General features: G+C 33.2%; 3 protein-coding genes across 4 annotated transcripts in view; all 3 read right to left on the bottom strand.

Annotated features, from left to right (window-relative positions):
• LOC143072670 (putative ammonium transporter 3) overlaps positions 1–1,201 on the bottom strand; it is a 14,100-nt gene extending 12,899 nt beyond the window's left edge. The window contains exon 1 of the mRNA XM_076247725.1: positions 886–1,201. Coding sequence (XP_076103840.1) covers positions 886–1,015 — 130 coding nt within the window. The 5' untranslated portion in view covers positions 1,016–1,201. The remainder of the gene's footprint in view (positions 1–885) is intronic.
• A 19,653-nt stretch (positions 1,202–20,854) lies between these two features.
• LOC143072669 (putative ammonium transporter 3) lies at positions 20,855–43,653 on the bottom strand. Of its 2 annotated transcripts, XM_076247723.1 has the most exons (10): positions 43,343–43,653; positions 34,388–34,570; positions 33,972–34,052; positions 33,350–33,632; positions 32,836–32,907; positions 29,949–30,008; positions 28,279–28,320; positions 26,693–26,769; positions 22,454–22,680; positions 20,855–21,797 (listed from the first exon to the last, which is right to left on the bottom strand). In XM_076247723.1, exons 1-10 carry the CDS (start codon positions 43,449–43,451, stop codon positions 21,186–21,188), a joined length of 1,746 nt encoding a protein of 581 aa, XP_076103838.1. In that variant the 5' UTR covers positions 43,452–43,653; the 3' UTR covers positions 20,855–21,185. The 2 variants fall into 2 exon arrangements, with proteins under 2 accessions (XP_076103838.1, XP_076103839.1); XM_076247724.1 differs by lacking the exon at positions 28,279–28,320 and having other exon boundaries at positions 20,856–21,797.
• A 15,749-nt stretch (positions 43,654–59,402) lies between these two features.
• On the bottom strand, positions 59,403–62,229 carry LOC143072665 (peroxidase-like protein 3). The gene is made up of 3 exons (XM_076247714.1): positions 61,683–62,229; positions 60,382–60,660; positions 59,403–60,031 (listed from the first exon to the last, which is right to left on the bottom strand). The coding sequence occupies exons 1-3, from the start codon at positions 62,105–62,107 to the stop codon at positions 59,779–59,781; spliced, it is 957 nt and encodes a 318-aa protein (XP_076103829.1). The 5' UTR covers positions 62,108–62,229; the 3' UTR covers positions 59,403–59,778.
• Positions 62,230–72,089: the final 9,860 nt, after the last annotated feature.

The following is a 72,089-nucleotide window of genomic DNA, read 5'->3' as shown; positions in this document are numbered from 1 at the left end:
ATATCACACAAGAAACAATAGAGAAAACTAAAGACTGAGTAATACGAACCCCACAAAAACTGGGGGTGATCTCATGTGCTCCGGCAGATCCTGTTTCACATGTGGCACCCGTCGTACTGCTCATGTTATTACAAACCCGGTAAATAGTCTAATTCGGTAGGTCACATTCATGAAAAGGGAAGGGGTTGTAGTTACGACGTAAGAAACATGTTCCCTTTAATTTTGTTAAGCTTCACTTTGATGTACACAGTCATCAAAGATATAAGGCTACCACTGAGTACATGTCTATCTACTTCATGTACCATAGAGAAGGGGACAATAAAAATGTGGTAGTAGTAGGAGGGTTGGGATTCCGCTAACATGTTTAACCCCGTCACATTCTGTATGTATGTGCCTGTCTCAAGTCAGGAGCCTGTAATTCAGTGGTTATTGCTTGTTTATGTGTTACATATTTGTTTTTCGTTCATTTTTTGTACATAAATTAGGCCGTTAGTTGTCTAATTTGATTTTTTATACATTTTTCATTTCGAGGCCTTTTATAGCTGATTATGCGGTATGGGATATGTTCATTATTGAAGGCCGTATTATGGTGACCTATAGTTGTTAATTTCTGTGTCATTTGGTTTCTTGTGGAGAGTTATCTCATAGGCAGTCATACCATATATTCCCTTTTATGTTAAAAATAGCTATCACACCAAACTTATTATACCTGACATGGTAGGTTGAACGGTAGGTAGCATTTTCCCTCATTTCCAGATGATTACGTTATATGTATATGTTATAGTCCAATTGATAGTTATTTACTAAACAATTCAACAACGAAAATACTACAATACAACAATGAAATAAACTGTTATAAAGGTAAAATTGTCCAACAAAACCTACCTGATTGCATAGTGAAAATAATGAAAGAACTGGTTAATATCCACGTTGCATCGTCCCATGTTAAGTTATTTACAATAGCTACGGCACCATCAGAGTCTAAAGCTGTAGTTGAATTATTTGCCATATTCATGCAGCGTGAAGATCATGATTCAAATTTGTAGAATTTTTCCTAATTTTAAAATTCAATCTTTCAAAATCCATAGTGTACTGTTTATAGATCCGTGTCTATTTTGAATAGAATTATTTGCCATATTCATGTAGCGTAAAGAACATGATTCGAATTTGTTGAATTTTTCATAATTTTCAAATTCAATATTTCAAAATCCATAATGTACTGTTTATATATCTGTCTCTATTGAATTAGATTTATACTACCCATCATTCATTTTCAAATTCAATCTTTCAAAATCTATAGTGTACTGTTCAAAGATCGGTATCTATTGAATTAGATTTAGACTACACATCATTTATTCAAACTACGGTTGATTATCGATCATTTATCCTTTAAGTATCTTGGAGACAGATCAGTAACTAAAGGCCTCCAGTACTCAATTTTAGAAGCATCTCTTTAATATAGAAATTACGATATATCTAAATCAAATTTAGAGAATAAAGATAATAGCAATGAATATAACACTGATACCATTTTTGATGATAATAATAAAAAAAAAAAAGGAAACTGACAAAGAAATGTTTCGTAAAACCAAAAACAGGAATAAACTATGTCAATCAACTTTTCCAAACAACAACAACAGAAATAATTTATTAGAGTTTCACCTCTTTAAAACATTTGATATAAATTCACTGTGCTTTTCCATGACAAGTTGATTCTGTTAGTCTTTAAAAGTGACATTAGAAAAATAAAAAGTCCGTTAAACTTAAATAAATTTGAAATGCAAGAACAAATATTGAAACTTATAGCATATATAAAAAAGAAGATGTGGTATGATTGCCAATGAGACAACTATCCACAAAAGACCAAAATGACACAGACATTATCAACTATAGGTCACCGTACGGCCTTCAACAATGAGCAAAGACCATACCTCATAGTCAGCTATAAAAGGCCCCGATAAGACAATGTAAAACAATTCAAACGAGAAAACTAATACATGGTGATGATAAAGCTTAAAACATGATGACTAAAAACACTCAATATCAGAATTTTTCTAAAACTCTGTACGAGACAACGATTTAAATTGAAGGTTTGGTGTGTTTTATTTAAGATTACTGTGTGTTTTTCTTTAGGTAAAATTTCATCCTATTGTATTTTTATCTAAACTAAAACCTATGTTCTGTCTGTATTTGTTTTGTTTCATAACTATTTTGATATGAGCGTCACTGATGAGTCTCATGTAAACAAAACGCGCGTCTGGTGTACAAAATTATGATCCTGGTACCTTTGATAACTATTCGCATGTTCATACATTTGTTTGTACATTAGTAGTTTCATAACAATTCTCATCTTTTTACGTTTTTCTCTTTTTTGGTCTTTTCTCTTTTCTTGAAGATAGCATTTATGATTCATTTTATAAAGTATTGAATTTCGTAGTTGATTAATACATGTACAATGCCATTAAAAACAAACAGACACCACTAGAAGAATTATGTATAATTAGACCGTAGCTATATGTATATCTAAGAGATAGATCGTTCATCATACATTAAAAATTCACCATGTACTGTACCGATGAAGTGGCGCATGTCAACTGACCTTTAAAATGATGGTTTGATAGGTTTTTTTTTTTTTTATTAAGATCTGTTTTAAAATTCAATATTTTGCATCTTTGAATTCAAAGCAGTTCATGGGACACTTTAGTAGAATTGGTTGCATTTATTTTATCAAAATACTGGTTAAGACGAAATACTGTTTAATATGAAATACAGTTTAAGAGAAAATACAATTTAAGACGGATTATTGTTTAAGACAAAATAGTATATAATAGAAGTATGATGTATGTTCGTCCCTTCGGTCGATATTCGTGAAAAATACACGGATACGTCGATAACAACCAACACCATTTCATGCAATGCGCACAGTATTTAAGCTTTTATAAATGAAATTACATCTCACGGGTATGTTTCCGGTTGAATTTCCCAAATTCAAGTTTCAAACGGAATTCGATGCGACTGCCATACAAGAAAGAGGTTTAGCTAGCTATAAAACCAGGTTCAATCCACCAATTTTTACATACGAAAATGTCTGTACCAAGTCATGAATTAGACAGTTGCTATCCATTCGTTTGATGTGTTTGAGCTTTTGATTTTTTAGTTAGCTATACCGAACGGGACATAACAACCACCTTGTATTTTTGTTATTTCAGCATTCGCTACACAAATCAAAAGCCTCCGAACCTCGTCATACTTGACACAGAAACCATGTGCATTTAAATTTTCAATCAAAGACTTCGATCCGAACTCATCATGCAACTGTACTGCAAAATCAAGACTAAATGGAGTAATTATGTTATTACAATTTGACATCAGGCACTCTGCGAGAGCAGCACATTTTCTTCGAATGTCATACGAAATATCCATTGATACTGAAGAAGCCAAAAAACAAAACTTATCAAACAGGGTGGCAACATTGCTTCTGACATTTCCAACGATACTTTGTCATTTGCAGGATAATAATAAGATATATAAACATTTTCCATTTTTTGTCTTTATATTGAGGCTGCTTCATAAAGTACATGCATATCGGTTTGTTCGTTGGTTTTAGTGGAGCTATATACGCATGGACTAAAGTCGGTTTTTATCTCAAGCATTTCTAATTCTGCTTAGATGTTATTTAATGCTTTAACAACGTCTCCAATGGAAATATCGCTAGCAAATACATTGCTAGCTTTACCTTGTCCTTGTTGAGCAAAAAATACAATGGCATCCCTGTAGTGCTTCTCAAGTCCTAAGTTAAGAAAAATTACAGTATGTCTTACTTACTTCATCAGGTAAAAAAGACTGGTACATTGTCAAAAGTGATGACAATACAAGAGACTTTTTGTCACGAATAAGGTCTCGGTATGTAATTTCAACTGCTCTTCCAAATGCCAAATCATACGCAGATTTTTTAGTGGATTATGGTCTATATATATGCCAAGTATGTGTTCAGACATGCTGTGTGATACACTGCATTATTGAGCAAATTCTCTTGCTCTATTCGATTTATCATCCAGCGTCGCAAGCTCTAACAGCAACATCTTTAAGATTGACGAACCTTTCAGCAGATGAAATTGTATGTAATGTTTTCACCCTTTTATGAGACATTTGTTTTGCAAATAATACACTTTGATGTATTGTGATCAATATTTTCAGGCACCAAAGAATTAGATAAATCGGAATTTATACCTGGTGTTTCCTTTTCAGCTGAAGAACATGACACTGATTTTAAATTCTGCTTACTTGTGTAGCTTTTATAACATGACCTATGATACCTAAATACGGATAATTCACTTGTTGTTTCATTGCAGAATTCATTCAAATTACTGAACAAATCATGACGTCTCTTTGCTGCAGCATTTATCAGACTATTTCTTCCAGATTCTGTTGATGTTATTAGAATTTCTTCAACAACAGAATCGCAGATAATGTATTTATCAACATCAACATCCACTCTCCTTTTTTTTGCATCTCACGGGACCAGTTTTAACGATTGTTTAATTAAAATTGAGAATGGAAATGGGGAATGTGTCAAAGAGACAACCACCCGACCAAATAAAAAACAACAACAGCAGAGGGTCACCAACAGGTCTTCAACGTAGCGAGAAATTCCCGCACCCGGAGGCGTCCTTCAGCTGGCCCCTAAACAAATATATACTAGTCCAGTGATAATGAACGCCATACTAATTTCCAAATTGTACACAAGAAACTAAAATTAAAATAATACAAGACTAACAAAGGCCAGAGGCTCCTGACTTGGGACAGGCGCAAAAATGCGGCGGGGTTAAACATGTTTGTGAGATCTCAACCCTCCCCTATACCTCTAACCAATGTAGTAAAGTAAACGCATAACAATACGCACATTAAAATTCAGTTCAAGAGAAATCCGAGTCTGATGTCAGAAGATGTAACCGAAGAAAATAAACAAAATGACAATAATACATAAATAACAACAGACTACTAGCAGTTAACTGACATGCCAGCTCCAGACTTCAATTAAACTGACTGAAAGATTATGATTTCATCATATGAACATCAGGCACAATCCTTCCCGTTAGGGGTTTAGTATCATACCATCATAACATATATGAGAAGAACATAACCCGTGTCATGCCAACAACGGTTTTTTAGAATAAATGTGTTTAGTTCCGATGCAAAGACCTTATCAGTGACTCAATATTAACGCCAAAATATGCAATCTTTAATGACTTGACAACAGTATCGTAATTATATCCCTTCTTAATAAGTCTATTCAAAGGTTTTGTAAGTTTCTGAGGTGAATACTGACACCTTTGTGCTTTATAAAGAATATTACCATAAAAAATTGGATGTGAAATACCTGAACGTATTAGAAGTCTGCATGTTAAGCTATATTTACGAATGATGTCTTTATACCGATGATTAAATTTAGTAAATGTTTTGACTAGTTTGTGATATCGAAAACCCTGGTGTAATAATTTTTCAGTAATACATAAATTTCTCTCGTTAAAATCGAAAACATTGTTACATACACGAGCGAATCGTACAAGTTGAGATATATAAACACCGTAAGTTGGTGACAAGGGATTGTCACCATCTAAAAACGGATAATTAACGATAGGAAATGAAAAATCATCCCTTTTATCATAAATTTTAGTATTCAGCTTTCCATTAGTGATATAGATATCAAAATCAAGAAAAGGGCAGTGGTCATTGTTAGTATTAGCTTTATTTAAAGTAAGTTCAACAGGATAAATTTCATTAATATACATACTGAAGTCGTCAATTGTCCATTTGATTGAATAAAAAACAAAGCAAACACACCTGAAAACCAAACAAACCCAACAATGATATTCACTTACCCAGTTAAATTCAACAAAAACGTATAAACAACAATACCAAACAACATAAATTAATCACATAACTTCGGAAATTATGAAATGAACAAGAAATATGCTTGAAAATGACTACAAATGACGTTCGCTAAATCGATGAAAGTGGTACTATAACTAGAAACCACAACAAGTCGGGAGATTATCTCAGCATCACCGTTACATTAGTAATAGATCTCGTACATAAAATAGTTAACTTGAACTGTATGATCCTGTGTGAATCTGATCTTTATATTAAAAGTGCATAAATGGTTCACATATAGGTCTTATTTAAACATTAAACAGTATCAAAACAATTAGTGCATTATAATATAACCAAATAGGCATGCAAAAAAGAATCAATAGGCAAAATATGCTTGTCTACCGTCTAATTCTAATTGCTAATATTTACTGTATTGTACATAGCTCAATTCCATTCCATTCAATTCAATTTTATTTATTTTTTAATTTTCAGCAGAAAACAGTATTTCTAACAATTAAATTGTTAAATTTGATATGACGTTGACACATGGTAATCACTCTCATGTTTTTATTTACATCGCTGTCAATCATCCGGTAAAGATGAATATTCATTATTATTTCTTATGCAGCAAAAATACTGCAATCTGATTGGTTGACTATCCCGGTGTAAATAACACCCCACCCTTGTTCACCCGGGGATAAATAAAATTTTGCCAAAATTTAAAAAAAAATGAAATTTTGCCAAAAAAAAAAATAAAAAATAAAATTTTGCCAAAATAAAGAAAAAAACTAAAATTTAGAAAAAAAAATATTAACAAAATGCAAAAAAAAAAAAAAAAAAAAAAATAAAAGAATTAAAAAAAATATTAAGTTTTTTTTTTACCTCAAAAGAACACAAAATTTTTCTGAATTTTTCCAAAAATAAAGTAAAAAAGTAATTGACAATGTGCAGCAACATGGACATTGAAAAAATATTACGCTAGAAAATTTTCATCACCATTTTTACAATTTTACATCCTGATTTCAAATTGAGTAAAGGAATTGTTCATAAGAAATAAATTCGGCTGCGCCTCAGGGTGTATGAATTTTCAACAACGGTGTAAAATTCTGTACACCCCTGATTACATCAAGATAACTAATACTACCCTCGGTAGTTAACGTCCCTCGATGATTAACTTTAAGTGCCCACCGAGAAATACTCGGACTTGAAATCTGGATAAAAAGCAGATATTTAGCCAAATATCTCTCTTATCTCTAATTATATATCTTTCAGTGTTATTTTCAACCATTTTCAGACGCATTGTGCTGTACATATAGGACTATTTGAAAATGCCCTTATATTGTATGAAGTTCACGAATAACGTCAATTGTACAACATTTGATATTTACGAAAAACATATTTCTAAAGCTGAATAGGTGATAGACAATTTAAGACCTTAAAATTCCATGAGGTATTTAGGTAATTTAAAACCGTTAACTAAGCGACTTTTCCAACATTCGCCGCTCCACTATAAGACTTGTTACACAATAAGCACGTGGCAATTGTTTAAATACATTTTCTGCATTTCCATGTGATCATGTTATAGGGGCTTTTTGATTGGATGCAGTGAGTTTCGAATGCAAGCAATGAAAATCATTACATTGTGTCTCCGAAATTCTATCTCAATCCACCAAGGGTGGAGAGGAGTGAAGCGGATCGTAAACCTTGGCTAGCGAAGATGAGCAAATGTATCCAAGTGAAAAATCATATTAATAAGACTCTTTGACCACCATATGATGAATCGCATATATGGAAAGAGACTACAATACCCTATGACCATATATGGAAATTATGTACAAATTTGGTAAACACCTTATTTTCACTCAAAATAAACATACATGACCATATATGGAAATCGACAAAACAACCTATGACCATATATGAAAATCATAACCAAATTTGGTAAAAACCTTATTTTCGTTGAAAAATCAAAATAAAATACATGACCATATATGGAAACCGACCAGATACCCTATGATCATATATGGAAATGATGACAAAATTTGGAAAAAACTTTTATTTTCACTCAAAAATCAAAATAAACATATATGACCATATATGATCACAGGTCACGTGATCGTATCGAGGAACGTTAACTCTTGTACAAAACACGGGAAGCAACTCTGTATATATATCTCTCGTGGAGTGACAATTCAACGTTCGAGGCAAGGTCACGTGGTCGTATCGAGGAACTCTGGTACAAAAACGGGAAGCAACTCTTCATGGTGTGAACATCAATCACCGATTAATCGTATCGTGTTCGGGGCGAATAGAAAAAATACCAACGCAGATGTCAGTTTCATCAGAGACATATATACATAGAGATTGGCAACTGTAACAGTGGTCAGCGAAATCTAATCCAATTCGCGCATCTCACGAGACTTTAACGAGATCGCCATTTTGATTCTATCACGACAAGTACACCACCTCGCTTCAATTTTATTTTACATCAAGCATTTCAAAACAGCATAATGTAAGTATATATTTCAATTTCGTATATGAATTACCTTGTTTTATTCAACTTGTAGTAGTTATTAGTTAAAATATTGCGACGATTAACGTTTTATTGCAGTATATAATAAGGGAAAAGCTTGGCCATCATGCACGTTATGAAAATTTTTAACAAGGTCGTAATTTTTATCAAAACATTTTCATTCGAAAAGGAATAAAACAATTTGTGAGATGAATAACTTTCCCACAGACATATTGTCTTTTGTGTAATAAGTTGATTTTTTCATATTTTCACCCACTTTTATGCAATTTACAATTAAAAATCAGTATTTTAGTTGTCGGCCTTTTTTTTTTGCTTCAATATCAAGACGGACGGACCCCTGTCTGTTTACACTTTAAAACTTTTCCGTCTTCAGAGAATTGTTGTACCCAGCACATGCATTACTTTCCTATGACATACTGGATTGGTATATATAGGTTGTTTTTTTTTCATATTTTCGACCACTTTGATGCAATTTACAATTAAAAATCAGTATTATAGCTGTCGGCCATGGTGTTTTGCTTCAATATCAAGACAGACCCCTGTCTGTTTACACTTTATAAATATTTCCATCTTCAGAAAATTATTGTACCCAGCACATGCATTACTTTATGACATACTGGATTGGTATATATAGGTTGTTTTTTTTCATATTTTCAACCACTTTGATGCAATTTACAATTAAAAATCAGTATTATAGCTGTCGGCCATGGTGTTTTGCTTCAATATCAAGACAGACCCCTGTCTGTTTACACTTTATAAACTTTTCCATCTTCAGAGAATTATTGTACCCAGCACATGCATTACTTTCCTAACTTTTCCATCTTCAGAGAATTATTGTACCCAGCACATGCATTACTTTCCTATGACATACTGGATTTGTGTATATAGGTTGTTTTTTGTCGAGCCTTCGACTTTAGTCGAAAAAGCGAGACTAAGCGATCCTACATTCCGTCGTCGTCGTCCACAAATATTCACTCTGTGGTTAAAGTTTTTGAAACTTTAATAACTTTCTTAAACTATCCTTGGCTGGTACCAAACTTATACAGAAGCTTGTTTATGATCATAAGATAGTATCCAGAAGTAAATTTTGTAAAAATAAAATTCCATTTTTTCCGTATTTTACTTATAAATGGACTTAGTTTTTCTACCGGAAAATATTACATTCAGTCCGTGGTTAAGGTTTTTAAAATTTTAATAACTTTCTTAAACTATCCTCGGTTGGTACCAAACTTGGACAGAAGCTTGTTTATGATCATAAGATAGTATCCAGAAGTAAATTTTGTAAAAAAAAACAATCCATTTTTCCGTATTTAACTTTTAAATAGACTTTAATTTTCTGCCAGGAAACAACATTCACTCTGTGGTTAAACTTTTTAAAATTCTAATAACTTTCTTAAACTATCCTCGGTTGGTACCAAACTTGGACAGAAGCTTGTTTATGATCATAAGATAGTATCGAGAAGTAAATTTTGTAAAAAAAATAAATCATTTTTCTGAATTTAACTTTTAAATGGACTTAGATTTTCTGCCAGGAAACAACACATTCACTCTGTGGTTTAACTTTTTAAAATTTTAATAACTTTCTTATACTATTTTGGATTTGTACCAGACTTGGACAGAAGCTTGTTTATGATCATAAGATAGTATCCAGAAGTAAATTTTGTAAAAAAAATAAATCATTTTTCTGAATTTAACTTTTAAATGGACTTAGATTTTCTGCCAGGAGACAACACATTCACTCTGTGGTTTAACTTTTTAAAATTTTAATAACTTTCTTATACTATTTTGGATTTGTACCAAACTTGGACAGAAGCTTGTTTATGATCAAAAGCTAGTATCAGGAAGGAAATTTTGTAAATGACTAAATCTATATTTTCATATTTTACTTTCAAATGGACTTAGATTTACTGCCAGGAAACAACACATTCACTCTGTGGTTAAACTTTTTAAAATTTTAATAACTTTCTTATACTATTTTGGATTTGTTCTTAACTTGGACAGACAGAAGCTTGTTTATGATCAAAAGCTAGTATCTAGAAGGAAATTTTGTTTTCTTCCAGTTAACATTACATTCAGTCTGCAGTTAAAGTTTTTAAACATTTATTAGATTCATAAACTATCCTGGATTTTTACAAAACTTGGACAGAAGCTTCTTACAATCAAAAGATAGTATCAACAGGAATATTTCATTGATTTCTTTCCTCATTTTTGTTGAGCCTGCGATTAACAGAAAGAGTAGGCGAGACACTGGATTCCGCGGAACCCTTACGAATTTTTTCATATTTTCAACCACTTTGATGCAATTTACAATTAAAAATCAGTATTATAGCTGTCGTCCATGGTGTTTTGCTTCAATATCAAGACAGACCCCTGTCCGTTTACACTTTATAAACTTTTCCATCTTCAGAGAATTATTGTACCCAGCACATGCATTACTTTCCAATGACATACTGGATTGGTGTATAGAAGTTGTTTTTTCATATTTTCAACCACTTTGATGCAATTTACAACTAAAAATCAGTATTTTAGGTGTTGGCCTTGTTCATTTTATTCAATATTTAGAGAGACCCCTGTAAATGGCTACAGATTATAAACTTGTCCATCTTTAGAGAAAAATTGTACCCATCACATGATTTAATTTCACAAGACACTGGATTTGTGTATAAAAATTGTTTTTTTTTTCATTATTTCCACCACTTTGATGACATTTACAATTTTATATATATATTTACATTCAGTATCTGACAGCTTTTTTTAACAGGATCCTGCATGTTATAAAAGAACAAAGATATTGATCAAATTTACCTAACAGTGCAGCATACAAGAGATAAAATATCATACATGAATGTAGGACTCCCAAGTCTTTCTGATTGAAAATAAGACTCCCTGGTAAACAGGAACAACTATTAGTGATGACTTTATCCAAATGTGACGGCACTATCATGTAGTGTACTGATTACTACTATCAATGTGATACTTAACAATGGTTTTGTAAGAGAGAAAATTACACGTGCTTATCCTGACTGTAAAAACACCATACTATTGTAGTTCATATGCCAAACTTGATGTACATGTGTATGCGATTTTTGTGCAATTGATGGCGAGACCATTGAACTAAAAACAAATACAAGACTCTGCATTCAATCTATTGAATTTGAAGCAGAAGTAATACAGTGGCAGTTGTGCAGATGGATAAAAAAGCAAATAAATATCTTGTGTTCAACTTCATTTGTCTTCTTTATGTTTACAAAGTATACATGTACATAGTTTTTACATACATGTACATGTATAACAATATGGTGATGTAGTATGATTGCTAATGAGACAATTATTTACATGTATGACTATCATTGGAGGCCACTCTATAATATCTTTGTACATCATGAGAATGGACAATGCTACCCTTGTAGCATTAAGGTAGCATAATGTAAAAAAAAGAGAAACTGTTCATTTATCTTACAACACCCCTGTGATATATCTTGACAGTACTAAATTGCAAAATATTTCGTTTCACAAATTCCTTCCTCTCCATGGAAAGTAACATATTTAATTGTTTACATGAAATGACAAAATGTGTAGAAAAAGAAACAAGAAATGTTCACTCTACTACTGTACACTAGTCGCTCACATTGGTCACCATCTATGTTTGTTTCAGTCCTTTAACAAATTGTCAATGATGCTTATTTATATTTATCTGTTTCAGTTTTACATGTCCTCACTCTGTGATCACTATTTCACCTCTCCTGTTTTGAAAAAATGTTTATGCTAATATTTTCTGCAATAAATTGAAAAGGCACAGATGCTATGACTAAACAGAAATGTGAGGTATATGTCATTGAGACAACAACCCAACGACAACAATATTCTTTGCACATCTATGAATGTTTAAGAATTCTTGTGAAGGTCAAAAGCACATAACATGTACTTATGTATCCATAACCTGGTACATGTATGTACCTATTGATGCATTCCGTCCTAAACATAGTTGTGTGAAGAGACCAAGCAGTTTGTATGCTTATAAAAAGCTGATATTAAAATGAATTACTGTATAACAAATTCTGGTAATGAGACTATTTTATTTAAAACAGATGACATCTGTTTTAAATTAAAGATATTGGTGGAAAAGGTTTAAACAGAAGCAGGAGATGTCAAGGGGCAATACAAAAAGTACAAGGTCGTGTAACACAGAGGAAAAAATAACAAATGAAAAGAAAATAACTGCACCGAAAATTACCTTGAACAACATAAACCCACAAAAGATAAGATAAAACTTGTGCACAATTTTAAATCTTTCTAATTTCAAACTCAAGTTTCACTACCCGATAGGAAAGAGTAAAGATAAGAATGTTGAAGTACTACGGTGATCTATGAAACAAAACATTAAAATTCTACAGTTCAGCAGGGCATTTTTATGTACTTATGATACAAATTGTTTTTAATCAGAGTCTGTGATATTAAGTCTTAAAAAAAACTACAAATAATGACAGATTCATATTCAATATTTCATGGCAGCAAAAATAGTGATTTCGACAACACTATAATGTACGTGCGTTTAGGAAAATCAAATTTATGCAAAGGTTCCATAAATAATTTTATTCTAGGTCAAATCGACAATTAAAAATTAAAATTAAATTAAAACAGATATAAAATCAGTTTCACACGATACAAAATTCTACTGGCTACATATTTTTTATATGTGACTCGCCATGACATTTGCAGGCTTATGGAGGTAAACGTCATTGTTAGAAAAACTATAAACATGATCAATATCGAGATTCAATGAAATACGTATTTGTGAAGAAGAGATAAACACTTTCATTGGCTTCTTTTTTGCGGACGCCGAACTATACATCATATATAAGTTTTGAAGAAGTTTTACTTTATCGTTTGAAGTGAAAAATATTTGAATCGACATTTTAACTTGATACAAACAAAAATGAAATTTCTGCTCTATAGGTTTCCTTTCATAAATGAAGTCTGAAATATATCCATAATAAATGCACCGTATCAAATGCATATAAGAGAACACCTACTTATAAACTGTTACGCGTCGCATACTATGTATATAATATAGAGACATACATAATAAATCTAAACTTAAAAAGGAATTCTTAAACAGCTTACTTAGATTTATTTCCCTGAGGGTATCACAAGCCCAGTAGTCAGCACTTTTAGTGCTATTTTGAATTTTTTGAAATACTAAGGCTTTTCTGCCTCAGGCATAGATTACCTTAGCTGTATTTGGCAAAACTTTTAGAAATTTTTGTTCTCAATGGTCGTCAACTTCGTACTTTATTTGGCCTTTTTAACTTTGTTGGATTCGAGCGTCACTGATGAGTCTTTTGTAGACGAAACGCGCGTCTGGCGTATATACTAAATTTAATCCTGGTATCTATGATGAGTTTATTTGACACATTTTAAACTAACTTCATTTCAACAAGTTTAAATTACATGTTCTAAAATAGAGCTAAGAATTGTTTGCATTGTAGTAAATTTAAGTCTTTGAAATTTTATTCAAATACGCTATTGAACATCACTAAGAGCCAATAAATACAATAATTTTGTGTTTTATAAATTAGTGCCTTCAATAAATAAAAGTCGTCATAGAACAGTCTCTTTTTCATACCGGTATTCGAAATGACTCGTTTCATTGCTATTACAACAAATATGGCATAATAGCATGACAGATAGTTTTGTTTCGGAATATTCTAAATAAGTATACAAACTCCACCGGCGGGTACACGCCGTCTCGTACGACGTCGTAGAGGGTTTGCCACCTCTTGTACAGCCAGACGATTCTCTGCGGCGCCGGTTCGCACATCGCTTCCGCTTCTCGGAGGACTTCCGCCACGAAATGTGTCTTGCCGCAAGACGTCGGACCCGAGACGATCATGGTAAACGGGTGTCGAAACAGGAATGGGCCGGACGGCGGCTGTTCTCCCACCGCAGTCACGGGCGATCTGATCGCCTGCGAAGAATGTGGACTGGTCTTTGTACATCGCCGCGGACTGGAGGGGCATGCGTGTGGCAGGGAGGAGGAAAGGGTCTCCAAGGCGAGGAGGCTCGACAGTAGCAAGGATAACTCCGAATACGACACGGACGAAGACGCACTTCCCATGAGCGACGCGGAACTAGAAGAAGTGTTGGAAGGGTTACCGGTGGACGTATGTTGTGCCGAAGAGTTACCCGCAGACATCTAGCACCGACCGATGACCTATGTCGTCAACACGGATACCTGCGATGGACCGGGGAAGCATTGGATGGCGTTTCACTTTCCAACCACGGGAACGGCAGAATTCTTCGATTCACTCGGACGTTCTCCGGAGTATTACCATCGTCGTTTCAGGAACGTGCTCATCGCCAATGGACCTCAATACAGATTCAGTACGACTCAAGTGCAACCGGGATCATCCGATATGTGCGGACTCTTTTGTGTACATTTCGTGAAGATGAGATATAGCAACATTAGCATGGAAGACATTGTGAAAGATTTTTCCTCTAGAGACTTGAGGAGTAACGACGATAAACTGCTTGCATTGTACGAATGAATGTAATAAATATATATGAAACTGACATCTGCGTTGGTATTTTTTCTATTCGCCCCGAACACGATACGATTAATCGGTGATTGATGTTCACACCATGAAGAGTTGCCTCCCTTTTTTGTACCAGAGTTCCTCGATACGATCACGTGACCTTGCCTTGAACGTTGAATTGTCACTCCACGAGAGATATATATACAGAGTTGCTTCCCGTGTTTTGTACAAGAGTTAACGTTTCTCGATACGATCATGTGACATGTGATCATATATGGTCATATATGTTTATTTTGATTTTTGAGTGAAAATAAAAGTTTTTTCCAAATTTTGTCATCATTTCCATATATGATCATAGGGTATTTGGTCGGTTTCCATATATGGTCATGTATTTTATTTTGATTTTTCAACGAAAATAAGGTTTTTACCAAATTTGGTTATGATTTTCATATATGGTCATAGGTTGTTTTGTCGATTTCCATATATGGTCATGTATGTTTATTTTGAGTAAAAATAAGGTTTTTACCAAATTTGGTCATAATTTCCATATATGGTCACAGGGTATTGTGGTCTCTTTCCATATATGCGATTCATCATATGGTGGTCCAACAGTCTTAATCCAACATCAGGTGCTCCTTTTTGATTTATAGCCCTTCATACTAGAATTGGCGAAGATCTACGTGAGTCATACTGTTCATATGACGTTCATGTAGTGAGTCATGTCCCTATCTTGCATCCTGATGACTCATGGTCGCACCTCGTCATGACCTTCCTTACTTCCGCTGACGTCATTCGAGCGTCATGGCCTTATTAGGACTTCCGGCGTCCCTAGGCGTGATTCATTGTTTAACCATTCACCCGTGACATCACTTCCGGAGGCTGGGTTTGACCATATTTGGATGCGCCACAGCGCCACGCGTTTTTGGGGTGGATAAAACTCCACACTCCCTACTACTAATCTGGTTTCTTATTAATCTTCACAGTCAGGGCACCTCCTTTCAAAAAAAAAATCGCCATCCAAAGTTGAATCAGAGCCCAAAACTGCAGCAGATTTTAGCAATAAACCTAAATGAATAAACTCACCTCGCCAAATTCTCTCCTTAATCTTTAATGAAATATGAGCCCCAATCGGATAAAATATGCTAGGGATGCTTTCCGGAATGTGATTAACTAGGGAAATAAGGGGTGAATTTTGACCCCTATATACGTATACATGCCATGACTATCCTGAATCGATGGGACCATCTCCACTTGGGAAACTATACTAGAATCGGCTGCTCTTCTGTTGATTGCTGTGGTGACAGCGTACAATTCAGGTCGCTAAGAATCTGTACTCGATATCGGAACTCTCGAAGATGACGGTCCAGGAATGGCTACTGTCACAAGGTCCGACTCTGCACGGTCACTTTGGATTTGGTTGGAGGCAACAATCTCGTCTCCGCTTGCGTTTACCATAACTTGAGTTGAATGACTACCCGCCGTAATAATGTTTTGATTCCCACGAGAAGCCGTGGGTCCTTTAGGATCAGAATGCACATGACTTTTACTAACATTTGGTCTTTTACGATTAGAAGTAGCATTTTCTCTGTACCAGATCGTAAACTATTAGGCGGTTGCCTATTTCTTTTCTGATGTTTCATCTGTGTTGAGGATGGAACTGGATTTTACAAAAACAATTTTGAACAAGCTTCCCGTTCAAACGTTATAAAATAAAAGTGATACGGTAACGTCACGTGACAGACACGTTCAAAGTTCAGAATGCAAAGAAAAAGGGGGGACTCGAAAATAAATGCGGAATTTTATTTTTTATTCAACCTTTATTATCAGTAAATCGATAAACATTAATATTATATGTCTCTGGTGTTATAAAATACAATCGTTTATCCCCATGTGCCAAATAATTCAACTAATATTATAATGCACACAATATGCAAAGAAAAGTTTTACCAATATCTGTAACATATTTAATATCTATTCCGTCTGCATACCGGTGACGATCATAATGGAGCACAAGAGTTTACCGCATGTTGATCATTGTTGGTTTCTGTGTAAAAGTCTTGATGGCCATCTTTTTGGTCGGGTTTGTTGTCTCTTTGACATATTCCCTATTTCCATTCTCAATGTTATTGTGGACAGTTGTTTGTCTTCCATATTCTTCTACATTTCTTAACTTAAGAATTTTTAATTTGTCCTATTTCGCCATCCCCACATACACACATAAATCTTTCACCTTTTTGGTACTTTTGAAAGCTTTCATTTCAATGTTGCATTCGTCTAATAACTGTACTTGTTTTTCTTATGCGGATTAAAATGTCATAAAGTACCATTTTTATTCTTCTTCCGCCGGATTACAATGTCGCTAACTAAATACATAATTTCCTTTTTATTCGAATGAAAAAATCATTAAAAAGATACAAAACACAAACAACTAAATGTAAATTAGTGCATCGTTAATAATGTAATCGTAGATTATAGATACTTTTCCTAAAATATATAACATTTTTAACTATAATGGTAAATAGGTTTCATAACAGTGATTTGATGAACACAAGACAAAAGCGGTGTATCTTTGTTTTAGCTATAACGGTGCATTTCAAGCGTGTATCTTGAAAAATTATCGGGGAAGCTAAATGTCACATTGTTAACCAGTCTGAGGCTTCAAATAAAAGAAAACATGTGGTTATATAAACCTCTTAAAGATTCTGATAGTAAATCAGAGAATAATTTTAAAAAGAATCATTCATTTTTATCTTTTGCTCCGTCTGCTCGTATTATTTATGTGTTGAATATTCATGTTCATCCTGTCTTGTACAAAGTTATTAATTTTAGCATTTACCAGACCAAATTTTTCTTTTTCGAAATCCCCCCAACCCAACCCTTGAATCCTCCCGAAATCTTCAAAATGCATTGCCACAACCAGACTTCTTGTTTTCAATTTCATTTCACCTCAATGACTTGACTTTATTATGTATTCATATATTCCATAAAGCAACGCCATAACAAAATCGGGCACACACAGTCTTGCGCAATGATCAGAACAAATTCTGCAATAGAATTTCAATTTATAATAACAAAAAATGTATTTGAATCTTGCCTCCTGCCTAGTAATTGGCAAAATGAATTTCCTACCAAAAAAGGCTTTATAAATTAAAATAACCATAGAACGCTGGTTATGGAATGAAACTATTTATTATAGTTCTTCTGGTTGAATAATATTTCACAGGGGACCACTATAATTGTCGTAAAATGTCAAAAAGTGAAACAGTCGTTGACTGGATTTTTCCTTAACTTAATATCATGTATAGTATAAAACACTGAATATCCCATAGAAATCTAATGGGGATAAACAATGCGCAAATAGGATCGTGTATATTCCTCCTAAATTAATACTATTATAATTTACTGTTATAAACATTGAACACTGGACACTTTTAATTTGCTAAACACTCATTTGCAAATCCGCCACCGTCTCTCCTTAGAGCTACAGTATCGTGTATATAGCCAAAATGTGCCTAATTACATGGGATTCAATAATTTCATTGCTTTTCTGCTGTTATTGTTATACATATTTTGTAGTTTAATTTAGAAAAACATCGGATTATCAATATCCCTTAGGACAGGGCAAAATCCCATTGAATTGACCATTATCATATGGATTTTGGTTAAAATTCCAACGAAATATTTTGGGTCCCATGGGATAATAGTTGTCCAATGGGATATTTGTTGTCCCATGGGATAATAGTTGTCCAATGGGATATTTGTTGTCCCATGGGACAAACTTTTCTTAGAAAAAAACAATACAGCATTTACTATAGAATATCACAAGTAAAATGATTGATTTATTATATAATATCAAAAGGGGGACGAAAGATACCAGAGGGAAAGTCAAACTCATAAATCGAAAATAAACTGACAACGCCATGGCTAAAAAGGAAATTGACAAACAGACAAGCAATAGTACACATGACATAACATGGAAAACTAAAGAATAAACAACACGAACCCCACCAAAAACTAGGGGTGATCTCAGATGCTCCGGAAGGGTAAGCAGATCCTGCTCCACATGTGGCACCCGTCGTGTTGCTTATAAGATAACAAATCCGGTACATAGTCTAATTCGGTAAGTCAAATTCATGAAAGGGAAGGGGATTGTAGTTACGACGTAAGGAACATATCCGATATCATTTGTGAAACGGTTATTCCATAACGGTCAACCAACTCGTGCTGGCGTCCGTAAAATTTACGAAGAGATGAAAATGAACATCCAAAATGGAAAGATAATACTAATGAAACTGGAAAAGATATAGATATAGAACAAATGCAAGGACAAGTCGTAAGAAACCAAACGACAAGGTTGAATTACATATGTAGCACAGTATGGCCTTGAATTTCAACTTTATCCAAAAAAAAAAATACAAGAAAGGCCACGATTTTGTTCTTCAATGGATCTATTTCAAGAGCCTTTACACTTGGTAAAAATAATATCTTCATAATAGTGCATTATAGGCTACAAAGTCGGCATATTTTGGAGATATGTTCACAAAGTACGATGAATTTGTGAATTTTTCGAAACTTAAAGCTTCAAGAAAAACTTAAACGCCACCTACGATCCAAAATTATCTGTGCCATTTTTATATTAAATCCCAATACACATGCACGATGTTTTGGGATCAATGATGGGGGTCATAGTAAACTAAGCTAAAACTGATATAAATCATGAAATAAATGGACCAAAACTGACGCTACAAACACAATGCACAGTTAAGGGGTCACAACTTCCTAATTTTGAATGTGAAGTGTCAAAGTACGATCATAACTAGTTATATGTTAATTTTTTAGTATTTAGGCATGTTTTAAAAAAAACATAAGGTTAATTCTAGCCTAGTGAACATTCTCCAAATATCACCAAGAACAGCAACACAATCTGAGTCCTTAAGGGGAAAATTAGGTTCAAAATTTATGAGCAGTTTCTTATATTTATTAGTATATAGCGAATAAGATTAGTCACATGGTGTGTTAGTGACCTAATACGATATCTATAGGGTCAGTAACTTCTTAATACCAACAATAACAACTTATTATCATTTACTATGTTTTATGAATTTATGAATCTTTCATCATCAATATCTTCGTCTGTTGAAACTTTCAGATTTTGACTCAACACTTTGATGTTTATAAAGGATCGTGCCACTATTTTGTTCTAAAAGAGATACAACTCCTTACTAACCCCATATGGTAACTAGCCCTGTATTTTTTAGGACACCCTATATCAAATATACATAGTCACCACGTGTAGTCCTTTAACCAATTATATCTCTATAAATCTATAGGAGGTACGATAATATTAGTTACATAACAACACATGTAATGACTACATCTTTTAAATTTCTGTGCAATGACACGATCTTTAATTTGCTGTTAAACGTGTTCTGAACTACTGTTTGTTCTTATGTCTTGTTTGCTAAACTACGAAGGTTAACAACTAAATCTTTTTTTTTTCTTGTTAGAGCTAAAGTATTAAAATATTTTTGACAAATGTCTACAAACTTTACAAATTGTATGCGTGGGTAGAACTTTTCTGAATTAACCTCAGAGCGAAATATCTGTAAATCAAGTCAGTGCGTATTATGTGAAGAGCTTCAAGACTAAAATAGACCTAACAATGATAGCCTAGTCCATCAAAGGTCGGCTTTGCATGAGGCATTCTTGATAATTTCTTAATCTATAAACGGACATTAGCATGGTGTCGTGTATTCAATTTCATAGTTTATGAAAAACGCAGTGCCATAATATCGATTCTTTTTTGCTAGTATATTAAAATTGGACACACAAATAATAAAAGTAGAAACCTTCGTTTTTATTAAATAGCAGAATAGGAAATGACAAAAAGATGTAATATTTTCTACCAAAAGTTCACGGTCAAAGAATTCAAATGTCAACATAGGTTTGGAACTATAAACAACTTCTTGTATTCCAAATAAATGACAACCTTTTGACTGTTTCCAACACGTGAAAGCAGTTCTAGTCTGATACATTAAAACTTTAATTGTATATTTTAAAATTAAAGAGTTAAATAAAAACAGTAATATTATATTATCACGGCATTTAATGAAAAACGTCAAGAAGTGAAAGAAAAAAACAAAAATACATTTTTTCAACATATGAACCAGTCGATTGATAAAATTCTAAACAGAATTACTCAAGTTAAATACTAGTACTAGTATCTGAAAAAAAAACCAATGTCAGTTTTCAAATGCAGGATTACACTGCCCACCCTCAACTTTCTGATCTCTTTTCGTGGGTGCGAACACAACTGTTTTGCGAGCTCTCTTCCTCCTATTTAGGTTACCACCTGCACTTTTCTGTCCGTCCTGTATATTTCCTTTCAGACCATTGTTTTGCCTTAGACTTTCGTCTGCGTTTGTTCTACCACTTTCTTTCTGTTCGCATTTTTTGCGTACTTTATCGTCGTTATCAGTGGCCTCCTCGTCCGAACTTTTGTTGATGTTTTCAAGAATGAGATCCTCTGTGTCACGTGCAGGACTGTTGTCTGTCGGATGATCAGGGGTTGAATTAACCAGTTCTACTCGTGGGACGTTTCCTTTACTTTTCTTTTCACGTTCTGATTTTTCCTTCAGTCTGCGCAGTACTGATTCGGCATACTCCTTCACATCCGGCGGAAGTTCAACGTTGTGTTCGCAATAATCAGCACCATAAAGTTCTTCTTCTAAGGTAAGTCGTAACCCTATAGTCAAGTCAATTAACTTGAGAACAATAAATGACGTCACCACTGACCATATGATGATCGCGACTGCAGCCATTGTCTGAACTCCAAGTAAGTAGAAACCGCCTCCCTAGAATAGAATATGTTTGAGCGTAATTATAATATCATATATTTAACAAATGGCAATCAGTTTTAACGACGAGCTGACATGTGCTCCTCCCGTGCTGCTCTAACATGCTAACCAGAAAATCAGCAAATGACAATTTAAAAACCATTAGTTTGAACCAGTTAATATTCACTTGAATTCCACGACCTTCCGCACTCAAGTATAGCATGTTGTCGTGATACATTAAAAACTCAAAACTGAATGCTTGTTGTCTTTCGCAGTAAAATTACTCGTACGCCACCGTAAGTAAAGTGTTAAAGATCACATACTTTGAGCAAATTCATAAAGATTTTGAAAGGTCATTTTTATGCCCAATTTATGGGCATTATGTTTTCTGGTCTGTGCGTCCGTTTATTCGTCTGTCTGTCCCGCTTCATGTTAAAGTTTTTGATCACGGTAGTTTTTGATGAAGTTGAAGTCCTATCAACTTGGAATTTCGTTTATATGTTCCTTATGATATGATCTTTATAATCTTAATGCTAACTTAGAGTTTTGACTCCAATTTCTCGGTCCCCTTAACATATAAAATGATAAGTGCGACTGGGGCATCCGTGTACTACAATGTATGGACACATTTATGTTTGTTTTCTTTATTCAGTAATTCAACCTCTTCATCTTACCCAAACTAGTCCATCATGATGACTAAAACTGTGCTCAATATCATCTTTCAGACCAAAGAGTCCGCAACACAAAATCCCCCACAGTGAACCCATTAAATGAACTGCTACTGCGCCAACTGGGTCGTCTACCTTCATCTTGACTAGAGCTATTTGTCCAAAAGTAGTCACACATGCGCCAACTGCTCCAATGAGGATAGCAGCCCATGTAGTTGTAACTGCGCATATACCTATAAAATAGACATCAGTGATTTATTGAAAACAATGTCAAGTAAGTGTCAGCATATTTTGTACCATGTTTTTTTTTTTTTTTTGTAAATATCAATGTATGCATTTTTAAATGCAGAAACCCGTTTATTTAAATTTTCAAATGATTAACAATACTTTTCCTAACTAGAGGCTCAAAGAAGCCTGTGTCGTTCGACTGATATTTTTACTTACAATTGATGCATGAAATAACGCAACCGTTATATTTTTTCTTTAGTTTCAGAGATATATGAATCAAAAACTGAATATTTTCTCTAAGTTTTTATTTTAGCCATGTCTGCCATGTTGGTTGGCAGTCAGGGTAATCGGACCCATATTTTATGATAGATACTAGATACGCTTATGCTAATTGTTTGAATTTGTCTCAGTTGTTTCAGGAGACTACTTTTGTAAAACATTTCAAAAATTTAAGAAAAAGTGTTAAATTTGACTTTAATGGGCAACAAATCCTTATGGGGTTAATTGACCATTTTGGTCATGTTGATTTATTTGTAGATCTTACTTTGCTGAACATTATTACTGTTAACAGTTTATATTTATCTATAACAATGTTCCAGATAATAACCAAAAACTGCAAAATTTCACCGGCCTTAAAAATACTAATTTAGGGGCAGCAACCCAACAACAGCTAGTCTGATTGGGCTAAAAATTTCAGGACAGATAGATATTAACCTGATGAACATGTTTACCCCATTGTCAATTTTTCTCTAAATGCTTTAGCTTCAGAGATATAATCCAAAAACTGCATTTTATCCCTATGTACTATTTTAACCCATGTCGGCCATCTTGATTGGTGGGCGGGGCATCGGACATATTTTTTTTAAATCTAAATACCCTTATAATGAGTGTGGCCAAGTATGGTTAAATTTGGCACGGTAGTTTCAGAAGAGAAGACTTGTGTAAGATTTAATACAAAAATTTAAGAAAAATTGTTAAAAAATGTCACGTCCAATTAGAATGAAATTCATAACAGTGTAGCTATGGCCATTCATTGACTGGGGAAAGTTAGGTGAACGTTCGTCTGTAATGCCCACTGCTCACGACGTACTTATCATAGAAATTTAAACTGTGAGGTCACCAAAGGTTCTAAACGCCTAAATAAAATAATTAAAAATAATAATCAGGAATAACCTTTGTAATTTGAAAATAAATAAAAATGGCCTTCAACACGGAGTCTTGGCTCACACCGAACAGCAAGCTATAAAGGTTGAATACTTAAAATTCTTTACTTAATTTTTTGTTATGGTTTGACCATCAATTTTCCTAATATGATATCGCACGTTCTTTCAGATTATTTTTTTTACTTAATTGGCTTTAAAAGTTACAATGCATGATGTCGTCTGTTTATGTAGTTCATATGTGTTTTTCGTTTCTCGTTGGTTTTCCCGTTTGAATGGTTTTACACTAGTAGTTTTGGGGCCCTCTATAACTTGCTGTTCGGTGTGAGCCAAGGCTCCGTGTTGCAGGTCGTACCTTGACCTATAATGGTTTACTTTTATGAATTATTACTTGGGAGGAGAGTTGTCTCATTGGCACTCATACCACATCTTCCTATATCTATCTATATCTATACATTTTTTTTTCAACAAAAGAATACATCACAAGAATATAAGTTTTGTAAGAAACGTGAGAAATTGTGTTGGACTTGAAGATAAGGCAAAGTGACAAATATCTGGAAAGAATGAATCGTTTTATGGTATTAAACAAAGAAATCAAATGATTTTTTAATTATCCAGAACTCTTCACAAACAAAACCCACATGTATACGCATTGAATAAATAGTAGGCCATTCTTAAATGATCACACCGTAGAAGTAGTTGTGCTCTTAATCAATGAGATATTTTGTGAATTAACCCCATCAACTTAATAGTTTTTTTTTACAATGGATAAACCTATTTTTTTATTATTATTAAATAATATCATCTCTGAACATTATTATTCTTATAAATGACACGGTTGTATGTGATGATTATAATCAATATTTAAAACAAATTCCTTTCAAGCTTTGTAAAAAGAAAGTTTCATTTTATGTATCGGAATGTGTAACAAGTGAATATTTCAATCCCCACTGGAAGGCCTCTGACATACTGGGTGAGCATAAAATCATAGCCGTTGACAAACAAGTTACAACCTACAAACGTTTTACAGTCGACCACTGTTATGCAATTAATTTTATAGTATATTATATAGTTATACAGTGGCGGATCGAGGGGGGGGTTCCGGGGGTGCGCACCCCCCTTTATTTTTGCCGATCAATGCATTTGTATCGGGACATATGTTTTGCACCCCCCCTTTGCCCTGGGTGCCCTGGGTTAGCAACCCCCCCTTTCGAAAATTCCTGCATCCGCCCCTGGTTATAGTAACAAAATTAAAGACATAATTTAACATTGAACAATTAAATAGAATGAAATTCAAAACAGTGTGGCTGTGGCCATTGATTGACACATTAAATTCATCCATTGACTGGGACAATTTACGTGAACGTTTGTCTGTAACGACCACTGTTCACGACGTGCCTACGATAGACATTTAAACTGTGGGGTCACCAAAGGTTTCTTAACGCCTTTAATTATAAAATAATTTAAAAAAAAATTAGGAATAACCTTTATGTTTTGATTTATATAATTGATATAAATCAAAACATCGTGTTATTTCTGATTAATTTTTCGAATTACTTTATTAAGGTGTTGAGAACCTTTGGTGACCCCATAGTTTAAGTGTCTTTAAAAAGTACATAGTGAGCATTGGTTGTTACATACAAACGTTCACCTAAATTGTCCCAGTCAATGGATGAATTTAATGTGTCAATCAATGGCCACAGCCACACTGTTTTGAATTTCATTCTATATTTTTGTCCATCTGATGAGTTAATTTTCAACTGATTTTTATAGTTCGTTCTTATGTTGTACTGGTATACCACTGTGTCAGGTTAGGGGAGGTTTGGGATCCCGCTAACATTTTTAACCCCGCCACATTACTTATGTATGTGCCTTTCCCAAGTCAGGAGCCTGTTATTCAGTGGTTGTCGTTTGTTTATGTGTTACATATTTGTTTTTCGTTCATTTTTTATATAAATAAAGTCGTTAGTTTTCTCGTTTGAATTTATTTACATATTGTCATATCGGGGCCTTTTATAGCTGACTATGCGGTATGTGTACAATTGTCTCATTGGCAATCATACCAAATCGTCTTTTTTTATATATAAAGGGCAATAACTCCTTAAGGGATCAATTGACCATTTTGGTCATGTTTAACTTAATTGTAGATCTTACTTTGCTAAACATTATTGCTGTTTACAGTTTATCTCTATCTATAACAATATTCCAGATAATAACCAAAAACTGCAAAGTTTCCTTAAAATTACAAATTCAGGGACAGCAACCAAACAACAGGTTGTCTTGCCTCATCTGAAAGTTTCAGGACAGATAGATCTTATCTGATGAACATTTTACCCCCATGTCAGATTTGCTGTAAATGCTTTAGTTTCAGGACAGATAGATCTTATCTGATGAACATTTTACCCCCATGTCAGATTTGCTGTAAATGCTTTAGTTTCAGAGATATAAGCCAAATTAAAACTGCATGTTATCTCTTTGTTCTATTTTTAGCCATGTCTGCCATCTTGGTTGGCAGGAGGGGTCATCGGACACATAGATACCCTTGTGATGATTGTGGTCAAGTTTGGCTAAATTTGGACTAGTAGTTTCAGAGAAGATTTTTGTAAAATTTAACGGACGACGGACAACTACGGACGCCAAGTGTAGAGAAAAGCTCATTTGGCCCTATAGGCCATGTGAGCTAAAAAGTTAAAAAGGAATAATAGTTTTCTTATATGCAATAAAAAGATGCAGAAATTTTGAGACTTAAAGCGTAGGTTCGAAACTTTCAAAATACTGTTCACCTATATTCAATTAAACACATCGAGCAGAGAAAAAAGGAGGCATAGGGAAGTTAAGACAGTTTGTCAAAATTTACCTGTTATACTAACAAGTGATCCCAGAATTCCATTCACTAGCAGTTGAACATCAAATTTCCTCTTGTGTAATAAGAAACTGTAACAAAACAGCGGTGTAATTCATATAATGATTAAAAGATTAGAATTACAATGATACCATCGAAATAATTAAAATTCTGATAAAAACAAAAACTAATAATAAAAAAAATACAACTCAGTATATCAACTTATGTCAAAATCGATGTTAATTCCCTATACGTTTAAATCCACTGAACATTCAAACGACAAATCAGAATTAAAAGAACCACTAGATAATATTTTCATTTTATTTCAGAGCTACAGTATAATGCGATTTGGACAGAGTTAAAGTCCAAAAATAATAAAAAACAAGAAATTTTTTCAAGTTATGTAATGATCCTATTTGTGTTAAAATAACTTTGGCAACAAATATTTGTTTTCAAATTCTTTTCCTCATAAACATTTCAATCGATACTCACAACAACAATTATAAAACGGAAATACGTAAGGTGCAGTGGATTTAATTGAATCTGATAAATGCATTAAAAGAACAGATCTATAAATAAAGATAAAGCATACATGCAGATCGAACTTAATGACACTAATTTCTTATGTAGATATACAAAATTAATGGAATATTAATGGTGACATGTTTGTTATACTTTCAATGAAACAATATACTCTTAAAAACAACCACGAGATAACAACAACGAATTCATAGACGAGACTTTGTAATTATCGTTAATTTTACATTCAATTTACTTCAAAGTACAAATAGTTTGCACCTTTAGAATAATTTAACATTTAAAACGTGAAGTTTTTACGAACACAAGTACATATAGTTAAACAACCTAACAAAAAAACAATAACGAAGAAACAAACAACCAAACCATGCAGTGCCAATAAACAACAAAACAAAACAAATAAACAAAACAAAACAAAACAAAACAAAACAAAAATAAGGAATAAAAACAATAATGCAGTACAGCTCAAACAGCTACAAATATTCGAAGTTCTACTTAGTTTTCATTTGAATTCTTGTTTTATTTATAAAATGATAATCAATTTCAGGGAGAAAACTTAGATGAACATGTCAAATCAAGAACTGAAGTGTTTTATAGTTTTACAACAAAAAAAAAAAAAGAAAGAAAAGCAAAGTCTCAATTGTTTATGCCCCTTTATATGAAAAAGAGTTTTTTTTTGTCCATGTTGTAAAACATCCTAACCTTATTTGTAAATAAACAGCAGACGCGAATTTTTTTAGCTATTGATTGTGCATCAAATGGAGAAAAGAAAATTAAGTAAAATGTATGAAATTCTTTTTGTGCTGACAATCGTTAAATAATATATAGACATTTTGAGATTTTGAATTTGCATTAAAGACGAAATTGTAACTTCGTTTGCTCCGAACAGAAATGTTTCAAAATTTGTTTTTAGTAAACGTTATTGATTTTGTAATTATGTGCTCGAAGGATTTTCAGTTTTTGTTCTTTAAATGTTCGCTAACAAAACTCTGCGATACTTCATGCAAGTTTGGACTACATGTAATACATGAATGTACTGGTTCCAGATGCAAGGTTTTATTTACCCATAGCTGTATTCATGACTACTTGTCCTGTTTACAATTTTGCTGTAGGTAAAATAAATATAAATGATATGTAAAACCAGTTCAAACTAATTTTGAAAATTACGTAGACAACCTTTCGATAAATATATTTCAAATGATAGTGTTTCGAGTCGGCCCCAAACTGATTACAAGTATGTTACTCAATTTGATAAACAATCAAAACAATGTATACTGGAATCCTGTTCCAATCCCAAAATGTCTCGCCTTAGTAGACCGAGATATATAAGACTGGATCTCAGGCTACTCTGGAGATACAATCCAATTCAATCCTACCCAATCCAGTCACGTCTCAGTCATTACAGCTGAACGGACGTGCTGGGCCAGCTCTGCTTTACCCGTTATCTTCGATGAGGGTTTACTTGTGGATGGATCAACGACATACTACTTTTGATAACAGAAACCAATCCAACACTGGGGGAGTGTAATGCCGATTGACCGGTCCGAGGGCTGTATCCTAGGTGTTAGATGATGAACCTTTATTTCACTGCCTCGCGGCTTTGGTCCTGATAATGCTTCCTGTCATCTTTAATACTACGTCCGAGACTCGTCAACCAGTACTCCATCATCGAGGTTAGCGGGCTGCCAAGCTGACCAATCTGGCCCTGAAAGCAGCCGTTGTGAAGAAATAACACAAAAATAGTCAACAAAAGAAAACCAAAGCAACTCACAAAACCAAGATGGCGACCTACCAAAATGGCGTCCTCCATCTGTTCCTGACCCCTGGCACAAAATTATTCAAAGCTCACAAATCGCCCAAACCAAACACCGAGCCGACCGTGCGAGGGATGTACATCCAGTCAAGATCGTTAAACACTTCCATCATTAACTCTGAAGATCTTTCTTTGTCATCTCAGTAGTATTATATCGTTCACAAGGAACCCTCGAGAGTCAAAGAATAAAGACCCAGGTGTGACCAAAACTACCAGCATGATTTTGAGATACCTTTTTAAATTTGTTTTTATGATTATTTTAATTAACCTAAAAACCAATTTTATGCAGAAAACTTGGAATGTTATCCTTAATCTTTCTGTAATCGGCTTCACCGTATTCTTAAATTGTTAGGTTTCCAAATCAATTAATCAAGAAGAAAACACCGAACCAGGTGCCGCATTAGGCTATTAACGTGCATGTTTAAATGTGGTTTATGCTGCATAGACCCAAAGCAGAGAAAATAGCCGAAAGACGGATAAGGTACTAGTAACTCGAAACATGCATATCAATCTAAAAGTAATTCAATCCTTTGACGGAAATGCTAAAACAAGCTTTATATTGGTTTAAAGCATGCATCTATTCTATTGTAAAAGCATAGCAAAAGAAGCATAACAGTTTCCTAATGAAAATCGTAATCTAGAAGTTATTGATCAACCTTTTTGCAACAAACATTTGAAATATTATATACTTCTATATATAAAAAGAGAAAAGAAAGGGGAAAAAATATAAATAGTAATATAGTCCAGAGTTAAAATTCAGATTACGAATAAAGTTCTATTTACATAACACCGGGCAAAATATGTAGGAATTTCATATAGATACTATACACTACGTAAATTACTAAAATATGCTTTATAAAAGTTCAAAAGATCATGCGAATACAATCTACTCAGTTGACTATTAAAAGAATGAACATTTACCTCAATAAGAAAGCCATTACACCTCCGCTACAAGAAGATAAAATTGTCGTAGCAGCGGATCTGTAAAACAAAATATAAAGAAAAGTAATACAAACTGTAAGGGTTATTTTAATAATAATATGTTAATTATATTATTCCATGACATTTAAAATCCGGATTAACGCAATTAGAATATAAAGGGTGATTTATTTTTTGGGGGGGCCGGGGGGGGTAGTGACGCCCCAGCCTTTTAGCTCTGACCTTGTCAATGCAGGCTTTCAATCAAAAGGAAAGAATACAAAAAAATTACGACGATTTCTGTTAAAGACATGAGTATATAACAATAATCAAATGCAAACGCAACTTCACAATCTTTTACATGTACCATGTACTTGAAGTGGCCTATGCTCCATCAAGAGGCAGCAGGATTAACCAAGTAAGAAGGTACTTGAACCTTTACATGACATTTGACTGTCAGTTAGGGAATTATATAAAAGAAGTTTGATTTCTGATTTTCAAAAACAAACCAACAATTGTATATGGATTTGGTTGACAAAATATATTTCTCTGTGCTTTGTTCAGTTGGCCATCATTAATATTATTGACCTTCACAATGGAAATATGCGTCTATTTTACAATTCCTTGTTCAGAGTTCATCATATGCACTGGGTTTAAGAATAGAAACATAAGTCTATTCTACAATAAACATTTGAATTGGGCATGATTGAAGGTGCTTTTTCATGTTAGTTTTTCAAAGAGAATTTTGAAATTACGTAAAAAGAACAATTGTATTGTCGATTGATGAATTGATTTGCAATGAAGGATTAGCTGTTTAAATCATTGATACAAAAGAATAGATTGGATAAATTTATGATTGTCATTCTCAGAACATGGTAAAATGTTTTTGAAATCGCTACTAGATCTAACCATTCGTATACGTGCAGAACTTTGAAAATCTTGCTATAGTAAAGTGTAATTTATGTCAATTGAGCTTTTGCATGTGAAAACAGGGCTTTTTAAATTAGAATATATATAATGAAAAGAAAAAAATAAAGATAAAGCCAAAGAATCAAACACGGATTTATAAATTGTATTATCATATTTCAATATTCTTATTGGTTGATAACCAGTGTATGTTCGATATATTTTGTTTAGCTCATGGAAATCGTCGAGGTACAGGTACTCTCATTTATATGCTTTTTATCCTTTCTGTCGTGGTATTTGCCAAAACGTATGTATACACCTTTTACCCTTCAGAGAGACACTTCATTGATAGCGAAAGGATGACGGAAATGTTTTATTTAACCAAGCTATTGATAGTCAATACAATCAAACAGATATACCACATGTCTATGATGGGTATTTCCGAAAATTACCAGTCATGATTAGGAATGTCCTTCGGCTCAGGTTTTTTAACATCTGACGATTTTTCGACTGGAATATTTCGCAAATACTACCCTCCACATCCCCCCAATCATATACCTGTATCATACTCAGTCTTGAAAGGTATTCAAAAACACAATATTTATAAACTTCTTTTTATGATAGTTTACATTTGGTACAATTTGTATGCCATGCCATATTCGGGGAGTGACGCCCCAGCCTTTTAGCTCTGACCTTGTCAATGCAGGCTTTCAATCAAAAGGAAAGAATACAAAAAAATTACGACGATTTCTGTTAAAGACATGAGTATATAACAATAATCAAATGCAAACGCAACTTCACAATCTTTTACATGTACCATGTACTTGAAGTGGCCTATGCTCCATCAAGAGGCAGCAGGATTAACCAAGTAAGAAGGTACTTGAACCTTTACATGACATTTGACTGTCAGTTAGGGAATTATATAAAAGAAGTTTGATTTCTGATTTTCAAAAACAAACCAACAATTGTATATGGATTTGGTTGACAAAAAATATTTCTCTGTGCTTTGTTCAGTTGGCCATCATTAATATTATTGACCTTCACAATGGAAATATGCGTCTATTTTACAATTCTTTGTTCAGAGTTCATTATATGCACTGGGTTTAAGAATAGAAACATAAGTCTATTCTACAATAAACATTTGAATTGGGCATGATTGAAGGTGCTTTTTCATGTTAGTTTTTCAAAGAGAATTTTGAAATTACGTAAAAAGAACAATTGTATTGTCGATTGATGAATTGATTTGCAATGAAGGATTAGCTGTTTAAATCATTGATACAAAAGAATAGATTGGATAAATTTATGATTGTCATTCTCAGAACATGGTAAAATGTTTTTGAAATCGCTACTAGATCTAACCATTCGTATACGTGCAGAACTTTGAAAATCTTGCTATAGTAAAGTGTAATTTATGTCAATTGAGCTTTTGCATGTGAAAAAAAGGCTTTTTAAATTAGAATATATATAATGAAAGAAAAAAATAAAGATAAAGCCAAAGAATCAAACACGGATTTATAAATTGTATTACATCATTTTTCAATATTCTTATTGGTTGATAACCAGTGTATGTTCGATATATTTTGTTTAGCTCATGGAAATCGTCGAGGTACAGGTACTCTCATTTATATGCTTTTTATCCTTTCTGTCATGGTATTTGCAAAAACGTATGTATACACCTTTTACCCTTCAGAGTGACTCTTCATTGATAGCGAAAGAATGACGGAAATGTTTTATTTAACCAAGGCTATTGATAGTCAATGCAATCAAACAGATATACCACAATCATGTCTATGATGGGTATTTCCGAAAATTACCAGTCATGATTAGGAATGTCCTTCGGCTCAGGTTTTTTTTAACATCTGACGATTTTTCGACTGGAATATTTCGCAAATACTACCCTCTACCTCCCCCAATCATATACTTGTATCATACTCGGTCTTGAAAGGTATTCAAAAACACAATATTTATAAACTTCTGTAGCTACCTTGCAGCAATTTTCCATTTGCCTCCACTGATTCCAAATGTACTTCCGCAATTGAATCCTAACCATCCCCACCTAAAATAAAACAAACTGTTAAACAGGGTTTATCTTTATTATAAGAGCATCACAAAACCTTGTGCTTGTAATTTTGGTTCAGTTATATGTAATAAAAGCTTAGTGTTACGTCCGTAAACATTGTTGTTTAGGGGCAAGCTCAACCCCGGCTCCAGATTCGGGATTATCTCGATATGTTGAACTTTTGGAAGCCTTATGGTGTTTTTTTGCTCGTTGGTCTGTTGTTGTCTCTTTGGCACAATCTCCGTTTCCATTCTCATTTTTGTTTTTCATTTTTGGTAATTTGATGTTGATTGCAGGTCATTGATAGTCACTACTTGATTCTGTGTGATTCGCTATTGTTGAAGGTCTTTCTTTTTTGTTGTTGAACATTATTGACATATACCACCCTGTATCCTTTTATTCATATACATTTATCCTTAAAAGAACAAAAAATGATCACCATAAAATAAACAATCCAAGAACAGCATTAACAGAGTTTCCATGTATAGTCACTTGGTCGTCCGAGAATCTTCCATATCTTGGTTTCACCATAATTGCGGCTACAAGTGCTGTCACACCTCCAACTAAATGAACCGGTCCAACACCTGCAACATCTACTACGTCCATCTTTTTCAACCACCCATCCTTTGACCACACCCAGTGAGCAGGGAAACTGTAAACAACGGTGTTCAGCAAGCAAAAAGCAATATAGGCAGTCAGCTTAGTTCTTTCTGCTATTGCTCCTGTTTTAAGGAAAGACATAGAAATTAGTTATCCGCACTTGCCCCTCTTTTTCGTTCGGTTGTTTATATGTCGAACATAATTTATTTATAACAAATAAGCTAAATAACAAATGAAAATAAATAATGATAGATGGAAAAGGTATATGTCATGAGATTTGAAAAAAAATCATGAACTGTAATGTGTTGGTGTAAATATATTTAGAATTTTATCAATATTTTAAGAAATTTATTTTACAATTTAAGCGTGCTTTACTCAAAGTTAATAATGTTAAGCGTACAGCATTACTAAAACTATAATATAACAGTACATTTTACTTTACAATTGAATTGTAGTCCTACCTGATACTATGGTAGTAGCTGTTGTACAAAACGAGGCTTGAAATATGAATTTGGAAAACTCTGTACCCATGGTCTCCTCGTCTAAAAAACATAATATAATTACAAAATGAAAACAATGAATTATAATTTTTGATATATAAATGTAATGTTTGAACCTTTCTGTATATTTTTTGTATAATTTATTCTCTTTTTCTAACTAATGCATGTATCGTTCATGTTAAAACGGACGCTTTATGTGTTACACTAACCAATATCGCTTATCGAAAGTAGTGCCAAACAATTTCAATTTAAAGTTATTCCAATCAAAATATTACTTTGCAAAATCTAATATCTTTTGTTTTACCCTTCCAATTATTTGCTAATATATTAAGTGCAAGAAGAATACAATGGACATTGTTTAACTATAATAGCCTTACCAGGGTCTAAAAAGAAGGACCCAACTCCTGTGAACCAATTAGCGCCTTCGCCCGTACCAAAGGTTAGTCCATATCCTACTGCCCAATATGTCAGTGTACCAAACACCACGTCTACCACATTTTTTATCATAATGTTTACCTCATTCTTCTTGCTGGACATTCCACTTTCTAATAGACCAAATCCTATCAAAATCCAAAACGAGGATGGAATTCTATCATAGTGATATTTGTTGAGTTAAAAAAAGTTATATAAAGTAGAGTCAATGTCAAATGAGATTTTAACCCTAACTTATATTTTTAAAAAAGCAAAGCATCATTTAAGCAATTATCCTTTGTGACTGGATAAGATGAACTTTTATCATGTATAAATATGCATTATTGGATGCAACATATACATGTATTGAACAAATTGGTCAAACAGATTGCGCAAAAATGTTTCGTCTTCTTGAATCTAATGGACAATTCAAAATGGCCGCATAAGTCATATATCTATAGTTTGCTAGAAAGTATAAGGATTGACTAATGGTCATAAGAGGGATAAATTTAATTTATGCAATATCATTATAGAAGACTTTTTCTTTTGAATTTTGCATTTCAACTTTGCTTCATAATGTGCTTATGAATTATATATTAAGGACAAACCTGGCACTAGGGTCATTGCGTAAGGTGCTTAGGAAATATTTAAATAAAGCCTGCAGGCCGCTATAGAATCTAGCAATGATTAACTAAATGTAACCAAACATTTCGGAACCAAGATTTCTGTAATCTATCCTAGTCTAAAGTACCAATGAGGAACTGTAGCTCGACTGTATAACAAATAGATGTGTCAAAAGAAGGATAATGCTTCAAGCCATTATGTTTGAATATGTTAAAGCCAATGCATTAAACTCTTAGTTCTATCAAACAAAGTACCGGTTTTTGTCCATCTATATTGGTCAGCTTCGGGTCAGGTTATCTAAAACGATTACCAATATATAGTATTTCGATCAGTATTCGTAAAACCGTGTTTTAAATATTATTTTCATATAAATAAGTTCGCAACACATCTTATAAGATCGCAGGTTATTTTCGCAATATGAAAGACAGCAAAAAATCCTGCCTTCTGACAAAACTTGAATGTATGGGCTTCATATAAATGTTGGTTTAGAAGTAAAGATAAAGAATTAACGTCAAAGAGACAGCAAATCAACAACACAAAACAAGAAGACACATAGAGGTCAACGTATGGTGTTCAACAAAAGACCTGTCAGTGTTGATAAACAGTATCTTTATGTTTCAAGATCTAAATGTGTACAATATATTTTATTATCTATGTCAAGACATACTTAAAAATATGAATAATTATTATATACAGCTATTATACTTAAAACTTTTTTATAATTAAGTGTACACCATTTCCTTAAACAGAACCGTTTCCTAATGGATATTACTGAAACTTATTACTTTTTAATTTAAGGAGATTTTGTTTGCCAGTCATCATATAATATATCTAGATATTAATCTCTTTTTCAATTTGATATAATATCAATCAATCATTGATGGAAAGCTTAGGTTCATCGTGCTCATCTCCTTTTCCGATTAAAAAATTAATTATAAACGAACTCAACATCTTCATTTCCCTCAAGAGACACATTAAATACCAGATTATGAATTGATATAAATTGAATTTTAAATTAATTTAAAATCAAAATTAAAATTTTAAGCAACTTTACCAACGAAGGTCGACTTAACCTCAAAAACCAGAATGGATATTTCCTTCAAATTAAGCTAAGTTTGGGATCAAGAATAAATCAAATAAAACAACAACAAAAAAAAAACAGTGGGGACGACCGCTGTAAAATATGTGACATTTTAATGGTTTTATATGAAAGATATGATTTATTGAATTTTGGTCGCTAAAACGTCCAGCAGCAAATATTTCATGTATATTCGGGATTCTAAAATTAGAAGGATGAAGTTCGGGGTAATTCGGACTGCCTCTGGAAAATGAGGGAATTTCGGATATAATTTATTTTTTTACTTGATAGTCACTATATCGATAGGTACTGACTGAATAGTATCACTTTGGTGTCAATTGGCTAGCTAATATGACAACACAATCGACAATCCTCGGTAGAATCCGATACTCTCCTTCTATCCGAAGGTACTTAATCGGCCGAGTTGTGACGAATGAGGACAACAGTCTGTCGGACGACGTTATTTCACATTTCAGTCTGTGAAACGTTTTTTAAACAGATTCTTTTTTGAGACCTCTGTACCTACAAATTGAAACTTTTTAATCAATAAGAAACAAGTTTTTCTGATGAAGAAGAAAAAAAAATCAACAAATGTTTCCAAAGCACTAATGGAAACTGGCTTCCGTTGTTGAATGTCGGGTAAAATAATTTGTATTAATTCCAAAATAAGAAACTGTCTATCTTACTTAGCTTTGTTGTGGAGATATTTTCATCTGAGAATTTTTTAATATGAATTCGCATCAGAGCTTTTGTGTTATTCCGCCAAAATTTTATTTTCCCATCTCATTTAATTAGTTTCCACATAGCTTTTAATGAATACTGCAATACTGTAATGGAATTGTGCATATCTAAATTTGTGTTGTTGGTCAACATAATTTTTAAATTCCAGATCAGGTTTCCAAATACTCGAAAGAGGAAAACATTTTTGCATCAGCAACACGTTACTATATATTTCTCTAGAGTTAAAAGCAAAATTTGATCCACCGTAGAGGTTGAGAAATCGACACTTAGTTTTGCAGAAGACTTTTCAAAGTTGAAAAACTTGTGTCTAATCTATTTGTCTTTTTTGAACAATAAAATATGTTTATAAACTCACACTTAGTTACATATATCAGTAATTGTAGAGTACAATGTAAAATAACTTTTCTATCATAAATATGGCTTTCAAATGTTTGACTGACGGTAAATATTTTTAAATCAGAAAAGTCTATTGAAGCTATAATGATTATGCTTCTTTTTTTATCTATTATATTCAAAAACTATCAAAGCATATCAGTACACCTTTTCAAACTATTAACCCTAAATATAGAATGTACTTTCAAGTTTATATTGAAAATTGTAATTTCTTGATCACGTATTTTTCTTTCGCGAAAAGATATGTTAGATTTTATAGAAATAGGATGTTCTATGATTGCCAATGAGATCAGTCTCCACCAGTGACCAAAATGACTTACAGTTTAACAACTATAAGTCATCGTACGGTCTTCAACAATGAGCAAACCCATACTTTTGATACTTGAATATATTAAATTGCGTACAATGGGAGGCAACTCTCATTGTACCTAATTGATAACGCCGTGTACTAGATTTGCCTCCCCTTGTTGCGTCATCCGATGCTTAGTTAGCATGTGGTTTTAGCAAAGAGCATGTTCCAGCCACATTTTATTATGTATTTGATTAATTTTTTGTATTTGATGACAATGCGATGGAAAATAAGAGAACTAGGAAACCTCCAGCTTATCTAAAGGATTTCACTTTACCTTCTTTTGATATGCAGAACGAGTTTGCATCAGTTTACGAAGTTGGAGATTTAACCTCTGAACACGTGGTTCAACATGAGACTTTTGCACCAAAATCAGATAAAGCAAGTGTTAGCGTTCATCCAAAAATTCTTACGTCTACAAACACGGTGAATGAACTGGATAAAACAATTGAAGAATTAACAATTCAGAACAAAATATTGGAACGGGATCTGTTGTTGGCTGAACAAAACGCGCACCTTGTGGCTAAGAAAACTTTCGGTGTCGATAAAAAGACTTCATGTGATAATTCAGATAATGATAGGAATAATTGCCAAGCGAAAATTAAAGGTAAAGATTTTCCATATCTATTGTTCAAAGACAAACAAAAACGTAAAGCAGTTTCGGGTGAAGCAAGGGCCGCTAAGGATCGGGTAAAATACGATGTGCCATGGCCACATGAACATGCCCAAACCAAATCATTGAGTTATTCTGATGAAGACTTAGGATTCGTACAGTTAGTTAGAGGTGAACTATTTATTATGCACAACATAGAAGAACAAGCCATTTCAATGCTAAGACAAAAGCATTTAATTAATCTGTTATATCTTGCCGAAAAATATCCTTTTACCGAGATTAAGGATTTTCATGCCGAAGTTTTGCGTTCGGTGGAAAGGGGTCACAAACATTGGTCTCATACGTTTTCAGAAGAACAAGGCCGCACTCTCGTCTCCGCCCTTAAAATGGACCTTAGAGGAAGAACTGAACGATAATAATCGCAATCCAATTTGCTGCTCCTTCCAAGTAGCAACTAGCCATTCTGTGGATCAATTTGGAGACTATTGAGATGACAAATTATTGCATATATCGCTAATATTATAATTTTTTAAAATTTTTATAATACATTTAACCCCCTGCAGTGTCAGGTGTGATTACTTCCCCTGAATATTCAGGTGTGTTCTATATTTTAAGAGAGAGATCATATTCCCCTGCTAATGCGGTCGTGTTTTTGTGTGATAACTCCGAATATCATAATTTTGCAAGACTCTTGCAGTGACAGGTGTGGTTGCTTCCCCTGTTTTTCAGGTGTGTACTATATGATAAAAGAGATAATATTCCCCTGCAGATGCGGGCGTGTTACTGTGTATGATTATCCCCAAGTTCGTTTAGAATATCTTTGAGGCAGATATGTTTAGTAATATTATTATTTTTTTTTTGTTCCTTGCATTATAAGCGAGTTATAAGTTCACCTAGACTAAAGCTGGGTTTATACTTCGGTAGCGGCAGCGATGCGACAAGCGATGCGATGCTATCGAAGGCGTAGCGATGCGACAAAATGATGCAGCGATGTGACGCGATGCGATACTAAAAAATCGTGTCGCCACGATCGTTTTTAGTTCGCGTTGCTTAGCGATTTTTGTAAACAAAACAGCTATTTAAAATGGAGAATCAATTGAAGATAGTACAAAATGAAACCAACTCTTTAGTTCATGTATATTTGATGCACATGACTGGTATATGGTTGCTGTACAACAGACTTAGAAGTAGAAGAAAAAGAACCAAATACACAAGATCAATATTGGCCCAAAGAAGACGACAAGGAGACTATGCAAATCTTGTGCAGGAAATGAGACTTGATCCAGAATATCACATTCTATACTTTCGTATGTCACGGGAGCATTTTGAAAAGTTGGCAAGAAAAGTATGTCCCCTGCTTGAAAGACCCAGGACACATTTGTATCCAATCAGTGCTACTGAAAGATTGGCAATGACGTTACGGTAATCAAATTACTTCTTTCAAAAAATGTTTTTTCTAGAAATAAAAAGACTATCCTCATGAAAGGCTCTTGAAAAACGATGATATTTTTTTTTATAAAAGACTTGCATGCAGGGCATCAAACACAAAAAAAAAAAACAATATTTGTGTTATAAGCCTATTAAACGCCTAGTCAAAAGATTAAAATTAAGAAATAATTGATGCAGGCTATACTTAATTGTAGTTTTAACATAGGTAGGCATTAAATTCGTGATTATTTTTGCCCGAGCGATAGAGAGGGCTAAAATAACACGAATATATTGCCTATCCATGTTCAAAACTACAATAAAGAATAGCTTACATAAATTATTTCAATTCTAATTAGAACAATTAAGGTTATTTCTATGTCCAGTGTGTTTAAAGTGTAGAGCGTATGTGAAGGCTTTTCCACGAACCTCCCTTTTTTGTTTGTACACAAATAAACGACTGGCAATGTGATTTTTCCGTGGGAGGAATTTTGAACGCATGTGCGAACTAATTTTATTGGATTTAGAGTATGGTTTATTCACAAAGCGAAAGAATCACGTCATATTACAATGACTATTGAAAATATCAAAAAAACTGACTAAAGATATATTGAATGTGGCATAATTTTCTTCACATACTTTTGTCCAACCTGTTATCCATCTACAAATTTATTGAAGTTAGTACACGTTTACGATCACAGACAAACTATCATATGTATACACGTATGTCCTTTTTCAAAAGTAGTTATCCAAATACAAAAGTATGTGTAAAAAAAATGTAATTGATGTCTATTCAATGGAATAGTCAAATATAAATATAGGAATGCAATACATGTTGAAAGTAAGTAATTTGGTTTCAATTGGAAAGTCAAAGCATTCCATTGAATAGACCTCAATTACATTTTTTTTTACACATACTTTTGTCCAACCTGTTATCCATCTACAAATTTATTGAAGTTAGTACACGTTTACGATCACAGACAAACTATCATATGTATACACGTATGTCCTTTATCAAAAGTAGTTATCCAAATACAAAAGTATGTGTAAAAAAAAAATGTAATTGAGGTCTATTCAATGGAATAGTCAAATATAAATATAGGAATGCAATACATGTTGAAAGTAAGTAATTCGGTTTCAATTGGAAAGTCAAAGCACTGTAAGCGCTATAAGTACAACTATTAAAAAAAATTGAAGACGATAGTTGAAACAATGGTTTCAACCAATAACCAGTGTGTCATTTTTTTTTTTTTTGCAATTCTGGTCAACTATATGTATAATCTGTGATGTAACTTGCCAGTATGATTATCAATATACATGTACCAGTGTCTTATTTTCATATACATTGTTTTACATGATTGAAAACATGAATATGTATTCGAAGAAAATTATGCCACATTCAATATATCTTTAGTCAGTTTTTTTTTTTATATTTTCAGTAGTCATTGTAATATGACGTGATTCTTTCGCTTTGTGAATAAACCATACTCTAAATCCAATAAAATTAGTTCGCACATGCGTTCAAAATTCCTCCCACGGAAAAATCACATTGCCAGTCGTTTATTTGTGTACAAACAAAAAAAGGGAGGTTCGTGGAAAAGCCTTCACATACGCTCTACACTTTAAACACACTGGACATAGAAATAACCTTAATTGTTCTAATTAGAATCGAAATAATTTATGTAAGCTATTCTTTATTGTAGTTTTGAACATGGATAGGCAATATATTCGTGTTATTTTAGCCCTCTCTATCGCTCGGGCAAAAATAATCACGAATTTAATGCCTACCTATGTTAAAACTACAATTAAGTATAGCCTGCATCAATTATTTCTTAATTTAATCTTTTGACTAGGCTTTTAATAGGCTTATAACACAAATATTGTTTTTTTGTGTTTGATGCCCTGCATGCAAGTCTTTTATAAAAAAAAAATATCATCGTTTTTCAAGAGCCTTTCATGAGGATAGTCTTTTTATTTCTAGAAAAAACATTTTTTGAAAGAAGTAATTTGATTACCGTAACGTCATTGCCAATCTTTCAGTAGCACTGATTGGATACAAATGTGTCCTGGGTCTTTCAAGCAGGGGACATACTTTTCTTGCCAACTTTTCAAAATGCTCCCGTGACATACGAAAGTATAGAATGTGATATTCTGGATCAAGTCTCATTTCCTGCACAAGATTTGCATAGTCTCCTTGTCGTCTTCTTTGGGCCAATATTGATCTTGTGTATTTGGTTCTTTTTCTTCTACTTCTAAGTCTGTTGTACAGCAACCATATACCAGTCATGTGCATCAAATATACATGAACTAAAGAGTTGGTTTCATTTTGTACTATCTTCAATTGATTCTCCATTTTAAATAGCTGTTTTGTTTACAAAAATCGCTAAGCAACGCGAACTAAAAACGATCGTGGCGACACGATTTTTTAGTATCGCATCGCGTCACATCGCTGCATCATTTTGTCGCATCGCTACGCCTTCTATAGCATCACATCGCTTGTCGCATTGCTGCCGCTACCGAAGTATAAACCCAGCTTTAACCTATTTATTTTACATAAAAAGTGTAGCGATGTCGCTATGAAGTTGAACTAATTTCAACTCGCTTGCGAAAGTTTGCGATTGACCTTGCGTTAATGGTTTTTGTAAGCGATAGAAGCGATGCCGCGCGTTATCGCACGTTGTCGCGGACAGTCGCTGCGTTTTACCTGGCGACAGAAATATTCGTCGCATCGCTCGTCGCAACCGAAGTATAAACCCACCTTAAGTAGTGTTTAATAGTGTGATCACTATTGCCATGATTGTGTAGTGTAGAAGTCCCCCTTTCCCTCCGCTGTATTTACAAGGGTGTCTATTTATGACTGAAATTATCCATATTTTTTTTTTAATGCCTTTATTATGCATGATGTAGCACTGATTTTGACACTGTTGTCAAAGATAATAATTACATGAATTACACATGAATTACAATGTTGTTGATGAAATTTTAGTTTTACATATTTGTCATTTGCTTGATTAACGAAATTATTATCATGTACAATGTCAAGCTGTATGAAGGGTATCCTTCTTCTATTGAATTGTCAGACTAATTTTTTTTTTTTTTTTTTTTTTTTTTTCTTTTTTTTTATCCTGTTTGGCGACTTCGTTTGGGTTTAGGTGCTTCATATTGACACTTGTTCAATTTGTTCATTGTTGCTTATTGATACAATGTTTGGTATAATTGTATATTATTGCATTATTATAATAAAGCACCTTTCACCAAACACTATTAGTTGTCAATTGCGTACAATGGGAGGCAACTCTCATTGTACCTAATTGATAACGCCGTGTACTAGATTTGCCTCCCCTTGTTGCGTCATCCGATGCTTAGTTAGCATGTGGTTTTAGCAAAGAGCATGTTCCAGCCACATTTTATTATGTATTTGATTAATTTTTTTTTTCCTTCCTTATAATTTATATTTAATCTTACCCAGATTGGGTTAAGGTGCTTCATATTGACACTTGTTCATTGTTGCTTATTGATACCATGTTTGGTATAATTGTATATTATTGCATTATTATAATAAAGCACCTTTCGCCAAACACTATTAGTTGTCAATTACATGTAATATATAGGATAAGATATAGGAAGATGTGGTATTAGTGCCAATGAGACAATTCTCCATCCAAGTGACAATTTATAAAAGTAAACTATTTACTAACCTGACTGCATTGTAAAAATTATGAAAGAACTTGTTAAGATCCATGTTGCGTCATCAATCCAAGCTTCTATCTGTTCGTCGTGTTTATATACTAATGTTCCATTTGTCATTGTTTTTGGTAATTGGATGTTCCAATATTTGGCAAATTAAATTTCAAATCAGAATTTTGAAGTCACATATGTATCGCCGATTAACTAACTCCTAATTAAACTGCAAACAGATTAGTCGCGTATTTCCAGATTATAATTTTATTTGCTCAGAAATATATCTGCAGTTCAGGGATGAAAGTCGTTGATCTGTTATATCTTTATATTGTAATCAATAAGTGTTCAATAAGCAATAGATTTTCATAGATAACCATCTTGTAACTATAAATTTGTAACACAATGAAACAGCATGATTTAGCATTCATGTCTTTCAATTGATTTTTATCTTTAAACGCTAAAGGGTACTTTTAAATAGTTCGGATGTTTCAAATGCCAGGAAAACGGTTTTAAAACTGGAAGGCATTTCGCTACCGTAACGACTTCGGTAATTCATTAAAGAGATTTACACATGCAATTCTAATTTGAGTTTCAAAGATCAGCTATTAAATATATAAACCTATTAATAACCTGAAAAAATTGGACAGTGCAATCCTTCGACATTTAAGGACTTTGATCTGAACAACTTTAAAGAGTTTTTTGCCATGGCAATTGATTTTTTTACAACTTCGATGAAAAAACACCTATTTTTTCAATGATATAAAGAAAACAATAATTCTATTGATATTGTTTTATCAATTTGTCTTACCAAATTAACATATAAACAATTATATTTATATACTTCTGTGAAACAATTTTTTGGGGAAAAAAACATTTTACAAAGAACAAAAATGACAGATCACAGATTAGACATCCAGTGGGAAATATTACAAGAATATCAGTATAAGAACATGTTCATGTGACATGAATATAAATCGTGTATCTTTATAAATAAGCATTTCACAAATCTTTGAGTAGATGATTTAAAGTTTTTTCGAACAATTCAATGAAATAGATTATCTTAGATGTACTTGGCAAAACCTTTCAGAATTTTTGCGTCCTAAATGATTTTCAACTTCGTCTTTGATTTGGCCTTTTAAAATTCTTTTTTGAGCATTACTGATGAGTCTTTTGTAAACAAAATGTGCATCTAGTATACACATAGATAAATAGTTATCAAAGGTACCAGGATTATAATTTAGTACGCCACACGCGCGTTTCGTCTACATAGACTCATCAGTGACGCTCATATCAAAATATTTATAAAGCCAAACAGGTACAAAGTTGAAGAGCATTGAGGATCCAAAATTTCAAAAAGTTGTGCCAAATACGACTAAGGTTATCTATGCCTGGGATAAGAAAATCCTTAGTTTATAAGTCTATTATCTAATATTACATAGTCTGAGCCAACTTCTCTTTGTTTTAACCCCTAAATTGAGAATGCTCAGAATAGAAGAAGCTGAAATACCAATAGTTTTAAGTCTTTGGTTTACAAGTGTAACACTCCCTTAGTATGCTGTCTTAAGACACAAGTGCACACGCTGAAATGTCTTGCCTTCTTTACTAACCATTAATATTATTTTGATAATCCTAAATATAAAGCTTTACTACAACTATCACATAAACATAATATGATACAAGAAAATGAGGTCAAGGTCATACAAACCTAACAAGAAATATATGCACACCTTACAATCATTCAATACACTAAATATAGTTGACCTATTGCATATTATGTTTATAGTTTAAAAGGACAAGACTTAACTTAAAGAAATAAACATTGACCAATGAACCATGCCAGGCAGACTTGTACAGCTTACAATCCTTCCATACAACGAATATAGTTGACCTATTACTTATAGTTTAAGAAAAACAGTAGAATATACAAAAAAATTGAGGTCAAGGTCAAATAAAACCTGAGAGACTGACATGTACAGCATAAAATGTTTTCACACACCAAATATAGTAGACCTATTGCATACTGTAATAGAAAAACAGACCAAACCACAAAAACTTAACTATTATAACCACTGAACCGTGAATGAGGTCGAGATGAGATGACACCTGCCAGTTGGACATGTACACCTTACAATCCTTCATACACCAAATATAGTAGACCTATTAATTATAGTATCTGTGATATGAACTTGACCATCAAAACATAACCTTGTTCCCTGAACCATGAAAAGAGGTTGAGGTCAAGTGAAAACTGCACGACAGCCTTGAGGACCTTGCGAGGTACGCACATATCAAATATAGTTATCCTATTACTCATAATAAGAAAGAAATTTACATTACAAAAAACCTTAATTTTTTTTTTTCAAGTAGTCTCTGAACCATAAAAATAAGGTCAATAACAACGGACATGTGACAGACGGAAATCTCGTAACATAAGGCATCTATATACATAGTATGAAGCATCCAGGTCTACCACCTTCTAACATATAAAGCTTTTAAGAAGTTAGTTAACTCCGTTGCATTTCAGTTCTTTTGGAACGAAGATAAAATTATCAGATGTTCTTTAAAGCATTCCCCCTCCCCCTCCCCCGTCAATATCCTTATATAAATTTACACCATCTCAAATGGCCAGTTACCGAGAACATTGTTTTCAAGCACATTTGTGTACAGAGCTCTAAATAATGACATATTAATAAGTAAGTATATACATCTGATAATTACTCTTATGGCAATGAGACATAAAATATATATTTGTTGTTCATATTCAAATTATTATGGTACAATAACTGTTTAAACGTCTGTCTCATATCTTGACTCACATTTATAAATTTACAATGAGGGTAGGTTGAAAATCAAATTTCCGATAAATGATGATGGTGTCAGATTCCAAATTGTTAACTTTCCATTTCTATGTAGCAACATTTCAGCAGCGGCTGCATACAGAGTATTTATCTCCCAGTTGATACGATATTCTAGGTCTTGTATTTCTTATCTCAAGTTCCTTGATAAAGGATTGTTGCTCACAAGGAAGCTATTAAAGTAAAGCCAAGAGTTCCAAGTGGTGAAGTTGATATCATCCGTTCGTAAGTTTTACGGACGCCATCACGAGGTGGTTGACCGTTATTGAAAATCCGTTTTACAGATGATAGCAGATATGTTCCTTATGTCGCAATGACTATCCTGTCCCCCTTTCCCGAATGTGACTTACCGTATTAGACTTATTACCGGGTTCGTACTAACAACACGACGGCTGCCACATTTGTCACAGGATCTGCCTACCCTGCCTGAGCACCTAAAATCACTCCCAGTTTTTGGTGAGGGCCTTGTTGTTAAGTCTTTAGTTTTCGATTATGTATTTTTTGTACTATTGTTTGTCTGTTTGTCTTTTTCTGTTTTAGCCATGTGGTTGTGAGTGTCAGTTTGTTTTCGACTTGTCAAATCAAATCAAATAGCTTTAGTCCTAATCAAAGGGTTCATATATATATAGAGCATATAAATCAACAAAAATCACAAAGCTCATACAATATTCACACAAACATCACATACAATCTAACATACATGAATACTGATTGTAACAAATATGGAAATATGTAGGCCCTTCAAAGAGGAATAACTCTATTTGTTTATCTTAACTTTGTATCTTTTCCTGTCTGAATTGGAAATATTTATTTGGGTATAATCGTACAAACTAAAATCTGTATCATTATCCAGATAAAGAGATTTTTCTAAACCTATGTCTCTCAAATTTGGAAAATTTTGAAATTAATTTTGTAAGAATTGTTATCTTGTTGAGCTATTTAGCCATGTAAGGGGACTCTAAAACAAAATACAGCTCGTTTTCTGTCGGGTTAAAATTTAGTTTTCGTTCATTTCTACCAGTTTCTATTCTCAAAACTGAGGTTACTTAGTCAATTTTATTTTTAAAGTTAGAACTTTTCCTATTTAAGTAACTTCGTAATTAAAAGCCAATTTGAATTCAAAATGTGTGCTGAGTTTCCCAGTATCTTTTGAATAATTGTTTTTATGTCTAGCTATGTCTGGAGAAAGTTCTTCCGGAGACTTTTTATTCAAATATATTTTTTTTTTCTTTTTTAAAGTTTTTGCTGATAGATATATCACGTAATATCCAGTATATTAGAATCACATGAGTTATTTGACTAGGGTTATTGTGAGATTTATATTCGTTATAGAATGGCTGCTATAGCGAATGCATCTTTTTAAATAAGTCAGATTTCAGAGTTCCTATCTTTTAAGAACGGGACTATCTAAGTTATTTATAAAAACAAAACAAACCTTAAATCGTTAGTTAAAGGGCTTGTTTTATTTGTATCTTTTAATACTTATGTCTATAGCAATAACAATCTTCTGTCTAAATTTCTCACTGCAAATCAATAAAACACAAGTTATTTCCCTTGGACATGTATAATGCACAAATGTACACGCTGATGTGGTAAAAGAAAAGGTAATTTTTACCCAGATTATTCTATAGCATCAGCTTTTTTGTATATGTTTTGCATATAATTGAAAAGTCTTCTTTAAGTTACAGATGATTGTTTGACTTTTGTAAACAAATCATGTTAAATAAAATGTTATTGATTTTTCTGGTCATTGACCCACATATGCGGTGTAGTTTGTAGAATCTATTTATAATTTACCGTAAACAATAACAATAACATCAGTAAACAGAAAGTTCAAAAGGGGCAGCTGTTGGATTAACCACACCAATTGGCAAATGTCACCACGCTGTAGCGAACAAAAACTATTATTTTCTCTCTGAGTCCTGTAGAGAGGCTAGAGAATTTTGTCTGAGATATTTGCGTTCTCCAGAAGAAAAAAATGAGTATAAGGTCAAGGATTTTTCAAATAAAAAACTAAAAGGAGAAGAAATTCACTCCAAAAATACTTCTGAAGAAAAATACATGTCATTTGCTGTCATTTTTATGATTACATTGAAATATAACCTATTTGAATATCATTAAAAAAAATGGTTGATAATTCTATTGGTTCCACATCATACATGAATGTTAGCAAACATTCTCGTCTGAATACATGAAAACACCCTTACACCTTTAATTGCCCCGATCAGTTAAAAATTTAAAAAAGACAATTAGTTTAAACAATATTTATTCAAAAAGTGCATGAAATATAAATATATACAATATAAATACAGGGATTCGGAAACAAGAAAAACTTAAATAAATCCGTCTCCCTTAAGAAAAAATGACAAAGTTAGGAACATAGTATATAAGAAACTCGTATAATCTAATTTTCAATTCACATTTAACATGTTTATTCTGTGGTTTTCCAGTTACTCAGAAGTCAGTTTGATCGAAAAATTGGATCAACTCTTTTTATTATAATTATGGTTCATGTATCTGAGAAATGTGTAAATGTTCCAAAAAAAAAGGTTACATTAAATCAAAGTTTCAACATCTAAATCGACATCGACATAAAGATAATTGTTATGGACCAAATCTCCCTGTTTCTAAAATATTATGAATCTTTGTACAACTTTAAAAATATTTTCGTTTTCCTCATCACTGCCTGATACTAATGTTTGTACATTATATATTGGTAGTGTAGAAATGGTTTGTGCCCTGATGAGTCTATAATTATGAAATTACTTCTTGGCTTCATAAAAGACTGTAATAATAATATAAATTTATTTGGCCGAAAACATAAATCTTTACATACATGAATTACAATAATATAAAGAACAATTACCAATACATATACAAATATTAATACTTATTCAGTTAAACTAGAATAATATAAATTAAGGCGGGCCACAAAAATTAAATATCCGCCACATAAGTTACCGATGCATAAAATGCAAAAATAAAATAAAATAAATAAACTAGAAATTTGACAAAAATAAAAAAAAAAGGAGAGGGCGGGTGGGTAAATTTTGATCTGATTACTCTAACGTATTCTAATGTAATGACTAGGAAAAAGAATTCACTTTAAAACTAAAGGTGGAGTGAACACAATTCGAAATCAGTTAAGCGAGAATATCAAATGATCGGCCAAAGGGGGGTAACTAGAACATATTTCGCATCGTAATTACTAGTTTTTTAGAAAAAACAAACCAATTACTTCTTGGCTTCATAAAAGACTGTAATAATAATATAAATTTATTTGGCCGAAAACATAAATCTTTACATACATGAATTACAAATTATATGTATTGGTAATTGTTCTTTATATTATTGTAACAATAATATAAAGAACAATTACCAATACATATACAAATATTAATACTTATTCAGTTAAACTAGAATAATATAAATTAAGGCGGGCCACAAAAATTAAATATCCGCCAAACTAGCCCGCCAAACAAAACCAAACAAGTTACAGATGTGGTTAAACCCAAGAGATGTAACACTCTCTTGAAAGTTCAACTCCAAGCAGGAAGAATAAAACACTTTTTCAGCTGCTAGAACTACTTAGGAGATACTCACGGAAATCTCTCCTAAAAGTAGAGTACCTTAAAGAGACATATATACACTAATGAATCCAAAGGATGAAACACTCCCTTGAAAATTCAAACACCTAAGGAATGAAACACTCCCTTTAGGCTAGCCTATAAAAACTAAATAATAATAATGACATACATGAAGACAAAATACAAAATACTAAATTATTTACATATGATTAATAGCATGCTGGAAACACTGGCGCAATTCATATTGCCCAGCTTCATTAAGGTGAAGCCCACCATCTTTAAAAGCAAATAATGACCTTACTGGAATGCCTTTATGAAAAAATCTCTTAAAAGACCTAATATAGCTTAAATTACTCTCAGAACACATCCTGCTCAATTCTAAATTAACACTTTTACACTTATTACCTGTATAAGAAAAATCAACAGGCCTTGGCAGAATAGAAGATATAAAAATTTAAATACTGGATGAATAAGATTTGATAGTAACAATAAGTTCCCTAAAATAAGCAATAATTTTGTCAACAGAGTTATTAACTATATCATTCGTACCTAAGTGAATAATAATATGAGAATAGTTAGCTAAACATATATCTCTACCCTTAATCATGTTTCTTAAAGAATGTATCCTGGCTCCTCTGACCGCGACCAAATCCATGCAAATTATGTCATCCAAATATTTCCCTATAGAATCTGTAAAAACCAAAACCTTCTTACTGGTCACAACTTCTGAAAGACAATCAAACAAATTTTGCCATATTTCTAACTACAGAAATTTTATCCTTCATAGAAAATTCTAAATATATTTTATAGGCATCGCTTGCCCAGTCCCCGTGTAATTGAATAAGATCACTAGGTACATGTGAACTAAATGCAAAAGTGGCACCACCTCTCCTAAAACTATGTGATGAATATAGATTAGGATCTCTCCCTGTCTTCAGAATAACAGATTTCAGCTTTCTCTGGAACTGACCATAAGTGACTGGTGTCAACTTCGAATTCTTACTTATAACAAAGGCAGGGGAATCATGAGATGCCGGAACTTTACTACACATATGATTATACGCAGAAACCGGACAAAGGACAGAGCCAGGGATTTTAACCAACGGAATCTTTAATCTTCTTTCCCCATGTTGAATAGTCTTAGTCCATTCAAAAACAACTATAGCAATATCGTTAACAACAAAGACTTTACCTCTGGTCAATTGCTTATTCTTGTCAAATTGAGAACAAGAATCTGGAACTAAGTTAGATTTCCTGGACATCAAGAAAAAGGCAAACAAAAAAAGACACCAATATACACAATCAGAACCATTTTCTAAATTAAAATGTACCACCATCTCTAATAAAATATCTGGTGAAATGGGTAAAGCTCTACGTGGCATATGTGACTTGGTTCGTGACAATCCTTTAAGCAGTAATTTATAAACAAAACTGTCTAAGTGTGGAAAAGAGCAATCCAACATTAAATGCATAACTTTTACACCATTAATATAATTCTTAATAGATTCTACAGATTTAAAAGACCGACTGAGAAATTGTGCATAACAACAAATAGTATCCAAATTTGCAGGAATAAAACTCATATTAAAGTACGTGCAAAATAGTAAAAAGGCTCTCCATTGGACTAATAAGTTTTTCTTCGATCCTAGCGCATATGCTGCTCTAGTAGAAACTTTAACATCCTCTTTTAACTGTAATAATTCTAAATCTGAAAAGCATTCAAAAAATTTCTTTTATTGGCTGTCCAATGCTTGTTCAAATATAAACTTTATCAACGTAATTACCACTTATGCGAAAATTTAAACAAATGTTCTTCCGCACTAAACTCTTCTAATGAACCTAATGAACCTGATACCGCATTATAGAACAATGCAGCAAATTTATCCGAAGTATGCCATCTCGATAAATAATCAGGTAACCTATTGTCAGTTCCTGCTAAATGAACAGCCCTAATCTCAAATTCGTATATAGCAGCAATGTAGCAAAGTTCTCTCAGACAACACTGTAAAAAGGTATCTCTGGACTTACCAGTGTTAATTACAGTAACAGAAGTAATGTTATCGCACAAAATACGAATTCTCTTTCCCCTGAAGCACTGCGCCCACAACTTTAAACATACTATAATAGATAATAACTCGAGACAGTTTATATGTAGATTAGACTCCATAATAAATTCTGGAAAAACTTGATGAAAGAATTTTCCACCAAACCAACCACCGCAACCCGACAAGCAAGCGTCAGAAGAAAAAACTTCGTCCGGTATCGACCATTCCTCTATCATCATCATTGATATGCCGTTGTAATGAGGTAGAAAATTGACCCACCACAATATATCATTTTGAACATAACTAGGCACTACAATATAACCAGTTTGATCGTAAGCTGATCTAAGCCAATTGAGCAACCTGCTCATAAATATACGTCCAGGTCTAACACAGCTCGCCATAAAATTTAATTTCCCTACCAACGATTGAATATCGCGTAATTTGGCAGATCTCTTGTTTGTCCAAAAAAGTAAAATTTCCTGAATATCTTTTAATTTATCGTCAGGAATTTGTAACAAAAGTTTACTAGTATCACATATTATCCCCAGAAACTCCATCCTAGTACTAGGAGAAACTGCCTTATGAGACGATTCTTCTAAACCACAGGAATCAAGTAAACGCTTTAATTCAATATATGCCTTATCGGCTCTGTCAACTGATTCCACCCCCGCAAAATCATCTAAATAGTTTACTATATCAAATCCCATTTGCCGATACATGAAAGCAACTGCATTTGTAACACGCTGGCAAATATGAGCAGCTGATCGCAAACCCATGCTGAGGACTCTATCGAAATATAAATGATCATTCCATTTGTATCCAACTAAGTGCACATCGTGTAAGTCAATGACAATTTGTCTGTAAGCCCTACTCAAGTCCCGTTTGAAAATAAAACAGTTCCGACCATGCTTTTTAATAAGCTCTACTAATGCATCAACATTTGGATATTTTAAATGAACCTCATTTCCTAAATAGCTGTCTTTGTCAATATAACCGTTGACAGCACCCCTCCTTTTACACTTAAGTCTAAGATGATCCTCCGTTCCTGAGAACCTTTTTTGGGAACACTATTCAGCGGCGAAATGACAATATCATGAGAAAACGGATTTACGTGAAACGGTCCTAATACTGCTTTCTTCTCGATTTCTTTTTTCAAATATTTCTCTAAATCATCCGGGAACTCGACCGCTCCCTTGTGATTTTGAACGATCTTCTCAGAAGAAAATTCAGTACAATTTTCACAACCAATAGGAAAACCGAATTCCAAAAATTGACAAATGTTCCTATCAAAATAATCTGTTAACATGAATTTGAAGAAGTCTATATTCAAATGCGAAACCACTGGGATTTTACTATCCTCAAAATTATACTTCTGCGAACTCATAATAAGTTCGTGATCCGACACAGATCTTTCTAAAAACTCAAACCAATGTTTATCTAAATTGTGTACTTCTTTGCAAACTGAACAATTTGAAAAATCTCTATTACCTTCATATACTACCGTATTGGAACTAGAAAAAATTTTACGTGCTTGATTTCGTTTCAAATATTCAGGATAAAAAATTTCAGCGTCAGGATTCATCGGAGAAAAAGATATATCTAGTCATCCAGACTTTGGAAAATTAGGACAGGAGTTAGCACATTCAGGATGACTTAGTTTGTTTTTATCTTTTTTCCAGCATACTGCACAAATGTGCTGAACTACTCTCTGCTGACCTTTAATGAAAGTTGTATGTGACCCTTTGTGCGTACAACGGTTCCTATTAAAAAGAGTACAAAACCAAACCTGGTCATCCTTATTTTCCGACGACTTAGCGGGAAAACTCGATGTTTTTGCTTTAGGCACAATATACTGAGTAAGAATAGGAACTTCGATAGACGATGGATCATCATCCCAGGACTTCTGACCTAACTCAATTTTGCGTAACCACGCAGCATAAAAAGATAGCAGACCTTTCCAAGAATAAATATTGCTATAATATGTTATCTTCTTTAGTAGATTTAAACGACCTGACCTCTCTTTTTCTGAAATGCTTTTACTTGTAATTATCTCCAGCTCACCTGCAGTAAAAAGTTTAGGATCTAAATCGTTAAAGGACACAGACTCGTGAACGAATTCATATTGAAGAGCAGATTGGGGCCAGAGCAATTGAGTTTTGACTTTGTCGGAAGCCTTTGCTTTAATTCCGGACTTGGTTTTCTTGTTTTTCTTCTTTTTCTTTTCGTCACAATCTGACTCTGAATCGGAACTATCCGAAACCCTGATACAATCTACTTTCTTTTTTCCCTTCTTAACAGTGACAGAGTGAGATTTTTCAGATGAAGTACTAGAAGACGAATCAGAATCAATTGTTTGCTCAAGAAGACCTAGCTTTGATAACTTCTTGTCTACTATTTCGTTTAATTTTTCAAATTGCCTAAGTTCATTTAGTGAAGGGTCTTTAATTGATTTTTCCCGTAAAACCTTCTCTTTACTTTTGTCGCTAGATGTCGTAGCCACTTTCTTATGTAAAGTACTTTTACTCTCACCTTTCTCTTTTTCTCTTTAACTCTTCCTTCAACTTCAACTTTTCGTTTTGTAATCTCAGTGATTTTAAATCATCTTCTGTGCTTTTTAACTCCGCCCTTAAACATCTCAACTCCTCGTCTTCAACATCATCTTCATTGCAGGATTTGTCTAGACTGAGGGCTGCCGCCAACTTCTTCTTCGCACTGCTTAGAGATTTTTTCTCGTCCCTCACGTCCAACTTCCTTTTAACACTGCTTGGATCTTCAAGTTTCTTCTCCTCTTTGGTTTCCCCCGCATCTGGGATCCCGTACTCCGATAGTGACTTATAATTCATTCCATGGACGTCTCTGCGAGGTCTGTCGGCCATCGTCAAACTTTTAACTTCAAACTTCTAACTCTAAATTTCGATCTGATTACTCTAACGTATTCTAATGTAATGACTAGGAAAAAGAATTCACTTTAAAACTAAAGGTGGAGTGAACACAATTCGAAATCAGTTAAGCGAGAATATCAAATGATCGGCCAAAGGGGGGTAACTAGAACATATTTCGCATCGTAATTACTAGTTTTTTAGAAAAAACAAACCCATTCTAGCAAATAATGTTTGCTGCTCTCAACTTGCCCACATTTACACAGGCTTGAAAGAACAATATTTTTCTGGAAAAGGTGTTCATTTAAGCCACTGCAGTTCAACCGGAGTCTGGCGTGAAGTATTTGGCCTTTTCTACAACCAGTATTATAATATGTAGGGAATTTCTTAGTATCTCGATTTATGTAATTTTTAAGTGTAAATTTTTATGGATTACATCTAATGTCTTGTGGAAGCCTGTTCCATTCACGAATAACAGATGGTAGGAAAGAGTTTTGATAAAAGGTAGTTCTACAGTTCATATTTTGGACATTAAATGCACTTCTAGTATTATAGTTATAGACTTTATATAGTTGTTGTGGTACGAGACTACAGAGATAATTTGGAGCTTGATCATGAAACATTTCGTGAAATTTAATAATTGTATGTCTGGATCTTCTTTCACTCAGAGATACCCAACCAGTATCATTATAAAGATTAGATTTAGAGCAAAGCTTAGTGGCACCTGTGACTATACGAGCCGCTTCTATTTGAATGCTCTCTAGTTTGTCCTTTAAATAAATTGGTATATTATCCCACACAGTATCCGCATATTCAAGAATAGGCCTGATAAAACTGATATATATAACTTGTAGGTTATTACGCGATAGCTTAAACTTTAAACTCCTCATAAGATTTAAGCGAGGCGTAGCTTTATCAATAATATAGTTTACATGACTTTCCCAACAACCGTTTTCTTGAAAAATTAACCCCAAATGTTTATGTTCTTCAACCTCTTGTATCAGTGTATCATTCATATATATTGGTGGATTATGGGGTTTTGCTCTTTTTCTAGATATGGTCATGGTTTCAGTTTTTCTTGTATTAAAATTAACAAGTAAAAATGAGAATGGAAATGGGGAATGTGTCAAAGAGACAACAACCCGACCAAATAAAAAAACAACAGCAGAGGTCACAAGCCATTGTTGAGACCATTGGTGAATTTTTTCTATATCAGAATTCATCAATTCAGATGTAGCATACTCGTCCTCAACAACTATTATATATAATGACGTATCGTCAGCAAAAAGTCTGATGTTGCATGATATGTCACATACAATATCGTTAATGAATACTAAAAATAATACAAGTCCTAAAATTGAGCCCTGGGGGACACCTGCTTTAATGCTATACACATCAGAGGTCTGTCCTCCTATGACAACTCTTTGTCTTCTTTCAGATAAATAACTTTTAAACCATTTTAATAAGTCCCCTCTTATTCCATATTTTTCTAGTTTATGAAGGAGGCCTTCATGCCAGACCCGGTCAAACGCTTTACTGATATCACAAAACACAACTCTTATTTCCTTTCCAAAATCAAGGGCTTTAGCGATATCGTTTGTAATATAAATAAATTGATTAACAGTACTATCTCCAGGCATAAAAGCTGATTGCAAGTTTGTAATAGTTTTATAACAAGAAAGGAAATTAAATAAATATTTAAAAACATATTTTTCCATCGTTTTACCAATAATAGATAACAGAGAGATTGGTCTATAGTTTGATAAAATTTCTTGAGAACCACCCATTTGGGGCCGTGTTGAGTTCAAACAGAAAGCATTATAAATATTGTTACTAGTATTTGATTTCAAAATTCCCCATTTTCTTATTTAAAGTCTGCATTATATCTTCTTTCTTTCATATAAGCTTTAAGCTTTTTTTTTTCCTTTGTAGAACTGTCATGGCAACAGCCGCATCGTGGTCATGTGAACCATGTTCTCAAAGAAAGAAAAAGACAGATGCATCAAAATGGTGTACCGATTGTGAAGAATCAATGTGCCAAACATGTACCGATTGTCATTTGTCAATGAAAGCAACCAAGCGTCATCATATTATAGATTTACAGGTTGCACATTCCTGTCATTCAAATCCACTGACAGGGATCCAGTTTTGCGAGAAGCATGAAGGTCATCCTTTTGAATATTTTTGTAAAGACCACAATGCAATATGTTGTAATGAATGCATGTCAACTAAACTACATAGATCCTGTAAGATACACACCATCAAAACATGTTCTAAAAATGTAAAAACATCACAAAATTTTAAGGATGTAGAAACGGAGATTGATCATGCTATCGAAACTCTAACAAGCATATCAGAAGATAGGATAGCTAATACAACCTCCATTAAAGGAAATGTCGAAGATGTTAAAAAATCCATAAAGAGGTTCAAGTCCAATATACTACAGCATTTAGACACACTGGAAGTAGCCATATTTCAAGATTTAGATCGTATACAGGAAGAAATGTCAATCAAATTAAATGATGAAAAGGACCAAGCAGAAACTGACAAGGAAGTCGTTAGTGTCTATAAAAAACAAATTCAATTTATTAGCAACCATGGTTCCGACAAACAAGCATTCCTTTTCATGCATAAATTGAAAAAGGCTTTACATAACTTGACCAATCAGCAAATAGGAAAAATTGCCCGGATGAGAGCCCTATCAATAGAACATAAGATTCCAGAGGAACTCTTGTCGTGCTTGTCTCTTGGGTCTGTTGTTCCCAAGGATAACCTTTGTACTGAAAAATTCAAGCTTCATGTAGAAGATTTCAAATTTTACCAAAACTTCCATTTGCACAAGAAAGTAGACATGACCGCTATTGACACACAGGCGTTTATTACGGGTATGGCGGTGTCAGGTGACAAACTATTACTCTGCAACTGCGACTGGAATCATCACATGCCTCAAGTTCTTGTTTTCAAGAAAAGTGGAGAATATCTTGCCAACATAGAAGTTAAAGGTGCACCATGGGATATTGCTGTCCTACCCCGAACCGATCAAGCTGTAGTTGTTCTACCCAACACTAACTCCATTCAGTTCATTGATACACTGAAACAGGTTTCTGGTAGGGAAATCAAAATGGCGGGAAGTGATGAAAAACGTGGGATAGCTGCAACAGACGACAAAATATTTGTGGGTGGGATGGATAGAATTGTATACATTTTAGACCACGATGGTAATTTAATGTCAACAATATTTAGCAGAGGTGAGAAATTTTGCTATCTCCTATCAGTCAGTAATTGCGATTTAGTGTATTCCGATTTTTCAAGTATTCACCGTATCAAACTTGATGGGTCAGAAGTCTATAGTTATAAGTCTCCAAATCTTAGAAACCCAAAGAAAATGGCCACAGACCAGCTTGGAAACTTGTATGTTGCTGGAAAAGACAGCCACAATATACATCGCATAACACCTGATGGAACGTTTTTGGACATTGTATTGACAGAAGTAAATGGTATTCATCATCCACGAGCTATGTATTTTGACAACAGTAGCAACATGCTGTTCATCTCAAACCAAAGTGGAAAAGAACTTTTGATTTTTAAATGTACTTGACAATGATATTAACCTTATTGATTATGGATTTTTCTTGCCATAATATTTACACATTTTACACCCCTGCAAATTACTTTTATGTTATGGGATTTATTTTAGTTTTAGAGTTTGTGAAATGAGAAACATTTATCAGAAAAAATAAAATGATTGAATAATGAACTCTCGTTTAAAAAAAAACGATCTAATTATTCCTTGTTTAACCTGCAGACATCCTTTTGGTTTTTTTTATCAAGTTGTTGTAATAATAATACATTCAAAACTAAAAATAATCGGTTAAGAACTATTATATAGGGAATTCACTTGTGCTGATGATTTTACCTAAATTTCATGGAGCCTCAAGAATGGTGCCACAAAGACATAGAACATTTAATTTAAATTAAATTCTAATTGGTAAACTCAAACGAACATAAAATATTTATCAAATAACCACAAATTCGTTAACTTGCTGTTTCAACAAGGTTTCTGATTTATTCGTCGCGTCTACCATAAGTCCCCTCTTTATGCTACAAGTTTTACTATTTAATTGTTTAATGTTAAATTATGTCTTTAATTTTGTTACCATATCTATATATGTTATGTCAGTATCATAATGTCATAAAGGTGACTTTCTTCACGTTCAGAACTTCCCATATTACGAAAAGTACTAGTTGAAGAGAAAGTAATAAAATGATAATGTAAACTTTGACTGCAATGGCTCGATCAAAACTATTTTGTTACTGGCCTGTACATCTGTCGTCTACCGTGTTGCGTGTAAATGTGCAATATGGTACTTGAAAAAAAAATAGTTCCACTCAATGGCAAAATAAAATAACGCCAAACAACGGAACACTCCACACATAAAATAAAGATTCAGCAACACGTATCAAACCATGAAACAGGGTGAACTTGGTTGCTTCGGAAGGGCGGGCAGTTTTTGTTTCATTCAATATATACCCCACAACGATGAAAGGCACAGATTGGATTATTATCACAGTGATATGTCAGAAAAGTGAAGTGCAGTTTTCGTGTTTAATGCAGTTTATTTTATTTCTAAAATAAAATTTTTACTTAAGATAAATTCATAAAAATAATTCATTGTACAGATTTCAGAAATAAACAAAAGAAGAATCGAAAAACATGAGTTGGCATACACAAAGAAAAAAATGACATTATACAAAACGAATACTAGGTATATTACACAAATCATGATATTAATACAGAAAAAGAGAAAGGAAATGACAAGACTCCAATATTAATTGTATTTTTAACACATTCTGAAACGTTTAGACCGACATTATTACTAACTATTTTTAAAAATGTTTATCTCATTCTACTGTCAAAATATGAAGAATCTAATAACCATAGGGATATTATTCTCCATGTTTATGACCGCAGCCGCCATGTCCGCCGCCAAAGTGAGACGTGCTGTAAAACTTATTAAAATTAGAATACCATTTTTTTAATATAACTAACAGTTGTAGAAGGTTCAACTGTTTACATGGTGATGACTCTAATGGCCGTCGTGATGACCACCACCGCAGTGACAGCAGCCTCCATGTCCGCCACCATAATGACACGCGTTTTTGGATCTAAAGTCGTATCCTTCACATGGTTTCCCGCATTCATTGGGTGGAGGGTTATCACATGATCTGTATTGTTGTCTGGTACAACAGTTGCTGCAACAACTATCTTTCCAATCGCTCCATCCACCATTCTTAGGGAAACAGATATCTGGAAGATCCGAGCAATTTCGAAGTGGATTGCTGAAAATAAAACGTAAATGTCGTTGGTTAGAAAGAAAAGAATTCACTTTGCTTTATTCATGTGATCCTAAACTTGAAAGCATATAACTAGTTTACAGAATAAATCAAATCCATACACGATTTTGGTTTTACATAGAAAATAATACATGAACATTGTTTAAATATTATCGCTTGATAACTATAAAATTGACAGTTCAGAAACTTGATCAAGGTCATTTCAGCTACTAAGCATGTTTGGGTTGTCTTTTCTTTTTCTTGGCTTTGTTATGTTTGTTTGTTTGTTTGTTTTTGTTTATTTTTGGCTAAGGGTTCCATGCTGTTTTAGATGCAAACAGTAAAGACTAACTTACCTCAATGAAGGTTCTAAAAATACATCTTGTGGTATCTGTTCTATATCTGTATTTTCACAGATTATCTTTGCCATTGATATTGGACGGAAACCTTCAAGTTCTTGTGGTGTAAATGGATGTGGATTTAGTGGTGTATTACCCTCATAGAAGAATCTATCGCCATATTTAAGGGCTTTAAACTGTAAAGCTAGAATACATGTGAATGTTGGCCCTAATCTGCTACCTGGCAAGGGTTCTTCTGATATCCCTCCAGGAAACAAATCTATATCACAAGTATACCTACAAAGAAAGTCTTTATGCATAATTTCTGGTTGTTGATTATAATGTACACATACAAGCATTAGCCTTTCAAAAAGGGCTAGTCGACTCTTAGCTGAGGAAAATGGAAAGTGCTCTCGCTTTGTAGATTAATTCATTTACTAGAATAGCCACGTGCATCAATCAACAAATTTTACCACACACGTGAGGTCACACGTTATGAAGTAGTATATATTATTTAACGTTGTTGTTTACGAAACTCCAGAAGATTCGACTATTTATAGATAAAAGTGACCTGTGTACCAATATCATGAATATGCATGATTAATGACCAGGCAAAATCTAATTGCTAAAATAGAAAGGACAAATCCGATACTCTACGGGATTAAAGGTCATTTACTAGGTTTGGATTGTCCTAACCAATCAATAAACTTTGATTATTCACGTCTCGTAATATCTACCAATCAGGTAGCAAGACAAATTCACGCACTAACGGTCCATCGTTCAATTCTTAATATCGACTCCTAGGAGTCGATAATAAAATATTGTAGAGGGGAACAATTATATAAATATATGATATCAAGTGTATAAACAATGGTGAATAATTTCAATTTCAAAAATTGCATTTTTATAACCAAAGAAACACATTTATATAAAAACATAACTCAACGTCTCAAACTCTGTTTAATTGGATTGAAGAATAGGAATTTGCATATAGGTAGTATTATGAATATGATAATAGCAATTGCACAAAAAGTTTCATAAGGTATACTTTATTAAACTTCCTTTGCGCGTGTGTTTGTATACTAGTATTATTCTCGCTCGTTGAAGGCCCATTGGTGGCATAATGAAGTCGTCTGCTCTTTGGTCAGGTTGTCTCTTTGACATTTTCCCCATTCCATTCTCAATTTCATTGTTGATTTGATCTTGACCACAATAGTTATGTTCAAAAAGATTATTTTGTTATTTGAATAAAGTAATCAACGGTGGATATTTCATTGAGTCCGTCGTAATCAGCCTTTTACTTCCGGTGGTATACTTACGCATAAGCCTTTCTCATTTTTTCCGCGGCCTCTGCACCATGATGAAAAAGACCCCCTTCTACACCTGGGGTAAAATTGTCAGCATCGACTGTTTTTCCTGTGCACCAGTGTAGCCATGTAGTATATGGCGGAAGTCCATGATCACGACCTCGCTGAATATTGAAAGCCGCCAAATCTCCACCATCACCTGCTACTGTTTCAAACAGTTTCCAAGTGATTTCTCTCGTCATCTTCTCGTCAATTTTTTGTCCTGGATTTTCATACATACCTCGTGTACAACGTTCTATTCCACTCGGTTCGTATAATAAATCAGGTTTGTTCAAATGCACGTGAAGATCAAAATCAGTGTTGGGAAAGGCAAACTTATCCCTTATAAGACTATGTCCCATTCTATATGCTGCCGATGAAAATGAATTTCGGATCATTGGCCGCACGGTTGAGTCATAATCAGTGAAATGCCCATCCCATAATGGTACCAAACCAAACTGTTTACGGATTTCTTCACTTAGTAGTTTGGGTAAAAATTCATTATAGGTGACGTGTTGAATTTCAGCCGCTACGTAGCGTCTAGTTTCCTCGAAAATTTGTTGTCCAGTCCAGTTGTAACATTCGGGACTATTTTTGAAATGCTGAGCAATTCGGTTGTGTTCTCTGACCCAGATAGTGTGAAGGGAACTGAGGGCGGGTTGTGTATTTGCCCTCACATCACCTGTGTAAAACAGTTTTAAATGCTAAAGAGATTTGTTTTTGTTTTGTTTAAATTATTTTTATATTCTAGCTTGATATTATGCAATGCCCTCTAGACTTAAACATATAATAATACCGACCTTGTTAAATAAGGAATGCATTTTTTATGAATTATTTAAATTGATTTTCCAACAGAGTCAAATGATGATTTCCTTAAAAAAAACCTTATAACTTAATCTATAATTTCTTTTCTATGTATTCCCCCTTCAAATTATGGCTATTTTTCGTTTTCTAATAAAAATGTACTATAATATTTCTAAATATAAACTTCATCATCTTTGTCTGCCTTTACTTTTTAATTATTAGTTATTGATTATAATCTTTCTTAATGGCCATTCCCATATACTATTTTCATTGTCAAGTATTCTTACCAATTGTCTTGTTGATGCTCTGTGATTATCATAATGTGTGTTACTTTTATAATACTTATGGATCGTATGTCAACTAGATAAATAAATTACAGTATTTGCAGAAGCGACTTACTAGTTCGAAATTACTCACCTGCATATATCTATAGCAGTACATTACAGTACATGTGCACACTTAAAATGGTGAATATAAAAATGGAACGCTGAAGTTTACACTAAATACTTTGGGACATGGATCATGATGACCTTCCTATGACTTGCAAGATGAAAACACAATTAAAAGCTGTATGTTTGATACAATTATATTTAGGTACTATTGTCTCATTTATAATAGCAGTGTTCCAATTATAACAAACAAAAAATTGATATAATACTGTTTATTTTAGAAAAAAAATGTTTAAGTCGAAGTTCGAACTATGGCTAGTGGTGACTGTACCCGATTTATGTAGACCATTTGGCCACTAAGGCCCTTCATTTGGACATAAAGTGTATTTTCCGGTATAAAACTTATAAGTACCTGCTTTAAAGCATGCATTATTCGTATCCGAGGTACAACTAGGATCATCGAAGTTAAGCGGCAACTTATCATCCGACGAAACCAACATCATTCCTGTAATCAGAAAAATGCTTCATATAAAGTAAGTAAAGATAAATTACTTTAGAACCTGGTGTATAAAGAACACATTTTTAAGTTTATAGATTTAGAGAAGTCCACTACTTGCTCAAATCCATTCATTGGTCAAGTTCAACTTTGAAGAGAAATTTTTCTCCTTTAAATCTTTTCCGAATATTACCTTAATTTTTGTTTTGTAATCTAAGACTTTTACAAAGGTTAAAGTTACCAATTCCATTGATGAAGCGGAACTATTAGTACTATTAGATTATATGGTATTATTTGTTACCACATTAAAATTCGAAACTTGGATGTTACTGGTTTAGGAATTATGTACGACTGTTCAAATATGTAGTCCAGATATTTCGCATAGAGTACACTGAACCCTTTGTTCACACACGATTCATTGTTGTCAATTTAATGGAACATTTTTCGACTGCCATGAAAGTAAGAGTTAGATATAATACCAGGTTTATTTAAACATTTGTACCATGATTGTTTCATGTGTTTGAGCTTTTTATTTTGACATTTGATAAAGGACTTTTAGTTTTCAGTTTTCCGTGGAGTTCGGGATTTTTGTTTTATTTTACAGTTTATTCATACTTTACCATTATCAGTAGGGTCTTTCAATGCATTTAACTCTGCAACAGTAGAACCATATACACCAGAACCATCGATATAATGTGTCAGTTCATTAAACTGTTCCCGATAACCTGAAATATCCAGAAATCAGTATGCCCGGTCAGTCACTACGAATATTTATATACTATCCGAATAATCTCCGCATTATTTTAAAAGTTATTAAAAATATCTAGACTTCAATTATCAAGAATTCATTGTACTGTTGTATGCTACTTTTACGGAAGAAGCAGCAATTACAATTCCGAAAGTCTTTGGTTTGACAGAGACGGGGTTCAAACCCATGCACGACCTCCCATTCAAGTTTTTCAATAGACTCAATACATTTATTCTAGACGTATGATCTGAAATAAAATCTAAATAGATTATTTACATCATAAAAGGTTGTTTCAAATTTCATATCTCAATAAACACATACATGATGCTAAAATTATAACAAAATGTTTAGTAAAATTAAAATTTTTTCAGCCTTTTGTCTCCGTTTTAAAGACTTTTCAGAACCTGTATTTCTCTTATAGAACTGTTCAATGCAGTAATTAAACGAATCTGTACAAATAGACATAGCAAATTTGAAACTACAATACATTGGTGTATGTATTTATGATTTTTTGTCTTAGATCAATGATACGAAAATGATTATGGAAAAATATGTTTAATGAAAAAAACAAACAAAAAATTGATGCGTCCGATGCCCTTTTCTGGATTTACCTCAATCAAAAACGTTAAATCTATATTGAAAGCTAGAAATGTGTGAATAAGTAGAACGTTAAAGGCTTAATGACCAAACGAATGGTCAAATGCATTTATGGACAATCTTTATGAAATAAAGATACCATACTGCTGTATATATGTCTTATTTTGCAAGATTAATACAAAATCTACAAACTTACCAAAATTACAACCAAGGTCAGATGCCGCTTGAGACCTGACAAAATTCATGCATCTCCTATTGTTTCTGAGTGTATCCCGATGGTAAGGATCATCACCAGGTATAGTGAACGTGAAACAATCTGGATTCCTGGGATTCTGTTGTCTTCAATACAGTATTATTCAAGTTAGTTTTATCCAAAAACCCGTGAATGTTTGATGAAATGTTGTTGTTTGTTTAAGTTCAAACAGGAAAACATACAATATTTAAGAATCATTTCCCAATTTTCAAAAATATCATGTAAAGATATTAACATATAATACGGTAAAAAGGACATTGAAATTGTGTTAAATCTAAAGAACTACGTACATGTAGTTATTTGGGAAAAAAAGCACGGTGTGTGAGTGTCATTTTTGTGGTTTAAATAAAGCTGCAAAATGGTTAAAACAGACATTTGCTTTCAAATCTAGATTTAAGTCTTTAAAATCAAAGACATATTGTGAATTTTGAATTATATCTGTGATATGAAGTTCTTCATATCTGAAATAGTATCCTCCTTGGTTTTTTTTTTTTTAATTAATAAGGGGTTGTTTATGATATTTTGTTTCATAAATCGAAGATAGAGAGACAAGTATTTCTAATTAATGAATGATTACCCCTGTAGAACCACTTACTAATATTGTGGGTGAGTCTCAACACTTACCTTTTAAAGTTACAACAGTCCAAATTAAAAGGATATGATCCTGTAATTGAAAGAATAAACAAGTTTTCATTAGAATTCAATTGACAGTTCGTAGCATGAAATTAAAGACTATAAAAAGTAAATTATGTTTGAGTGCTTGTTGTGACATTGAGGTAAAGAACAGCAATAAAAGCGCTGTTTCTTTGCTTTTTATGTGTTTTTTATTGTGAGTCATGGATGCTTACCACATATCATTTCAGCTCGCCCCAACAAATAAAGATTAATCCCGAATTATGACCTCTGTGTACATATCACAGTTAGCACATGTTATTAAAATGTGCAAATTGAAACCAGTTATGTATCCTTGTCGAGGTTTATTGACACCTAAAATAGCATGCAGTTATTTGCATCTTTTAAAAATGTGCATTGCTCTTTGACTTTGGTGTTGACTGTTAAGATTTGCACGCCACTGATGAGCCTTATGTCGACGAAACAGATCGGCTTTAATGATAGCTAAAGTTACTGTTTAGACAATTCATAATGTTATACCTTTTGATAAAGCTGTTTTTGTTATATCATGGTCCAGGAATTGCCCAAATGTCATCATATAGGAGCTTATTGGTGGATCAAGGTCAGCCATGGTACTTGTTGTGTGAACAAAGTTACTTATTTCACGTGGACCCTCTAATGGTACATTCAGTTTTCCAAATTTTCTTGGTTCTTGTACTCCTACAAAAAAAAATGAACGGGATCTATATTTTTGAATTTGCAGTCGTATTCTTATTTTTACATATTTTTTTTACGACATGGAACCCATGTTAGCTTTCTGTCTTATGTATAAGGGATACTGTAGTTTCACATGAATTTTAAAAGGATTATCCTCTTGCCATGAATGCGTTCATGATGATATGTTCTGTTTGTGATCAGAAATGTATTAGGCTCAATTCATTGATTCATTTCATTAGTGCTCTTCGATATAGTTTCAATAAATTGCAAGGCCGGTTGGTCGATTGATTTGTCTTACATAGTTTTTTTTTGGTTTGTTTGTTGGTGGTTTTTTTTTTTTTTTTTTTGTATTTAAAGATACTGATTTTATTTTTATAATTGCGTTGTAAATGATATGCTAAATTAAACGGATAATTCATGATGTTTCAGTTTTTGCTTGCTTTCTTTTGAATTTTTGTATCTTTAATCAACAATACAACACCATTACTACCATCAATTAGCATTTTTTTCCAAAAGGATTGGAATTCTAAAAAATAGAAACTATTTGATGGAAAAAAGAGCATACAAAATGTTGTGTACCATCAGCATATTCTGGTTTTAGGAATCTGTCAAACGGAGTGAACGATTTCCCCCAATGCGGATGGTCCAGATTATTACATGACCCATCAATAGTCCGATATTTCGCAGATGCATCACATTCAATATCACCGAAAGAACAAGGAAGTTTGATGAAGCTTGGGTCTGGGAGTTCTGATATGAACCGATCTATCTGTGCCCTGTCTGTTTCTGACCTGCAAAAATGAAATTAGATTTATGCTATAAAGAACCGGTTTAAACATTCTACTGTCTGTGTAGAGAACAAGAGGGGCATTTTGCTAAATGATCTCTTTTGGTTTAGTTCGTTACCGTAATTATTTTCTTTATTTCAATAATTGAAAAGATATCAAAATAAAAGGCAAGAAGAATATGACTCTCTAGCTCATAGGACAGCATGCCCTGCATAAGCACTTTCGTATTTTTATGCTCACTGAAACGCAAAATTTTGGTTAAAATTTTATTTAAATATCTGGAGGATTGATTGATTGTTGGTTGCTTAATGCCGCACTAGCAAATATCTGGAGGAAAAGACGTAACTGGACAAATGGAAAAAAAAGTTTTGTTTTTATTTAAATTTGTTTCGTTGGTCAAGTGTTCTAAGGAGTTCGTCACAGTGTATATTGTAGCTAATGAGGTTTTGACGCAAAAAAAAATAAGTAAAAAATTTAAAAGTTAAAACATTGTTTGCGCAGACATCAACACAAAAAAACCGTATATATGAACAGTAATATTCGTTACCGTTAACCACCTTAACAAGTAGTTGCATGCGTTGTCGTACTAAGGCCTCGTTATTCAAAGTTTCAGAAAACAAGACGAAGATGTTTCAAAGATCAGAAAAGCGTCCACACAATACAACTCATTTCTATCAAATTGCTGACAAAGTAAGCTCATCATAGATACCTGGTTTAAAATTTTGTACTCGAGACGTGTATTTCTTCTACAAAAAAACTCATTAATGACATTCGAATTAAAAACGTTACTATTACGAAGTTGAAAAGCATAAAGGACCTAAATTCTGAAAGGTTTTACCATACATAGCGAAGTTAATCTACTTCTTAGTATTTCGTACTGACTTCCGGGTTGGTGGTTCCCTCGGGGAGAAAACTCAACCAGCAGTGACATCGACCGAAGGGTTGCAACTAAACTAATTGTAAATACCATGCTTAAAATTTTGTACTCCCATATCGGGTTTAGAAGGCTTACTGCTTGGAAGTATTTAGGATATATTTTGTGTTGAAAATATTGTTAAGTTCTTCCAAATTATTTAAAGCGAATTAATTCCAAAAAATTTATATTTGGCACTGAATCTTTTAGTCACCTAGGAAAACAGGGGAAACATTGTACTACAGTGATGAATTTACGATAAAACTCGCACTTTACAACCCATTCCTGTCAATTGGCTGACCAAATATGAAGTACCTTCGCCGAAATACAGCCTGCTTGTTCTGATACGACGTTAATCAATCAACAATCAATCAATCAGTCAATGACCTGTACCTGAGAAAAGTGTGACGAAAACATATGTTGGACGAACGGACGGACAAGATGACAGTCAAGATGATTCTTTAGATTAGAGGTTTCACATATTAAAATATAATTATATTGATGGTAAAACACTGATTTAAATTCGTCGGTTTCTAATTCAGAAATCCATTAAATAAACACAAATGGTAGTTTGTCATTTGATAATTTTAACACTTACAATAATACTGTTGTACTTCGTTTGACTCGTTGTAATCTTTCCTCCGTTGTTGGGATGGTACTTTGCGTAGGAGTTGTTGCCATTTCTTTTTCAGATCTAGCTGTAGTCGTTGTTACTGGTTGTCTAGTGGAAAGATCGTATTCTCCTTTTGCATATTCTATCGCACGATGCACAATGTCACCATAGAAAAATCCTTGTTTGTATATAACAACTGATTCTTTTTGTGTAATAAGATGTGCTCCAAACATTGAAGTCATGTTACCGTCAGGTGTATCGATGCCTAAAAAAATGAGATGGTTTCATATCGTTTGTTTATCATGTTTGCATTTATATTGTATGGACATATTATTTCATCAATAACTATTCAGTAAAGATTTCTGAACCCAGCAGTAGCAACTATTGTGCAAAGACTTTTTAAAAATTGATTATGAAATAATTATTACTAGTAGTAATTTGAATAATTACAAAGTTCATACTAAGTTGTGGACTCTTCAGAGATAAACAAAGACATTTTAAATGCAGCCCAATAAAGGCAAAAGTAGTATACCGCTGAGGGGTGGGCAAGGGGTTTAACTGTTATGCTGTTATGGGGCAATTTGATTCTTTGTTATCTGTTATTCTGAAAATATATTTGCTGTTAGCTGTTATTGTCTTATTCATTGTTAGCTGTTATTGGACTATTAGGTTTTTTGTTATCTGTTATTGTGATAATGTATTTGCTGTTAACTGTTATTGAAAATTGGAATGTTAGCATTTGTTTTGACAGCCAATATTCGGTAAAAATTGAAGATTATTGAACATTAGGGTCTACCACTAGTAATATGGTGGTCCCGTATTCGGTGAAAGATTTCATAAACATATACCCATCACAGATCATCACATAAACATATTATTATTAACGGTTAGGTCCAGCATCTCCAGTATATCTTATGATTATCCTTTGTAATAAAATCCATTTTTTTATGACCATGTAGCTTGCTATTCAGTGTGAGCCAAGGCTCCGTGTTGAAAGCTGTATTTTGACCTACATGTACAATGGTTTACTTTTATAAATTGTTATTTGGATGGAAAGTTGTTTCATTGGCACTCATACCACATCTTCCTATATCTATATAGTATTTTTTTTTTGTATGGGGATATTGTTCCTCGTTTCCCGTACGTACACATTAAATTCGAACAATTCTTAATATGACAAAAAGGAAATATATGACCAGGGATATCTGATGAGGATGTCAATTAAGGAATAGGTCCTTACAACCATATAATAAAGTACACAGACTCAGATCTATGATTCTTTTCAAAACAGAACCAAATACATTGTACAATAAAAGTTCCAACCATGTCCTGGGTTCTGAAGCTGCACATAACTCATTACAAACAAAGATTTAGTTCGTTTTCAAGCCATTGTTCCACTACTTTACTATGTATTCTACTTACCAGTTCACTAAAAAAACTGATAATAAATTGTTTAAATATAGCCTTTGAAAATGGTGGAATAAATTACTTTTGGAGTTTCAAAATTAGTTCAAAGTACTTGATAAATTGCATGCTTATAATTGGTGCTTTTGATTTTTCTACCCTATATACCTCTGTGGTCATAGTCTTATTAAGAAAAATACCACACACCTCATGCATTGAACGTGCATTTAAAAAAAATCAGAATGCAAATATACACATTCAAACTCTTTCAGGTCATTTTTTAGTAATAACAAACAAAAGAACTATGTCAATTGGACCTGCTTTGATACCATAACTGCCCTTAAATTTTTTACAAAATATCATTCATGTTTGTCTGCTATGCAGTTTCAATATATGTAACGTCAAAATATCAGAATTCCAATGGGTACTAACTGTGCACCACTAATTGCAGACCTGTTTCTGTATTGTTATGAGTTACAATTAATGGAACCATTCAGCAACTGGAGGGATTGTGCTTGATTTTCATAAGATGGAGACTTAATCTTTCAATCAGTCCAGGAACTGACTTATTTTAATATTTCATTTACTGTTATCTGTTTTGTCCATTTTAATTCCTTGTTATCTGTTATAAGCCAACATCAATTTGCTGTTTTGCTGTTATTGGGACCCCCCTTGCCCCCCTCACCGCTGTTCAAAAGTCATAAATCGATTGAGAGTAAACAAACCCGGGTTACAAACTGAAACCGAGGGAAAAACATCAACTATAAGAGAAAACCAACGGAACAATAGTAACGCTGAAGTGCACGAAAAAAAAAACTCCAATGCAACATACATAGAACGAACTACTTGATAAAAACTGCAATTTTCCTGACTTGCTATTTTAAAGAAAAAATGGTGGGTTGAACCCGATTAAAACTTACAAGTTTGTTGTTTTTTGGTAATCAGGACGTCAGTTTTATGTTTTGAACAGTTTTATATTTAGTAATGTCGGGGCATGTTATCGCTTTCTTTGCGATTTTGATTTGCTAATGTTGAAGGTCATATTGCAATCTACATAGTTACTATCATATACTTCATTTTGGTCTCTGGTGGATTGTTTTCTCATTGGCAATCATCTTTTAATTTTACTACTATATTTGTTTTTGACGAAAAATCGTTTTTGACTTACAGAAATGTAGACACACAGATGTTTAACTGCATTCTTTGATTAGTTAAAATATGGGGATATGATATGAGATTCAACAAAATAAAAAGAGGACAACTACTTACACCTCACAATACGGTATTTAAAAATAACAAAAACTCATACCATATAGGTAGCTCAAAAAGGTCCCGAGGAAACGAAATGTCCCATAAAAAAAATTAAAAGAGAAAAACAGCTATTTTGACTGACCAATGGCAAACCCTGGGCTACAGAATCTTTGCTTAATACAGCTGTTTAAAGAATGCAATATTGTTGATATGAAAATTAAAAGATGTGGTAGGATTACAAATGAGACAACTATCCACCAGAGACAAAATGACGTAGATGTAATCAACTAAATAAACACATGTACTTCTCTTCAACCTTGGACAATAGTGAAACAGAACAACTTTAGAGCAAACTCTTAAAGTCGGTACTATATGTATTAGCACAAAAAACAACATCGAAATTGACAAAAGACAAACAAACAAATTTGAGTTTATTGTTTCGGTAGGTTACTGTTTAGTTGAGGCTTCACCACGATTCTTTTATACAGTCGAAAGAAGTTTAAGTACTAGAATATAAATTTACCTCTTTTTCTGGCATCTAAATTCCCTTCCATTATTAAGTTCTGCTCATTTTCTGAATCTATTTTAAGTAACTCGATTATATCAAGAGATGGTACTTTTAATGGCACAAATTTCGTTGGGTCTTGCAATGAGTGTCTGACCGGACCAAATGTCACTGTTCTCCGGATGCCATCTTTCTCATCCAATATTATTCCATCGGATAAAGTAAGTGCAAGAATGGTCATGAAAACGGATTTCCTACAAACATTTTTGATAGAAATATAAAATAAACTT

This window comes from Mytilus galloprovincialis, chromosome 4 (assembly GCF_965363235.1).
Source record: "Mytilus galloprovincialis chromosome 4, xbMytGall1.hap1.1, whole genome shotgun sequence".
Lineage (NCBI taxonomy): Eukaryota > Metazoa > Mollusca > Bivalvia > Mytilida > Mytilidae > Mytilus > Mytilus galloprovincialis.
Note: the sequence above shows the minus strand (reverse complement) of the source record. Positions and strands in the feature narration are given on the sequence as shown.

Bases quoted from the DNA above. Each gene is read 5' to 3' on its own strand.
- LOC143072669 (XM_076247723.1), bottom strand. From the start codon at position 43,451: ATGACAAATGGAACATTAGTATATAAACACGACGAACAGATAGAAGCT. The intron at 28,321-29,948 runs GTAAATGTTCAT...TTTTACCTACAG, and splicing joins GTAATGGCTTTCTTATTGAG to CAAAATTGTAAACAGGACAA. The intron at 22,681-26,692 runs GTAAATTTTGAC...TCTATTTTATAG, and splicing joins ATCACTTGTTAGTATAACAG to GTATATGCGCAGTTACAACT.
- LOC143072665 (XM_076247714.1), bottom strand. From the start codon at position 62,107: ATGATCCGAAATTCATTTTCATCGGCAGCATATAGAATGGGACATAGT. The intron at 60,661-61,682 runs GTAAGTATACCA...CTTTCTTTGTAG, and splicing joins AAAATGAGAAAGGCTTATGC to GTATACTTGTGATATAGATT. The intron at 60,032-60,381 runs GTAAGTTAGTCT...TTTTATTTTCAG, and splicing joins TTTTTAGAACCTTCATTGAG to CAATCCACTTCGAAATTGCT.